Here is a 72089-nt window from a genome sequence, read left to right as displayed (position 1 = left end):
AGTCACACGGCCGTGTGACCAGGCTGAGTGACATAGCTCAGACCGTGTGGTGTTCGAACAAAGGAACACACGGCCATGTCCCAACCTATGTCTTAAACCGTGTAACTCACTAAGTGGAACTAACAAGTGGCACACAACCGTGTAGCCAGAAGTGTCACATGGCCGTGTGACAGCCCGTGTCCCAAGCCATGTGTGCCACAGTTTGACCCTAAAAACAAGCTATTTAAAGACCAAAACTTACTCAATCATTCACTCCATTTGTGCATTCATTCTACAGACCTAAACAACTTTCAAATACATATAAATATACTAATTCAATCAACCTAATTCTTCTTGTAACAGTCCGTTTTCAGTGAAATCGGAACAGTGGTTTCGGGACCACAAATCCAAATCTGGAAGAAAATTTATTTTAAAATTATTTTATAGTCTACCGTATGATAGGAAAATCATATAAAAATTTCGTTAAGAAAATTTTACCAGTTACATGTTTAATTGATAAAAGGACCAAATTGCATAAAATGTAAAAAATTTCTAGTAGCTATAGGTATCAAATAGCCATAGAATTCAAATTTGGAGGTCCTTATATGGAAACTAGACCATTAAGAGGAGTTATTAGATAAGTATGATTAGTCATCAATGGAAAATTAGATAAAGAAAAGGACTAAATTGGAAAGTGGAAATAATAAAAGATGATAAATAATTAAATAACAAAATATCATCTTTTTCATCATCTTTCCCAAATTATTTTACATGGAAAACCTAGTTAGAAGAGCTTAAAGGAAGCGAGCTGATTTGGCTCAATTAGGTGAGTATCCAAGTTTCGTCTTTAGTAATTTTTATGTTTCTGAGATCGTAATAGCTTAATTTAACTATCTCGGGGATTAATTTGCAAAGTTATCAAAGTACTAGGGTTTTTCCATGGATGTATTTGTATGAATTATGGTTGTTGATAGATAAACAACTTTTGTTAAGGAAAATTTGATGAAATCATGATTTAGCGACTAAATTGAAAAGATGTAAAATTCACGGAAAATTCTCAATTTTGTGAAATACATGGGCTACTAATGTTAAATGTAAAAATTGGCTAGGCTTGGAATAAGGATTAATTTAAATGAATTTCATTTTCCGAGCCTAGGGATGAAATTGTAATTAATCAAAAGTATAGGGGCAAAATGGTAATTTTGCCTAAGATGTGAATTTGATTGAATTGAATATGAATTGTATTAAATTGATGTTAAATTCATTCGTATAGATCTGAATAACTCAAATACGAAGTTAGATCGTGGAAAAGAAAAAAATGTCAGATTAGTAGATTACAATTCACGAACATGTGTTAAGGTAAGTTAGTGTAACTAAATTGTATATTTATATGTTTGAATTAAATGTTGTGTATGTGAATTGTGTAATTGCCAATCATGAAAATCAAACACGTGTCCGACAATGTCCGACAGTTATTAAGTCCCGTTTGAATAAATGAAATTCGATGGATATAGGGTTCCCGAATTGGTTGTGGTTCTGCATTTGTTGCGGACACACAAAAGCTCGAAAGAGTGTCCCGTTAATAGCTCTCATGAGCATCCCAATATTTGGCTCTCATGAGCTTCCCATTAATAGCTCTTCGGAGCATCTTGATTGGTTGTGATCGTACATGTGCTGTGGTCACACTGTAGCTCTTATAAGCATCTCGATATATGGCTCGTCGAAGCTTCTCGATAACTGACTCTTATGAGCTTCCTGATTAGTGGCTCTCTAAAGCTTCCCAATATTGGCTCGCTTGAAATTCCCGTTATACATCTCAAATGAGCTTCTCGTTATATGGCTCGAAAGAGAGCTTCCCGTTTAATTGTTTGTATGAGCATTCCCGAATATGAATTGACAGATTACAGATTTGTACACTTTGTGTGTACTAACCGTGTATCCATCGTTATTTTAAATGATTCAACAGACAAAGTTTTGACATTAGATATTATGAAATTGAGACGAATTGTTATGAGTATATACCTAGAATACAATGATATGTTGTGTACATGTTTCATGCACACTTGTTGTGAAAAGTATATATATATGAAAATTGTATATTGATGAGCTCATACATGTTTCTTGATATTCATGTGAATTACATGACTACCATGTTTGATGAGGACATGTGTTTAGGCAATTGGCTAAATTGGTTTGAGCATGTTTATTTGCTTACTTTAAATGTAAATAAATAGTAAGTTAATTTCCCGTTATACGGACTTACTAAGCATTAAATGTTTACTCTGTTTTATTTTCTCTATTTTATAGTACTTAAAGGCTCGTAAAGGTTGGAAGCTAGTCGGAGCTACATCACACTATCCTTCAAACTCTTCGGTATATATAGCAAACTAATTTTGGTTATAATGACATGTATAGGTTAAATATAACCAATGATGGCAATGTAATGTTTGGTTGTAACTAGGCATTGGAATGGCTTGTGAATGACATATTTTGATGAGTTTATATATAGTCTTAATGTGTTTGATGAATCTTTGAATTGGTTAAATGATGGAGATTATATAGGCTCATAATTAATTTATTTGAGTTAGTATAATTGGTAAGATATGCATGTTTGTGAATTGGGTCAATTAGGGGAAATTGAATGCTTAGACATATGGGATGTTATAGCATGTATTAAACTTGGTTTTAGCTTGATTTGAATAACTGGTATTGCCTTGTGAACTTGATGAAGTATTGATGTATATGGAAGATAATTTGGGTAAGAAAAGTGGCTTTGAAAGTGACCTATTTTCGTCTACATGGGTAGAGAAACGGGTGTGTGTCTCAGCCGTGTGTGACACATGACCTAGCACATAGGCGTGTGATCTAGCCGTGTGTCCCCTGCATCATTAAAATCCAAAAAAGAATACCTAATATTTTTCACAGGCCTGACATACGGGCTTGTGTGTCAGCCGTGTGTGACACACGACCTAGCACATAGGCGTGTGATCTGGCCGTGTTCCCCTGCATCATTAAAATCAAAAAAAGAATGCTTAATATTTTTCACAGGCCCGGTACACGGGCGTGTGGCTTGGCCGTGTGACCCTGCACCTATTTAATGCAAATTTTTATGTTCACACAGCCTAACATACGGGCGTGTGACTTGGCCTTGTGACCCAATTCAGAGAATTAAACGGGTATGGACACAAGCTGGGACACAGCTGTGTGCCCTATTTTGAATGCCCACACGGCCTGAGACACGGGCATGTTCAGACGGCCTGACCACATGAGCTGTGTCCCCTGTACATTGGAAAAATTTTTAGATTTTGCAAAAAATTCTCTAAGTACCCGATTTAGTCCCAACTCGTTCCTAATGTATGTTTTGGGCCTTGAGGGATCATATAAGGGACTTTATGAATAATTTATGACATGAATGTTAAATAATATGAAATATCTGTATTTGATTTCTATATATCGGTAATGCTCCGTAACCTTGTTCCAGCGACGGATGGGTTAGGGGTGTTACATTTATTGGTATCAAAGCTACATTGTAGCTGATTCTTGGACTAACGTAGCATGTATGAGTCTAACTATACATGCCATTATATAACCTGTGATAATGTGATATCTCTGGACCATTTTAAACATGTTTTTCATATAGTAATGTTGTCCAACCGAGCTGAATCCGAAGAAGCTGAGAGCAATGTTCAAGCTTCAGTTTAAAGAGCAGCATCAAGTAGTAGAAGACCTGCATCTGAGGGCCGAGGGGGAGAGGCTAAAGAAGCCTTCTTCCAAATGATGAATGAGTGGTTTACAAAATTTGTAAGAACCAATCCATCTATGCAACAACCTCCACCCCCTCCTGTTTCTCAACTGGTTTGCGATATGCCACAAGGTATAGAACTTGTTAGAACTGGTAAGCCTCCTGTGGGTAAAATTCGTAAATATGGGGCAGAAGAATTTAGAGCCATAGCTGAAGATGATCCTGAAAGGGCCGAATTTTGATTGGAAAATACTATCAGGGTTTTGGATGAATTATCTTGTACTCTGACCGAATGTTTAAAATGTGTTGTATTTTTGTTAAAAGACTCATCTTACCAGTGGTGGAACACTCTAATTTCTGTTGTGCTAAATTTGCTAGTTGGGATTTTTGAAATAAAAGAATTTGCTGTACTTGTCGACCGAGCATACAAAGTCGAAGAGCTTAGTAAATAAAAAAACAAGCTGAGATGGAAGCCAGAACTACAAGTAAAAGATTTACAGGGAAGTCACAACAGTCGATTTCAAATAAATTAAAGAAATACCATGACCATTCTACTACCTCGGCGGGATACTCCGGAAGAGACAGAGGTATTCAACGCTCTAATCTAAGATCTCAGGCTACATCTGTAGCAAGTGCAGGCAATGTTGGAAATCCCAAACCTAGATGCAAATATTGTAATAAACTGTATTTTGGTAAGTGCCACATAAGAAGCAGAATATGTTTTAGATGTGGCTCCTTTTACCACTATCTTAGAGACTGCCTGAAAAAGCTTGAGAAAGATACTATACAGACTTCAAGGTCGAGTAATCCCGTCCCAGGACGTAGACCACCTCGTAATTTCAGTAATGTGAGTGGTAGCCGGGGTACAATAAAAGATTCAATTGTGAAATTTAAAGCTTGAGCACTGGCTAGAACATATGCTATTCGTGCACGTGAAGATACCTCTGCACCAACGTTATTACTGATATTTTTTTTCTTCTTAATATTGATATAACTGCTTTAATTGATCCTAGTTCTACCCATTCGTGTCCATTGAATTCGTGGTTAAAGTATTGAACCCACTAGGCTAGTATGTGATGGTGGATAAAATTTGTAAGAATTTTCTGTTAGTGGTACAGGGATACTGTTTCCCAATTGATTTGATGTTTTTACCATTTGATGAATTTGATGTGATTCTGGGTATGGACTGATTAACTCAGCATAATGCCGTGGTAAATTACAAACAAAAGCATATTGTATTGAAATGTCAGAATGGTGAAATGCTCTGTATTGAATCAGATAAAGTGGATGGGTTGTCTAATGTGATATTAGCCATGTCAGCATAGAAATATATCAAAAAAAGGTATGACGCTTATTTTGCTTATGTGTTGGACACTAAAGTATCTGAGCCAAAGATTAAGTCAGTTCCAGTAGTCTGTAAGTATCTTGATGTATTTCTAGAGGAGTTACCTAGATTACTACCAGTCAGAAAGGCTGAATTTTCTATAGATCTTGTTCCGAGAACAACACCGATATCTATAGCACCATACAGAATGACCCTTACAGAATTAAAAGAGTTGAAAACAAAATTGTAAGAACTGACTAACAGAGGTTTCGCTCGACCTAGCTCTTCACCTTGGGGTGCGCAAGTTCTATTTGTTAAAAAGAAGGATGGATCCTTGAGGTTATGTACTGATTACAGACAACTCAATAAGGTTACAATTAAGAATAAGTATCCATTTCCCCGTATTGATGACCTGTTTGATCAGTTGAAAGGTGCTACAGTATTCTCGAAGATTGATCTCCATTCTGGTTACTATCAGTTACGAGTAAAAGATTCAGATGTGCCAAAAACAACAATCCAAACCAGGTATGGACTTATGAGTTTCTCGTGATGCCATTTGGCTTAACTAATGCACCTACAGTATTTATGGATTTAATGAATAGAATTTTCAGATCGTATCTGGATAGATTTGTGGTGGTATTCATTGATGCAAACTTTACGTGAAAAAACAATTGTATGCTAAATTTAGCAAGTGTGAATTCTGGCTTTGAGAAGTTGGTTTTTTGGGACATATAGTGTCGGCTGAAGGTATTAGAGTTATCTGAGTAAAATTTTAGCAATTGTTAACTGAAAACCACTGAAAAAAGTGTCTAAAGTCAGAAGATTTCTGGGATTAGCTGGTTACTATCGGAGATTTGTGAAAGGTTTCTCGGTGATAGCTTCGTCGATGACATGGCTATTGCAAAAAGATGTGAAATTTGAATGGATCGACAAATGTCAGCAAAGTTTTGATCGGTTGAAAGCCTTGTTGACTGAAGCACCAGTTCTGGTTTAACATGAATCGGGTAAGGAATTTATAATTTATAGTGATGCATCATTGAATGGCTTAGGCTGTCTTTTGATGCAAGAAGGTAAAGTAATAACTTATGCTTCTAGACAGCTTAAGCCACATGAAAAGAATTACCCAATACATGATCTTAAGTTAGCAGCTATTATATTTGCTTTGAAAATTTAACGACACTACTTGTTTGGTGAAAAATGTCATATATTCACTGATCATAAAAGTTTGAAGTATCTGATGTTGCAAAAAAGATTTAAATCTAAGACAATGCAAGTGGCTTGAATTGTTGAACGACTATGATCTGGTTATCGATTATCATCCGGGCACAGCAAATGTGGTTGCAGATGCTCTGAGTAGAAAATCTATGTTTGCTTTGCGAGCAATGAATACCCGATTGTCATTGTCTGAGAATGGCTTAATCTTAGCTGAGTTAAAAGCTAAGCCAACGTTTTTTCAACAGATCTGCGAAGCTCAGAAAAGTGATAATGAGTTGCAAGCTAAACGGGTACAGTGTGAGTCAACTTCTGATTCAGAATTTCAGATTCGACTTGATGATTGTCTGTTATTCCGAGGTAGAGTTTGTGTACCTAAGAATTCAGAACTTGTATAAAGAATTTTACATGAAGCTCATAATGGTACTATGTATGTTCATCCGGGAAGTAATAAAATGTATAATAATTTGAAAAAGATATACTGGCGGCCAGGAATGAAACGTTATATTTCTGAGTTTGTAGCTACATGTTTGAGTTGTCAGCAAGTTAAAGCTGAACATCAGATACCTTCAGGATTATTACAACCAGTGCGATACCAGAATGGAAATGGGAAAGAGTTACTATGGACTTTGTATCAGGGTTACCCCTATCTCCAGAAAAGAAAGATGTCATTTGGGTAATCATTGATCGCTTGACAAAGTCTTCACATTTTATTGTGGTATGTATGGATTTCTCCCTAGACAAATTTGCAGAGTTGCATGTTTCAGAATTGTCAGACTACATGGAGTGTCGGTCTCCATTATTTCTGATAGAGATCAGGGCTTTACATCTCAATTCTTTAACAAGTTTCAAGAAACTCTAGGTATGCAGTTACATTTCAGTACTACATTCCATCCTCAAATTGATGGTCAGCCAGAGCATGTGATTCAGATTCTAGAAGATATGCTTTGGTGTTGTGTTCTAGAATTCGAAGGCAATTGAGAGAAGTATCTACCGTTAGTCAAATTTGCATATAATAACAGTTATCAGTGAAGTATTAAGATGGCACCATATGAATCTCTGTATGGTCGTAAATGTAGAACTCCATTGTATTGGACTGAGCTTAGTGAGAAAAAGATACACGGAGTTGATTTGATTCGCGAAACTGAAGAAAAAGAGAAAGTGATCAGAGATTGTATGAAAGCAGCTTCTGATCATCAAAAATCATATGTGGACGTTAAATGAAATGGAAAGCAATAGAATTCTAAATTGGCGACAAGGTATTCTTGAAAATATCACCTTGGAAGAAAGTTCTTCGGTTTGGCCGAAAAGGAAAAATAAGTTCACGATTTATCGGGCCATATGAGATCAGTGAAAAAGTCGGACTTGTTGCGTACCGATTGACATTACCCCCAGAGCTTGACAGAATTCACAATGTTTTTCATGTGTCAATGTTATGAAGATGTTGGTCAGACCCTTCAGACGTTATTTCTCCGACAGATGTTGAAATTCAGCCTGACATGTCATACAGTGAAGAACTGATCAAAATTTTGGCACGTAATTTAAAACAATTGATAAATAAAAAGGTAGCTTTAGTGAAAGTTCTCTTGCAACAACATGGTTTAGAAGAAGCTACTTGGGAACCGGAGGAAACAATGAGAAAGCAATATCTAAACCTCTTTACTGGTAAGATTTTCGAGGATGAAAATTCATTAAGGGGGAGAGTTGTAACAGTCCGTTTACAGTGAAATCAGAATAGTGGTTTTGAGACCACAAATTGAAGTCTAAAAGAAAATTTATTTTAAAATTATTTTATGGTCTACCTTATGTTAGGAAAATCGTATAAAAATTTCGTTAAGAAAATTTTACCGATTACATGTTTAATTGATAAAAGGACCAATTGCATAAAATGCAAAAGTTGAGTTCTAGTAGCTCTAGGTATCAAATAGCTATGAAATTCAAAATTGGAGGTCCTTATATGACAAATAGTCCATTAAGAGGAGTTAGTAGATAAGTATGATTAGTCATTAATGGAAAATTAGATAAAGAAAATGACTAAATTGAAAAGTGGAAATAATAAAATATGATAAATAATTAAATAACAAAATATCATCTTTTTCATCAAATTTCCCAAATTATTTTGCATGGAATCCCTAGTTAGAAGAACTTGAAGGAAGCAAGCTTATTTGGCTCAATTAGGTGAGTATCCAAGTCCCGTTTTTAATAATTTTTATGTTTTGAGATTGTAATAGCTTAATTTATCTATCTTAGGGATTAATTTGCAAAGTTATCAAAGTACTAGGGTTTTTCCATGGATGAATATGTATGAATGATGAAGTTTTATGGCAGAAAATGAAAGGTTGTTGATAGATAAACAACTTTTGTTAAGGAAATTTTGATAAAATCATGATTTAGGGACTAAATTGAAAATATGTAAAATTCATAGAAAAATTTTAAATTTTATGAAATACATGGGTTTCTAATGTTACATGTAAAAATTGGCTAGGCTTGGAATAAGAATTAAATTGCATGAATTTCATTTTCCAAGCCTAGGGAAGAAATTGTAATTAATTAAAAATGTAGGGGTAAAATGGTAATTTTTCCTAATATGTGAATTGGATTGAATTGAATATGAATTGTATTGTTAAATTCATTCGTATAAATCTGGATAACTCAAATACGAAGTTAGATCGTGGAAAAAAAAGTGTCAGATTATTAGTAGATTACAATTCACGAACATGTGTCAAGGTAAGTTCGTGTAACTAAATTGTATATTTATATGTTTGAATTAAATGTTGTATATGTGAATTGGCTTTTCAGAGATTCCCAATATTGGCTCGCTTGAACTTCGCGTTATATAGCTCAAATGAGCTTCCGGTTATATGGCTCGAAAGAGAGCTTCTTGTTTAAGTTCTCATATGAGCATTCCCGAATATGAATTGACAAATTACAGATTTGTACACCTTGTGTGTACTACCCGTGTATCCATTGATATTTTAAATAATTCAACAGACAAAGTTTTGACATGAGATATTATGAAATTGAGACACAGGCCAGACCACACGGGCGTGTGTCCCCTGTACATTGGAAAAAATTTGAGATTTTACGAAAAATTCTCTGAGTACCCAGTTTAGTCCCGACTTGTTTCTAATGCATGTTTTGGGCCTCGAGGGCTCATATAAAGGACTTTATGAATAATTTCTGACATGAATGTTAAATAATATGAAATATTTGTATTTGATCTCTATATTTTGGTAATGATCTGTAATCCTATTCCAGCGACGGATATGGGTTAGGGGTGTTACACTTCTAACCAATATGCCATTCAAAGACACCTCATATTACAAAGTACTTAAAAGTGACCAAAGAACATAAATTTTCCAAACACTATAAATCCATCAAACAATATATATACTCCAAATACATATTCAAGAACCAGTATATAAAGCCCTATACATGCCAAATAACCAATCGAACATATCACATAATCTTCTTTCTACTGACATGAGGGCATGCATAGTTACTATCATTGCATATGAATGCACATCATTTAAGCTTTTCGTTAGATAGTGTGATCGTGCTTTTCAATGACCATTTATAACCATTTGACAAAATAACCAAAATTTACCAATATGGATCGTTAGATAGTGTGATCGTGCTCCGAAGAAATTTCCAACCGATCGAGCTTTTCGATGACCTACAGAAACAAAGAAAATCAACTAGGTAACCAACTAATGCTTAGTAAGCTTTTATAAGGAACTTAAACTTACCAAGTGCATTAATTAAGCAACTATAAATGATTCCATAAGCCATAGTCCAAATTTCCTTTTCCCATACACAACACCTCACAAGATTAGTAGGTGAAACAGTCCACATATAAATTTAACCAAGTAAGGCATATAACATTTCAAGCTTTTCAAATCATCAATCCTTTCATCATATACTATGAAATTTCATTTTCATTACCCTTCACACCTCAAACTTCATATATCATACATAATATAGCATAGTAAATCATGTCATACACCTAACAAGCATTGAGGTTTTATATATCCATTTCACATTCTACACATTTGAGTCCACATAGTTAGTAGATAATAAGTACATATAACATCTATGAAACATAACATATATTAAGAAATAAATTCCATGCTTATTTCATCCGTCACATGATAAATTCTCATCTTTTTCATTGTATATGTGCGTATCCATCTTTCCATTTCATATGAACATCAGTACATTAAGTTTTTATACCTACCTTTCCATTAACATTTACTTACCCGTTGAGCTGTATCATTGGATACTTGGGAATGCTCACACATAGTGTGCCTTTTCATGTAACTGTAACCTTTCCTTTCCATTAGTGCTGACACGAGCTGTGGAGTATCCGCAACAAATGTAGAACCTCAACCATCGATAGGACATTCAAGACTAGCACCCCAAATCATATAACCCTAATGACATGTCATTTGTATCCTAAGTATTCACAAGGTTCAAACGAGAATTTTACATCTCAAATCCTTTATTTCAATCGCATTATCAGTTTTCTGTATACCATTATGAAATTCACATTTATAAATTACAACTTTAAATCAACTAACCTTCCAACAATATCCATAATATCAATTATCAAATCAATATTATAATTCACATTATTAGACATAGTAACTCATTTAAAACATCATATAAAAATAATTTAACTTGATACGAATTTACTTGGACTGAATCATAATAGTTGCAGAAGTTTAGAGACTATTTTGTAATTTTTTCTTTTTCACGTAAATCATAAGGGTCTTGATCTAAAATGTAAAAATTTCCCTTTATTATCTTACATTTCATATTCTAATTTATTCCACAATTTATACCCTTTTATTTTTGAAAATTGCACAATTTCCTCTAACTTTTATAATTTATACAATTTGTCTCTTGACTCGAAAATCATCAAATTAACGATTTCTAAAAACTTAGCATGCCAACCGAATGTTCAAGGTTTCTAAACTGTCCACAAAACACTTCTTACTAACCAATTAACCATATGATTTTGACATCTTAACAATTTAATCTTTAAATAAAAAAACTAATAACAATTACTTCACAAAACAACCAAATTCCACAATCAAAGCTTTAAATACATAATTATCATAAAAAACCTACCAAGATTCAATAATGGGAACTTATAAAATTTTTGAGAGATTCTAAAACGAAGGCACGGGCTAGCTGGGTCTAGTGATCTCAAAAACATAAAAATTATAAGAAATAGGTGAGAATTGAGCTCACATGCACTAAGAAGATGAAACCGAAGCTTGGAGCCCTCCTTCAATGGTGTTTCGACAATAGGTAAAGAAAAATGAAGAAGAAATGTCTATTTCTTTCAATTTGTTTTATTTAATTTTTTATTTATTTACAAAGTTGCCATCAATTACACTTTAATTAATTAATTTTTGTTTTATTTTACCGTCTACAGACCTAACAAGGTTTAATTACAGCATTGGTCCTTCCTCATTTATTAATTAAGCTATTTAATCATTTAAATGCAATAATTAACAAGTTTTGTATCTTTTACAATTTAGTCTTTTTACCTTAATTAGTTTTCTAAATGTTAAAATTTCTTAACCAAATTTTAATATGACTCTAATAACACTCCATAATTATTTGTTGGCACCTTAACAAGGTTTAATTGCATCATTGGTCCTTCCTCATTTATTAATTAACCTTTGAGCATGCTAGTGACACCTTGAAGTTGGAAAACACTAGGTTGGCACATACTGATTAAGAAATGTGTCTAGTAGGGAAAGATTCGCCCAAAAGCTTTGATGGCACATAGAGTGGGCAAACTTCATTATAGATAAGGCAAATGATCTTTAGGATGCGAGTTTACGTTAGCAGCATAGAATATCCTATAAAGTTAGTTTTGAGCTAGTCAAGATGTAAGGAACAATAGTTAGGAACCAACCAAACAAGAAACGATAGTTATGGACCAAAGGCAGGTACTCAATTAGATATCTTGGAAATTGTAAATTTGGATAAGACTAACCAATGATTGATGTGATGCTTAATAAGTTTCAATAAAAACTTGGGTTAAATGTTTAAAATAGGTTAAGAAGAAAATATATTCTCTCTTCATTTTTTTGAAAATAATAAGCCTAGAAGAAATGTGAGGCACTCTTTTAAGCTAAGTCTGAGACCATGATGTTTGAACAAGATTTTCTTAAAAGTATGGTAACGCCTAGTATTTGGGCGAGCTTTGAACTTAATAAGTAAACTAAGAGCTTGTTTGGTTGGATGTAATGGATTAGCCATTACACCCCGAATCGGTGGCCCCACTCAATACACCGTTGGCTCGCTGTATTGCCCTAATATGGGCCTAATCCGTTGCGGACAGATTCTGCATTTTGCCTGCTTCACCACCGATTTCTAATCCCTTGCAAAAGCAAAGATTAGGTAATTGGTGTCTCATTTACCCTCCCCTTGACGAAATCGACTCCAGTCGACCCTCTCCCTCCCAACATCAGCAGAAGGTGCCAGCGAACCAAACCTCCAGTCGCTCCCGATTTCAGCTTTGCATCTTTCTCCAATTTCAGATCTCCGGACGGTTTGAATAGGCAAGTGAGTAATCTCCGCCTTTGAGTAACCTATGTCTTTCCTCTCTACATGCGATTGTTTCAATTCTTGGTAAGTTGGCGTTCCTCATTTTCTTACCGGTTATGGTTTTTTTCATTATTTGTTTGGTTGTTGATCATTACAGGTTCTTTGCTCCAACAGTTCTTCATCGCTCCCTTCCTCGATTTCCTCATTACAGGTTAGTTTCCCCCGATTGCATGTGGCTATACTATTGTTTGCAGAATCAAATGCATTTGCTACTCTCTCCTTCTCTTCAAGCTCCTCTATACGATGCATTCTTTGGTTGAGCTCCTTCGCTTGAGTCTTCACATGTTCTTTAAGTACCACTTGACTCTGTCCTTAATACATTAGAACTGTATGTAGTTCAGTTTAGTTCATTCTTTGGTTGGCTTTTGTTAGCGATCATGTGTGTTTCTTGTGAAGCTCCCCCTCCTTTTAATAAATGCTTTTAAATCTACTCTGTTATTGATTTTTGTCTAGGGGGTCTTGTGTAACAGCATTCATGTATGCAGGAGTGCTCATCTTGTACACTTATTGTTGAAACCTTTGCAACGACATTGCTCAGATTTTGGCAAGACAAGGATTCAACTGACTTTTGATACTTATTGAAGTTTCTTTTGAATATTCAACTGTTTGCTTCCTTTCTATCTTTATGGTTTTATATATTCTAGCAGTTTCTTTTGGTACTTGTATAGTCGAAAGGTAGAGGGACAGCATTTGGCATATGATATATGAACATTTTAAGTCTTGGAAATGGAAGTTAACTAAATTTTTTGTTAATTATCTTGTGGTTTTCTTGGTTGGCCAATTAGCATATATATTACTGATAGGTTGTGGAAATGTAAGAGAAGTATATTACTGATTAGGTACGTAAAAAAGTAGTGGAAGAGATGAGTAGGGAGATGATGGTACATTTTGTACTAGTTCTAGATTCAGAATTAGGGATTAGGGTAGCTTTATGATGTTTTAACTCAAAACTTACTAGGAATATGTTCATTCTTTTACTACTCAAAACTTATTGAGTTTGCCATTTACTTTTATCTCTTACAATCTGAGTAGATTGTAATTACAAAGTGCACATGTGGTTGAAGTGAGATTGCAGGAAAAGCCTATTGTAATTGAATTAAATTGTTTGCCCTCTAAGGACCAAAACTGCAGGTGCAGGAATAATTTGGTTTTTAATACAGTCATAATTGTATATGGAGTACAATAATAAAAATATTGGCTGTATATACGTCATATGATAAAATTTATTATAATATAGTATAAAACAAGACACGAATTTATTATGTACTACATAAAAAAAATCAAAGACTTCATTTTATTGACAGCCTAGCTCGATGCCTCTTGCAAAATTTTATTTGTTTCTGAGATAACTGTTGCATTAGGTATATTGACTGTGCAAAAGCAAACAATTTTCTATGAACAAAACATGAGAGATTGATGGTCATTTTCAAGAAATACAATAGCTCTCAAGTTTCCTTGATTTTTTTTCTTTCTCGATGTTAACTAATCAGACATTTGCAATGAGGTTGAACAAAGCAGGGGATAGGGGGTCTGTTTGGTGGAGTCCTCTACTCAGAACTATTGTGCAAATGTTCTCTCTGTTAATTTTAATGGCCATGATACCTATCCTTCCCTAATTGTTTCTTTTAGTGGCATGAAATGCCTCATGTGCCATGATGATATTATTCTGAATAAGTATTCCTGGTATGAAAGCTAATTCGGTCAGTGAAATTAATTTAGGCAGAATTGGTTTCAGTCATGTGCCACGATAATTTTTGTAAAGTTTATGATTATACATGTTTGTATCCAAAAATTCATTTTGATGTATTTAAAAAATTCATAAGTTCATCCACTTAATTAGATAACCCATTAAAGGGTAAAGTATTTGCAATGTTAAATTATGTATTTAAAATATTAGTCTGAACATTTACTCACAAATATATATATTTTTTATAAATATATTTTTATATTTTCAATTAGACTTAAATAAAATTTTTAATTAATAATTATGAAAATGTGCTGGGTTCCAGCTTATGACTTTTTTTGTCTAAGGTTAATATAAGTTGAGCTTTTCGGGCAGGACTTTTGATTAAGTTTATAATCTGATATATAGTCCTTATATTATATTATATGATTTATTTCATTTAATAGATACTTTTTTGCTTTGTGTGTTCTAAAGTTGTATTGTTTATTTTTATTTAATAATGTGTAATTGCAACTTCAATTCTTTGATACTGTGTTCTAATTTTAATATGTTGCAGTAATGGCTCGTCTGCCTTTAATTGCACAAAGAGTGAGGCGTAAAAGAATTGGTATTGCATTGACATTATGGTTGGAACTCTGTAGAATTGCGATTTGGTTTTTCTGTAGAATGGGTGTCAGCCTTAGCCTACATACTTATAGACCAATGATTAGGTCCTATACCTTAGATTTTTATGCAAAACGGGATTATGTGAAAAGACATGTATATGCTAGTGACGAGACCTGTGTTTCACAAGTTAGGATGAATAGAACTGCCTTTTTTAAATTATGTGAGATGTTAGAATCGATAGGGGGATTGAAGTCGTCAAGAAACATGTTGGTTAATGAGCAAGTAGCAATGTTTTTACATATCATCTCCCACCACCTGAAAAATCGAGTTATCAAGCATCACTTTAGAAGGTCCGGGGAAACTGTTAGCAGAGCATTTCATAGTGTTTTAAATGCTATCATACACTTACAAGATGTGTTTTTTTAAAAAGTCGGAGCCAATTACAGCCGATTCTTTTGACACAAGGTGGAAATGGTTTAAGGTATTGGACTGAGTTTTATATATAGCTTGTACAACATTAGTTGATTTAGATTTAAATTAGTATTCTAACTCAAGGTTTTATATCATGTGATATAGAATTGCTTAGGTGCTCTTGATGGAACCCACATTAAGATTAAGGTCCCAACAGTTGATAAACCTAGATATCGAACGCGAAAAGGTGACATAGCAACAAATATGCTAGGTGTTTGTACACCTGATATGCAATTTGTTTATGTTCTTTCGGGTTGGTAAGGTTCAGTTGCTGATGGACGGGTTCTTCGAGATGCCATTAGTAGAAGACATGGGCTAAAAGTTCCTCATGGTAAAGTGGATATTTAGAGGACTTCGAATTACTCATTAAGATCAAACTTTTTTGTGCTGAATTAATCATTTTTTTAAAAAAATTATTTTATAGGTTGTTATTATCTAGTTGATGCTGGATACACAAATTGTGAGGGATTTCTTGTACCATTTAGAGGACAACGATATCATTTGAACGAGTGGCGTCAGGGTTATCAGCCAAGTTCTCCGCAGGAGTTTTTTAATATGAAACATGCCTCAGCACGTAATGTTATTGAAAGATGCTTTGGGTTACTAAAACTTAGATGGGGAATACTTAGTAGTCCATCATTCTATCCTGTAAGGGTGCACAATAGAATTATTATTGCATGTTGTTTGCTCCATAATTTTATTCGAACCCATATGAGTATTGATCCTATTGAAGCGGAGGTGGGAGAAGGATTACCTAGTAATGTGGTGGATGACGATGAGCCGAATATCGCAAATATTCATCCATCGGATGCTTGGGCTGCTTGGAGGTTGGAACTAGCCAACCAAATGTTTGATGAATGGCAAGCATCTAGAAATTAGTTTGTGAAAGTTTTGTGAAACTTTTGTATTGATTTTTGTATTGTACTAAACTTGTTGAATTATAATTTAATTTCTTCTCATTCAGCATGTGTTATAATTTTAATTTTTTTGTGGTATGGAGCTTTTGATTCATGATATTGAACTAACGATATAATTTTATAAACTGTTCACCTGTTGATTCATGATATTAAAAATAGTAAATAATGTTAATTTGTTTTTTTTCTTAAGATAATTATGTTAGGTGTTCCACAATCACATGTTTCTTCTCAAGCTTCTCGAGGAACCAAAAGAAAATGGGTTCCAGAAGAAAATGTAGCCTTGGTTTCTTGCATGGTGGACTTGCACAATGTTGGAGCATTTAATGCTGATACCGGGTTCAAAGCCGGTTATTTGAACGAGTTGGAAAAATGCTAGAAAAGGCTTTACCAAATGCAATGTTGAAGGCAAAACCAAATATTGAATCGAGGATTAGGTTACTAAAAAGGGAATAGTCAATCATCTACGACATGCTTAATGGCCAAAACAATAGCGGTTTTGGTTGGGACGAGCATAGGCAGCTCGTTGTTGCTGAAGATGCAGTTTAGGACTCCTATTTAAAGGTAAAATGTATTTCAAGTCTTTATTTTTTTTACCAAACTTATAACTAATATGATTTCCTCATTTTTTTTAGAGTCACAAAGAAGCCGCTCAATTCAGACATCGAATTTTCCCTTACTACGACCAGCTTACTGTCATATACGCAAGAGATCAAGCGACTGGGAAAGATGCTCAAACAGCTGCTGATGTTCTTGAAGAAATAAATGCTGAGGATGTACCTACTACAGATATGAATGAAGAGAGAAACACATTCTATGACTGCGAAGCTGACGTCTCTTTGGACGACATGGATGTTTCTGGTACGGAGCCGCGAGGAGATAGAGACCAAGGGGGTTCCTCATCTTCAAACAAGAGAAAGAAGAAATCTGCTGCTCGTGATAATATGTATTCTTCATTTGATGACGTTGCCATTTTATTGGTCGAAAACATCAAGGCCGTTGGCGATGAAATCAGTAGGAGTATTGCCTCCGAGGTGGTAGTTCAGCAGAAGTCAGAAGAATATCAAAAGATGGAAGAGAAAGCTTCAAATTTATATTCAACCTTATGGGAAATTGAAGGTTTAACTGACGATCAGCGGTATGAAGCTTTGAGTAAAATTCCAGATCATCCAACTCAAATGATCATTTTCTTTAGTTTACCTTCTGTTGCGCGATTGGAATGGGTCAGAAGATTTCTTTCTCACCATTAAAAATCAATGTTCAAACTTTTTGATGTTGTAAAACTATATAACATATGGATTATGATGTAGAATTTCATTTTCATCTAACCTTTTCTTAATATAAGTTAGTTATGTTTATGCAGAATATAATTCTCAAGTTATATTTTGATTTTAGTAAATTCATATAAGAACATTTTATTATTAAGAATTTTATGAAATTATATATCATTATTAAATTATATTTAATATTAATTATTTTAAATTGTATAAATTCATATAAGAAAATTTATTATCAATAATTTTATGAAATTATATATTATTATTAAATTATATGTAATAATAATTATTTTAAATTATACAAATTCATATAAGATAATTTATTAGTTATAATTATTTTAAATTTTATTAAATCATATATTTTAATTAAAATATATTTAATATTAATTATTTCAAATTATATTTTATAGTATCATATATTATGAATTGAGTAAATTCATATAAGAATATTAATTATTAAGAATTTTATTAAATTATATATTTTAATTATAATATATTTAATAATAATTATGTTAATTTATATTTTATAGTATCATATATTATGATTTGAGAAATTCATATAAGAATATTGATTATTAAGAATTTTATTAAATTATATATTTTAATTATAATATATTTAATAATAATTATGTTAATTTATATTTTATAGTATTTTATATTATGATTTGAGAAATTCATATAAGAATATTGATTATTAAGAATTTTATTAAATTATATATTTTAATTATAATATATTTAATAATAATTATGTTGTTACACCTCTATTCCATTTTATGCTAAGGGTATTCTAGTCATTTTAGTTTTTTCCATTATACTATTACACCTCTATTCCATTTAACCAAACACAAGAATACTATTACGCCTCTATTCCATTACATTCAACCAAACAATTGATTTGCTATTACACCTCTATTCCATTACACCTCTATTCCAATACAGCGAACCAAACGTGCTGTAAGTGTTCCTTCAAATGGTGAAGCAATGTTCGCCCCACTAATGCTTTTAGCGTCATAAGTGGGCGCGTAACCAAAAGTGGACTATGATAGGAAACTGCCTTAGAAAGGAATAAATCATTAGGAAAAAGAAGTCTAGGAAGGTATTAAGGAAACTCAGATAATAGGTTCATTTCCAATAATGCATGACGCGCCAAGTGTGATTAGTTAAGGTAAGATCTACAAGCATACATACTAAGTTGTTAAGGAGCAGCTTGGTTTAGCTGGGTAAAGTAAGTGTGGTAAAGCCTTATCTAGAGATTTTTGAGGTTTAAAGTGAAAGAAAATGAGCTAAGTGTAAAGATCTTTATGAGTGCCCATGTTCTCTAAACTAGGGGCTGTTGATTTACTCGATAGAAGCTCGGATATGGTGTTTAGAGCTGTTAAAGATGCAAGTCAAGTGAGTCTCTAGATTGACTCTTACATGTGTGTTTTTATTCTAGATATTTCTATGCCAAGTGACTAGAGAGTGAAAATTAAACTAACAAAGCATGGTACTATGCCTCTGATAAGAAAATAAGTAAATGCATGTATAATATGTCTAAAAGCATGATGGTGTCTATCATGAGCAAGTCACTGCATGAAGGGTTTATGCGTAAAGTTTAAGGGATTGTGTCACATGTCTAGAAGCAAAAATGCATTTGTCATGAGGAAGTCTAAAAGGGATAAGTCTGTCAAGTATGAGTCTGCATGATGAGGATGTGTCTATCTCATAAGTCATCTAAAGGGGTCCGGTGAGATAAAGATATGAAACTCAGGCTAAAGGGGTCCGTTAAGACTAAAAACATGAATCTCTGATAGTGTATAGTGTAAGACCATGGTTGGACCATGGTGTCATATGAAATATGTAAAGGACGGTTAGGTGAGTACTAGACGATTAGGTGCAAACCTCACAACGGGGTACTTAGGCGAATCCCTATTGTTAGAAACACCAATTTTCATAAAAGTGAGCCTTTCTGGCTATCTTTGTTAAAAGGAATGCCTTTGTGGCAATACTATAAAAGGAAAGCCTTTGTGGCAAGTATTGAAGGCTAAAAGGAAGCCTTTGTGACTATCTCTTTTAAATGAAGCCTTTGTGGCTATCTTTGATAAATTGAAGCCATTGTGGCTATTTCTATTAAAAGGAACCCTTTGTGGCGATCTCTGTTAAAGGAAGCTTCTGTGGCTATCTCTTTTAAAATGTTGCATTTGTGGATATCTTAGTTAAATTAATGCGTTATGGAAAACTTTGTTAAAAAGATGTCCTTATGGTGAAGACTCTTGAAGGAAAGCCTTTATGGCTATCTTGGGAAAGGAACAACTTCGTGTGAAATTTGAAGGAATGGATCTCGTGATGATCATCTAAAGACAATGCCTTTGGCCGTACAGTTACAAGGATAAATAGAAAGACTTGTATGTGCTGAAGTATGTGGTGAGGAAAAGTTATGTGTTGAAATTATGTATAGGGAGTGCATTAAAGTAAGGACTTCTTCTCCCCATATAATGCCATAGCCATTACGACTAGGACTTACACTATATGGTCTTCACTTCCCTATATGATTCAACAATCCTAGGCTAGGCCTTACACTATATGGTCTTCTTGCCATGGCCATGGACTTCTATATCAGAATTCGTGTTTACTATCCCAACGGACTCACATGCAAGTAGACTCAACATGCATACTTATGCCACTCATGAAATGTATGAATAGACTGCTCATGCAGAGACTGTATCATGCTTTCAAGTGTGTTATTCTCAACAGAATAGAGACTTATCATTTCGTCCATGCTTTCTTGCATTTTTATCGTGTACATATTTTTCTTTAGAACATAAACATATCATCAGGGTCATGCCTACTTTACACATTCATCATGCACACATTTCTCTTTCTTAATAGAGGCACATAACATCATGCAAGCATCACATACAAGTTCCTCAAGGATTCATCATCACAAAACTGACATATTACATTTACATGCCTTTCTTTCTCATTTCACAAAACAGACATGAACATAGTGAGATTAACATATAAACATACAAACATACATGTGTACACAAAGAGATTAGCTAGTGATTCACGAGGTACTCACGGAACCCTCACGATATCTTTAACTTTTGTAGCTTCAAACATCATATCTGAGCTTCTATTGAGTAGACCAATAACCCGTAAATGTTAAACCATAGAAACTCATTAAGATCTGTTCATCTAACTCAATTTTCTTTTTACGTCAAACACTAAAATCACATAGCAAAAGTTTACCAAGATTTCTTTACCAAGTTAAACATATATTCTCTTTGGTAGCTTAGCATGCAAGGTCGAGAAAATTACCTTACAAGGGGTGTCAAAGAGCTAAAATTTTCATTCCTAGCTCATCCTAAAGGATGAGAGGATTTTCTTTTCTATTCATCCTTATATAGACATAGAATAATTCTTGCGGAAGTAAGGGAACATGTCACATCCCATTTACTATTATTATTATTATGTGTGTAAGAATGAGAACAAGGGAATGTGTAGTCTAGTGGTTTAGAGACTTCTTAGCTATCTTAGGGCTCCAAGGTTCAAGTCCTAATGTTAACACTCTTCTGTTTAATTTTTTTTACAATTTTTTCATGTGACTTAAGTGCTTAGTTGCCCCAAATAAGTTGATTCCCTTCCTTTTTTATGAGCAAAACTTGCCTTAAGTTGGGAAACATGATCCCTTTTATGCTCCTATGTTCCCTCTCTTTCCTTTCACTTAATTCTTGCCTATTTGGTATGACTCAATGAACCTGGTCATAGTTGACCAAGCTTACCCCACCTCTTCGCTGTCCATACCACTCATTTACTCCTATATTCTCAATTTTTTTTCATTTCTTCCCATTTTCATTTTCTGTCCTTTTTGACAAACAACCACCACCTAAAATTCCCTCACCGTAGGCTATAGCTTCACCACCTCCACACTACCACCAAATATTCTCTTCTCATCCTCTTTCAGATCACCGCTGAACCACCGCAAAACCACTGCCGGACCACTGTCGCCAATGTCATTTTCCACCAGGATTTGGTTTTTTCCCTATTTTCCCCTTTCGATCTCTCCCATCTTCTCTAAGGATTCAATTATCCTATGTTAATTATTTTGTGTTCAAGACTCATCGATCAAATATTTTTTTAGATCATTAAACCTCTCTGTTCCTTCCTTAAGACTTATCAACGATCTCGTAATATTGTTAAGTAGTGTAAGTGCGTGAGGGGTGTTGGGAACATTCCTTCCTCTTTATTGTTTTTTTCCCTCAAAGCCGAATGGTGTTAAGATACATTTTTTTTCACATTTTTTTCCTATATTCTTTGATGGACAAAACAACACCAATCCAATACATCCTTAGTGTGATAATGAAGGCAGTGAATCAAAATCTCGATTTAAGGGTAAGGAATTGGTGAGAATTATTTCAATTATTAATCTTTAAGTAATAAGACACATCTGATAGATCTATAACTAAAATACATGTTTGATGCGATAGATTTATCTACCGAGTTTAGATCTAAGTGAAACCTCTTCTTATAGGATTGTGGCAATCGAATCTTCAGTATAAGGTCTGGGCTCTAAATATTTGATTTGAGTATAATATTTCACTTTTATTTTTTTGAATAAAATGATATTAAATAATTATTTGATAGTACAATAAGTATTCAAAGTGGAGTTGAAAAACTCATCAAAGGAAAATTTGAAGAAAGTGTTCTTAAAATTATTAGTTCATGGTAGCTATGATTTCTGATGTGTGATGTAGGTGATGATGACATGTGTGCAAATCTTATCTCTATGCTATGTGATACATGGCTTCATTGATATGTGATGATCTAAATATGTGTTATATATATGTGTGTGTGATGAGATCCATGATTTAATATGAAATATATTAAAGCATGCTAAAGTGAATAAAAAGTGAATATTATGTGATATATGAAAATATAAAATTGTTTACATGCAAATTTGTAAAATTGATAAATATGAGACTATGAGTATGACTACATGAGAAAGGCGAAAAATGATTATATATGTTAAATTTGAAAAATGGCCATATCACATGCATGGGATGGGTTTTGTGAAAGGTGGAAGTTGTGTGGTAGTTTATATGTGATTATGTGGTCGTTACCGGTAATTATGTTGTGGCTTGTCCACAATGTGTTATGTGGTTGTTTATCAGCCTTTATGTGGTAGCTTGTCCACAAATAGTGTTATATGATGGACGAGTTCTGGGGAACTCGATATTGGTGTGTAATGGAGATGGGTAGGAAATTCTTCAAAATGTGCATTGTTACATAAGTATGTCTTGATATATTCATGTATGCGTATTAGTAATGATATGAGATTTCTGTGAAGTTGGTATATATTTAATGAATTGGATATGTTTATTTGATGTGTTGAAACACATGTTATATATATTATGCATTGATCTCGCACTAAGCCTTTTAAAGCTCACCCCTATTATTTGTGCATTATAAATAATCCTCGTGGGTAAGACTCAGATTCGATCATGGGAGAAGGTCTTGAAAAAATGGTTTTATGGTTGTGGATTTTTAAGATGATTTGGGACTTTTATGAACTTTATGATTTTATTTTGGATTTTATTCCGTGGTAATTCTTGAACTGTTGCATGGTTTATGTCGCTTTAAAAACTATGGACATTAGATATTTTGCATGAGTTTTGTTATAAATTAAACGTTTTAACGATTTCTTAGTAAAATTCATTTTTCGCAAACACAGTTGTTTGAACTTGAATTTTTGATGATGAACATAATGTTTTACAAATAATAAATAAGACTTCTTTCATAGTAATCTTTTAAAACATCGTATTTAAAGGGAAATATTAGTATGCATTTTCAAAGGTTAGATCCATTTATTTCAACTAAAGTATTCACCATTTCAATGGCCCATGTAATCGCTTAGATTGGCCCATAATGTTTAGGCTTGGTTTGAGGGGTTACATTTAGTGGTATCAAAGCCTGATTCAAAACTCGTACTATGGGTAAAATGTTTTCGAAAAACTTCATGCATTACAAAAGGGTGTTTTGGGATAAACATGTCAAATGTTAATTTGTTATAAAAGAAATCCATGACTTCCCAAAGCTGATCCGGGGTAAGTGATCTTTAGATGTGAAACTAAAGATTAGAAAACTATAAATTAAACAAATTCTAGGCCGAGAAAATAATAAATAGTGAGAAAAGTGTAAATCAATAAAATAAACCTTTGATAGAAAATGTTCAAGTGATAATGATAAAAACTTATCTCTCTTGAAAACATTCATAAAACTTAAAATTAGTACCCACGAAGTTAGGACTAGAGGAATGAGTGCTTGTGAAGGGCCAAGTCAGGGAATCCTAGCCGACTCATCTGCATCCTAAGTACGAACCCTTGAGCCTGGAGTAAAAAATATGAAACGTGCACCCAGTGTTGAGGAAAGTCAGCAACAGCTTGCGAATGAGGCTATATCTTAGGCCATGTTGCGAGTATTGGAACGAGTGGGGAGTGCCCAATCTGGAGCTAACAGTTGTGGCACTATTGCTGAGGGGCTCCATTCGAGTAGGGCCTAGCTATTTAAGGGTGTTGATGGGATGACCCCAATTGTAGCTGAGTATTTGTTAGAGGTTATAGAGCGAATTATTGGTGATATGGAGTGCACCTCGGAACAAAAGCTTAAAGGGACTATGTCGTTGTTCCGAGATGAGGCCTTCCGTTGGTGGCAAGCCATTGTGAGAGGTACCCAAGCTGATCATTTGACGTGGGACTATTTTTTGGAGGCCTTCTAGAAGAAATATGTGGGAACGAGGTACATTGAGGCCAGGAGGCTTGTGTTTATTGAGCTAAGGTAAGGTAACATGTCTCTGGAAGATTACGAGGTGGAGTTCTTGAGGCTCAGTATTATGCTCCGGGTATGGTGGCAGATGGACAAGATTAGTGTGTCGGATTTGAGTTTGGGGTAAGATCTGACTTGATGATTCAAGTAGCTCCTCTACAAGGGAGGGTCATCGGAACTTTGGTGGAGAAGACTAAGATTTGTGAGGAGGTTAGGCGCATTGAGTGCGAATGAAAGGATCAAGCAAGAGTTCCTGCTAAGAGAAAATTTTGCCCTTGTGGGCAGACTGAGCACCTAGCTAAACAGGCTAGAGATGATCGTCCTCGTAAGACATTTTTCGTAGTGAGAGAAAGAAACCAGAATTGTGCCACTTGTGGCAAGAGACATCCGGGAGACTGTTGGCGAGGCATGGGTGCATGCTAAAAATGTGGATCACTGAATCATAAGATTTGAGATTGTCTTATACCGAATGAGCTGACCCGAGCACAGGGTCAGAATCGTGTACTGAATTAGAGAGCTGGTCAGGAGCGACAACGAGCTCATGGTCAGAATAGAAGAGATAATGTGGGTAAGAGACAGCGAGCACCGAGACAGAGTGCTAATTGAGTTGATATGAAGAAGCCAGCACTTGTGTATGTGGCTAGACGTCGAGAGGATCGTGATACGACTAATGTGATAGCAGGTATATTTACTATTAATGATCCTTACTTTGCATTGATAGATAATGGCTCTACGCATTCATATATATCATGTGTGATGGCTGAAAGCTGGGTATACGGGTAGAGGAAACTATTATAGATGTGACCATTCTTAGTCCCTCCGGACAATCTGTACATGTAAACAAGATCTATAAGTGATGTCCATTGCAAGTCCAAGGAGAAGTATTTCCTGCCAACTTGATGAACTACACGTTGGGGAGTTTGATCTCAGTTTAGGAATGGACTGGCTGAGTGATAATCGAGTTATCCTAGATTGTGAAAATAAACGAGTTACTCTAAGGACTTCAGCTGGGAATGAGATAATCATGGTTGGGGAATGTTGAAATTATCGATCTAATGTGATCTTTCCCTTGGTAGTGGAGAAATTAGTTTGTAAAGGGTGTGACACTTATCTCACATACATTTTGGATATGAATGTGGATGGTGCAACATTGCAGAATATTCATGTGAAAGAGTTTCCCGATGTCTTTCGTAAGGAGTTGTCTGGTTTACCATTAGAGTGTAAGGTTGAGTTTTGAATTGAGTTTCTACTTGGGACAACATCGCTGTCTATTGCACCTTATCACAAGAAATCTTAGGAGCTTAAGGAGCATAAAACACAGTTACAAGAGTTGCTTTATTGTGGCTTCATATGGCCAAGTGTATCGCTGTAGGGAGCTCCAGTCCTTTTTGTGAAAAGAAGGATGGATCTGTGAAACTGTGCATTGATTATCGTTAGCTGAGTAAGCTAATTATGAAAAATAAGTATCTATTGCCAAAGATCGATGACCTATTCGATCAATTCCAAGGTGCTACAATTTTCTCTAAGATCGATTTGAGGTTGGGCTACTATCAGTTGTAAGTGAAGGAGGTTGATTTACTAGAAATCGCTTTCAGGACTTAGTATGGGCATTATGAGTTCTTAGTGATGCCCCTTGGTCTTACAAATGCTCCCGCTGCTTTTATGGACCTAATGAATAGAGTCTTTTAGCACTATCTAGATCGGTTTATTATGGTCTTCATTTATGATATCTTGATTTACTCCAAGTCTTAGTTAGAGCATGAGGAACACTTAAGGTTAGTCCTTCAAACCTTACGTGAGAAACGATTGTATTCGAAGTTTAGTAAGTGTGAGTTTTGCCTCTGAGAAGTAAAGTTTTGGGGACATGTGGTATTTTGTGAGGGTATTCGCGTGGATTCGAAGAAAATTGAGACTATCCTAGATTGGATGTAGCCCAAGAATGATAGTGAGATTTGGATTTTTCTTGAACTTACTGGCTATTATCGAAGGTTTGTTGAAAGATTCTCATTGATTACGACTCCGATGACTAAGTTATTGAGAAAGACTGCACTGTTTAAATGGACTGATAAACAGTAGAGTAGTTTTGAGAAGCTTAAGGCAGTTCTGACTTAGGCATCTGTATTGATCCAACCTGAGTTTGGGAAGGATTATATTGTATGTAGTGATGCCTCTCATTCCAGTCTTGGTTGTGTGTTGATGCAAGATGGGAAAGTTGTTGCCTATGCTTCGAGACAACTCAAGCCACATGAGTGCAATTATTCGACTCATGATCTGGAGTTGGCTGCTATGGTTTTCGCTCTTAAGATATGGAGACACTATCTTTGTAGGGAGAAATCTGTCATTTATATGGATCATAAGAGTTTTAAGTATCTCCTCACCCTGAAGGAGTTGAACTTAAGACAAAGGCGTTGGATCGAACTTCTAAAAGACTATGATTGTATGATCAAGTACCATCCAGGTAAGGCTAATGCTGTTGTGGATGCATTGAGTAGGAAGTCTGTGTCTGAGTTGAGGGCGATTTGCCCTTAATTCTGTGGGAGTTTTGTGCTATCGTAGAAGATTCTGTGTACCTTTCGATTCTGAGTTGAGGTAGTCTATACTTCGGGAAGCGCATAACTGCCCCTATGCTATGCATCCTGGAAGTAGTAAGATGTATCAGGATCTTCATAAGCAGTATTGGTGACCGGGACTAAAACGTGATGTTACAGACTTTATGGCAAGATGCTTGACTGCTAACAAGCAAGACTGAGCACTAGTTTCCTTCTGGTTTGCTTTAGCCTATTCAAGTCCCTCAGTAGAAATGGGAGCGTATCACCATGGATTTTTTTAGTGCGCTACCTTTGATGCCATCTAAGAAAGACTCCATCTGGGTAATATTTGATTGGTTTACTATGTCCACCCTTTTTCTGCCAGTGCGCGCTGATTATTTTTTGTAGAGGTTGGCTAGATTATTGATCACTAAAATTGTGAGACTTCAGGAGGTATCAATGTCTATCGTTTTGGATTGGGATCTTTGTTTGATGTCTTGTTTTGGAAAAGTATGCATGAGGCCCTTGGCATAAGAATGAATTTTAGTACCACTTGCAATCCGTAGTTTGATGGATAGTCTGAGAAGGTTATTCAAATTCTCAAGGACATGTTGCAAGGTTTTATGATCAATTTTCGGGGTAACTTAGAGGAAAATCTACCAATTACGGTGTTTGCACATAATAATAGTTTTCAGTCGAGCATTCAGATGGCTTTGTGTGAGGAACTTTATGGACACAAGTGTAGGACACCTTTTTGTTGGACGGATTTAGGGAAAAATAAAGTGTTAAGACCAGATCTAGTACAAGAAACGTAGAATAATGTGAAGATTATCCAGGATCGATTGAGGGCCACATCAAATCGACAGAAGTCTACTTCTAACTTAAAGAGGAAGGTTATTGAGTTCAGTGTGGGTGACCGAGTCTTCCTTAAGATTTTTCCTTGGAAGAAAGTACTAAGATTTGGTTGCAAACGAACGTTAAGTCCGAAGTTCATTGAACCCTACTGCATCATTAAGAGAGTGGGACCAGTGGCATATCAGTTAGAGTTACCACCATAATTGGATCGTATTCGTGATGTTTTCCATGTGTTTATGTTGCGATGATATTGATCCGACCCTTCTCATGTAATCCCAGTTGAGGAGATAGGGGTTTGTCATGACTTGACTTTTGATGAAGAACCAATGCAAATTATCGATCGTGATGTCAAATTGTTGAGAAGGAAGCAAGTTCCACTTGTAAAAGTTTTGTGGAAGAATTACAGTTCCAGTAAGGCTACGTTGGAGTCAGAAGATATGATGCGACAACAATATCCTCAGTTTTCTCATTAGGTAAATTTCAAGGATGAAATTATCTTTTAAGGAGGGTAGAGTTGTCACATCTCATTTTTTTATTAATATATGTGCAGGAATGATAACAAGGGAATGAGTAGTTTAGTGGCTTATAGACATCTTAACTATTTTAGGGGTCCAAGGTTCAAGTCCTAATGTTCACACTCTTCTATTTAATTTTTTGTACAATTTTAGCATGTGACTTAAGTGCTTGTCATCCACCCCTTTTGTTGCCTCAAATAAGTTGATTCCTTTCCCCTTTTATGAGTCAAACTTGCCTTAAATTGGGAAACATGATCCCTTTTATGCTCCTATATTCCCTCTCTTTTCTTTCACTTCATTCTTGCCTATTTGCTATGATTCAATGAACCTAGTCAGAGTTGACCAAGCTTACCTTACCTCCTTCCCGTCCAAACCACTCATTTGCTCCTATATTGCCATCTTTTTTCATTTCTTCCTTTCTCATTTTCTCTCATTTTTGACGAACAACCACCACCTAAAATTCCTCCACCGCGGGCTATAGCTTTACCACCTCCACACCATCGCCCAATATTCTCTTCTCCTTTTCCTCTTTTCTTTCGGACCACCATCACCAACGTCATTTTCCACTGGGATTCAGTTTTTCCCCTCTTTCTTCCCTTTCAATCTATCCCACCTTCTCTAAGGATTCAATTATCCTATTTTAATTATTTTGTGTTCAAGTCTCATCGATCATATGTTTTTGCAGATGGTTAAACCTCTTTGCTCCTTCATCAAGACTTATTAACGATCTCGTAGTATTGTTGAGGGGTGGAAGTGCATGAGGGGTGTTGGGAACATTCCTTCCTCTTTATTGTGTTTTTTCCTCACAGTCAAATGGTGTTAAGACAAATTCTTTTTTTCATGTATTAACATTTTGTTCCTATATTCTTTGAAGGACCAAACAATGCCAATCCAAGAGATCCTTAGTGTGATAACGAAGGTATGAAATCTAAGTCTCGATTTAAAGGTAAGTAATTGGTGAGAATTATTTCAATTATTAATCTTTAAGTAATAAGACACATCCGATAGATCTATAACTAAAATACATGTTTGATGCGATAGATTCATCTACCGGGTTCAGATCCAAGCCAAACCTCTTCTAATATGATTGTGGCAATCGGATCTTCAGTATAAGGTGTGGGATCTAAATCTTTGATTTGAGTATAATATGCCACTTTTAATTTTTAATAAAACACTATTACATAATCATTTGAGAGTACAATAAGTACTCAAAGCAGAGTTGAAAAACTCATCAAAGGGAAATTCCAAGTAATTGTTCCTGTAATAGCCCAATTTTGACCCTAATAGGAACAGTGGTTTCAGGACCACACATCTGAATTTGAAAAATATTTTAATATTTTTATTCTGTGTTTATTATGCGTGAATTGACATGTGTGAAAGTTTCGTAAATTAATTTTATTATTTGAGTGCTTAATTTGAGAAAAAGGGTTTAATCGCGTAAAATGAAAATTTGATAGATAAATGTGTGATTGCCTAATTGAGCTTGTCTTTATAATATGATGCACTTATGTTGAAATTATTCCATAGCTAATATTAGTGGATGGCTAAGGACAATGTTAACCTTAAAATATATATATGTTATATTCATTTATATAAGGTTAAATTTGTAAATTAAAAATACATTATAATATATGTTAGATAAAAACATAAAAAAATTAAGATTATTATCATCTTTCTTAGCCGAATGCATGCAAAAGAAAAAGAAAATAAGCCAAGCAATATTCAGCCATTTTGAAGCTTAATTCAAGGTTAGTTTTTGTTCGGTTTTTGATAATTTTTACCTTTTTGAGATCGTTGCTTTCAATACTTCAAAACCCATGTCTTAATTTTGTGAATTGTTGATGATTTTGAGAAATGACATTAATGAATGCTTGAGCTTTGTGATAGTTAATGATGAAATATGAAAGATATGTGAAAGATTAACATGCTTTGTCTTTGAATTTTTGATGAATTTGAGTAATTAGGGTTAAATTGTAAAAATAAATTTTTGAGGGACTAAAATGTGAAATAAATGAAATATGTGGGCTTCTATGGACACTAGGAATATTCGGCCCTTAAGGAGTGTAGTCAGATTTTGTGTATTTTGTGTTTTGAGCAAAAATGGCTAAATTGTAAAAATTTGAAATATTAGGGGTAAAAATATAATTTTCCCATTTATGTGTTCTCAGACTAAATTGAATGAAAATATGTTTAAATGAGATTTATTTGAATATCTTTAGATCAAGAAACCAAGAAATCGGATTTAAATCGGGGGAAATCGAAAGTAGTTGAGTAGCCGATCTATTAGTCGACAACATCCGAGGTAAGTTATTAAGCATATATATTTGTATCGTTTTATATCATCTTAGTATCTATGTAATTATGCTGAATTGAATGGTATATATATACATGTAGTGATAAAATTATTGAAATAAGATGTATTGAGTTGTTGACCTTCGACACTAAGTGTGCGGGTATAAAAATTTATAATAATGAGATTAGCACTAAGTGTGCGAGTTTAATGGTAAAGCACTAAGTGTGCGAACTTATTAAATATTTTTGAATAACTATTAGCATTGAGTATTTGACTTATTAAGAAATCATGATTAGTAAAATGAGTAAATAGTTGGAGTTCTTGAGTAATAACTGTTATGGTTGTATTCAAGGTTGAGCTTTGTAAGTATTAAATCTATGTGGTGATTATATTTGGAATCATATATATATAAGATGATTCTTTATATTACATGATGATGAAATGCATAATGTATTTGGCCTTGTATTTAAATTTGAAGAAATGCTTATGGTTGTGTAATTATATTGATTTTAGTTAAATAATAGTATTAAGTTAATAATTATATTATGATATGGTAAGCTAAAGGTAAGATTATTTAGTAGTATGAATTGGTTTAATATTATTCGAGATATCAAGTTAAATTGTAGAGTTTATTTGCTTGTAACTTACTAAGCTAAATTAGCTTACAATGTGTTGGATAATTGTTTTGACGTATAGATTTTGCTAATCGCTACGTGTTCGGGGATCATCACCTAAGCCCATCACACTATCGGCATTTTCTTTTGGTACTTTGCTAAATTGTTTTCAAATATATGGCATGTATAGCATAGTTAAAATGTTTATTTTGGAACCAATGTGTATGTGTATTTAAAAGCCATGCAAAAATGGCTTATCTCTCTTTTGTTTGAATTTGACTTTGATGCATATAGTTTAATGGACAATATGGAGTATATGCTTATGTTATCATGTCCATGGTTATTTAGATTTAGGTAATGTATATATTAAGCAAAGGCAAATATGTTTGATGGGTAAAGTTTAGTACCTTTGCTTTTGACATATTGGATTTAGATAATGCTTTGGTTAAGCTTATTTGGCTTAGAAATAGGTTCATGAATTGAATATTATTTCATAGTTGATGATGCGACTTGTATGGTTCATATATGTGAGTGATATTTATGGTTGAGATTTTTTGTATGTAGTTATGAGATTTATCATAAGTTTGAAAGTGTATAGGTTTGTTTATGGATTAGATTATTAGGTTTAGGTTTGGATTATATCATTTTGGCTTTGAGGAATTAATTTGTGAATTATAGTTGTGTAAGATTCCGATTAAGCTGCATCATGGATGTGATATGGTTAATATGATCTACTAAGGAATGTTTGTATTAAGCTAGGGCTTAAAAGAAAATATGAGTAAAGTGACTAGTTAACAGATAAGTTAATGGATGAGTAATCACCTATGCATGTTCGGCCTTATAGGTTGTTGTAAGTCTAAGTGTAAAGAAATTATATTTTCGAACATGATATGTATTTAAATGGTTAAATAATGTTATAAATATATATACGTGAATTGGATAAATATTAGGTTTGAATATGTTAAATGATTATGATTAAATGTGTATAAACTACATGAAATTTGTTGGCTATTTAAGCATGACATATCTATCGTTTTAATACTACATGCATTCGATTATGACTCATATATTTGAGAAATTTAAATGTCATGGCAAATTATTTGATATAATAGCATGAATATGTGATGGTGTGGTTGTTAATTGATAAGTTATTGGATTTTTGTGAATAAATATATTTATTTGACATAACGTATTATATGTGGATGTTTTGCTTTTATTTATTTATTTGACTCAAATGAATTGCACATCTATATATGAATTTGGTAATAAGTTAATTGTAAATTGATATGAAAGGTATATAAGTCCGAATATGCCTTGAGTATTAGAATTCGATTGTGATGGTAATACTTGCATCGTTAATTGTTTTGATGGTTTAGTATATGTCAGTGAAGTTGGCTATTAAGTATGGAATAGATGATAAATTTTATTAGTGCTGATTTGTAATTGAATCTATTTGTGATTAGGTATATCTGTCAAAGTCATAAAAGTAACTTCATGATTAAGTAATTAAGAGTGTTCCATGATTATGTTTTATCCTGTTAGGTCCGGTAATGCCTCATAACCCTAATTCAGCGACGGATACGGGTTAGGGGTGTCACAGTTCCTAAAATTATTAGCTCATGAAAGCTATGATTTGTGATGTGTTGATGTATGTGATAATGACATGTGTGAAAATCTCATATCTATGTTATGTGATACATGGCTTCATTGATATGTGCTCATCTAAATATGTGTTATGTATATGTGTACGATGAGATCCATGATTTAATATGAAAATATATTAAAGCATGCTAAAGTGAATAAAAAGTGAATATTATGTGATATTTGAAAGTGTGTGCATGTTTACATGCAAATGTGTAAAATTGAGAAATATGTGATTATGAGTATGACTACATGAGAAATGCAAAAAGTGATTATATGTGTTAGATTTGAAAAATGGCCATATCAAGTGCATGGGGTGGGTTTTGTGAAAGGTGGACGTTATGTGGTAGTTTATCTGTAATTATGTAGCTGTTATTAGAAATTATGTGGTGGCTTGTCCATAATGTGTTATGTGGTCATTTATTGACATTTATGTTATGGATAGTTCACAAATGGTGTGTTATTAGATGGACGAGTTCTGGGAACTCGATATTGGTGTGTAGCGGAGATGGGTAGGAAATTCTTCAAAATGTGCATTGTTACATAAGCATGTCTCGATATATTCATGTATGCATATTAGTGATGATATGAGATTTCTGTGAAAAATGTATATATATAATGAATTGTATGTGTTTATTTGATGTGTTGAAACACATGTTATATATATTATGTATTGATCTCGCACTGATCCTTTTAAAGCTCTCCCCCGTTACTTGTGCTTTACAGATATTCCTCATGGCTAGGACTCAAATTCGGTCATTGAAGAAACTCTTGAAAAAATGGTTTTATGGTTGTGGATTTTTAAGATGATTTGAGACTATTATTGACGTTATGATTATATTTTGGGTTTTATTCCGTGGTAATTTTGAACTGTGGCGTGGAGTATCTCGCTTTAAAAAATGTGGACATTGGATATTTTTCATGACTTTTGATATGAATTAAAACTCTTTAATGTTTTCTGAATAAAATTCATTTTTCGCAAACTCAATTGACCTAACTTGAACTTTTGATGATGACCATAGTGTTTTACAATTAATAGATTAGACTTCTTTCAAACTAATGTTTTAAAACATCGTATTTAAAAGGGAATATTAACACACGTTTTCAAAGATTAGATCTATTTATTTCAACTAAAGTCTTCATCATTTCTATGGCCCATGTAATCACTTAGATTGGCCTGTAACGTCTAGGCCGGGTTTGAGGGGTTACAGAATAGTGCCTATCACTTGCCAGATTCTTAGATAGTTTTTATTCTCCTGTTAGATGTGTGACACATGTCTCATTCCTTGTGATTCACTAGGTAGATGTACAACAACTGTAAAAGATACATGTACGGTATACTCACTCTTGGATCTTAACCCATCATTCGTTAGGGCACGACTGATGGTTTCACTACTCGCACTTGGCGTATCATACCTTTTTGGCAATAATCCTGTTACTTGAGTCTCCTCAATATCCAAATAAGCCTTCTTTCTTATTAACCCATTCATTTCTAAGGGAATTTATCTTTTTAATTCGATATTGATTACGCACCTACGTGCATGCCGAGAGCATCAGTGGGGCAAAAAACACTTTGTTTACTTATAGACTTCAGAGCTTACCATATATCAGACGTTACTTTACCTCGGCTTCGCTAAACCCCTTCGGCCTTTATCTTAGCTTAGAGGAGTTTTTGTATGTTCCTTTAGCCCTGTTCTCCCGTTAAGAGAAGAGATATCTTTCTTGTCTTAAACACTTTGACTTCTCCCCTGACTTCATTGGGACTCAACAAGCTTCACATCAGTCATTTAGTAGCCGTATCCAAATCTTCCTAATTCCAATAATACTAATAAAGTTCTTTCCTTTGGTTCTTAACTATTTAGTTCATATTTAGTTAACCTTTAACCATAGTTTGCCTATAACTTGTTCAAAGTAATTGTTACTTAGTGCGCTCATTATATTTCTTCATTACCTATAACAGATTCCGCCTATCCTGTTCACGCCAATCAAAGGCTTTTGGGGTGAATCTTTCCTCATCAGACATAACTCTTTATCACTATGTGCTACTCCAATGTCCGCCAATATTAAAGCGTCACAGGCGCACTCAAATGGTTCTTATCTTTAGATTAACTTTAACACTACTCACTTCTAGACTCATTTTATCTGTTTTATTCTTTTGAAAAGTATTCATATACTAAGCCGGGCGGGATGGTACATAACACCCGAGATTCAAAAATGGTAGATCAGGTTAGGTCGAGGGCATTACATATCAGAAGTAATCCCATACTACGAATAGTAAAGTATAATGAGAACGGATACGCCAAAGCGACGAGGTCTGCTGAGAATCAGCATAACATGGAAATGACAACAGGTTATTCTGGACTAGTATATGGTAAAAGGCAATCCGCCAAGGAAGGTAGGTCCTAAGAACCTTCGGGTGGGAAGGCATAAAAGCTAATACGGAGGTATAATATGGGGAAACAGGCGTACAACCTAGTAAGTCAGAGACTAACAAGCACCCTATCTGTAGAGTGTATAAAAGGAAGGAAAGATGAGAAGTAAGGATAGGTCTAACTTATAGGGCAAGGTATCTGGCACTCGGATGAGTAGAGAGTCCAACCAAAGGAAAGTCTTTTAGTGATCCAAGTAGCTCAGAGGAATAGGTAAAGTTTGCCACCCTGATAAAGTAACACTCACCTCGAGTGAGTAGGGTTATTTATATTTAATTTATTTTACGTGGTTTACCCTCATACGATAGAGTTTATTGTGTGTAACATTGTAAAGGAACTCACTAAGTTCATTCGAACTTACGGAGTTGACTAATGTTCATAGGATTTGCTAGGTTGATTGAGGACTTGATGGAGGGACCAAGTTAGATGAAAAAAGATCGAAGATCACTGGAAGTCAAAGTGATGGACATAGGAAATGGTACCATTGGAGGCTTCGCCACATGATCTTTAACAATGAAGCTAGATAGCACACCTAGAATCTAGATTCTAGGACAAATAGTCCTTAGTTAAGTTTTAAGAGTTATAAGAGGGCCATTGATAAACAACTAGATTAGAGTTAGGAATCTAAGAGACTAAGCATTCAGTGTCTTAAGGCCTTACTTGTAAGAATTATTATTTTTAATTTTTTTATTTTAATTTAGACTATTTTATAGTAGTTAAGCTAGTTATTATTAAGCATAGGTTCGTTTGAGATGCTCCATACCCAAATTTGGCAGAAGGGTTGGGGTGTTACAATTTTAGTGCTATCAGAGCTATAGATTTAGCCGATTCTTTGACTTAGAAGATTGGAACGAAGTACCCCTATGTGCATGGCAATCGAACTGGCTATGTCCCTCATGTCCTCAGTGTTCTTAAGAGAACACATGTGATATATGGATACATGCACCAATATTAGAAAATTGAAAGGTAAATGCTAGAAAGTGAATACATAAATCATACGTAGCAAGAACGATTGAGAAATTATGGTAGTAGAAATTCCAATAGATGTGTAACAGCCCGTTTTTCAGTAGTGTCAAAAATCGTGGTTTCGGGACCACCAAATCCAATGAGAAATTTTGTAAATATTATTATTTAATATTTACGAGTTAAATATGGTTTTTAAAAGGGTTGTTCATTTGATAAATTATGATTTATAAGTGAATTATTAAGTTCAAGTGGTAAGACCCTGAGGTCAACTGGTTTTAGAAAATGAGGTATCGGGACCTCGTTTTTATAAATCAAGCCCAAATATTTTTATACATATTTACAGAGTGTCATTAAGGAGGTATTAAAGTTTCATTGAAATATTTTAACGTTTCAATGGTTAATTAATTAAAAAGGATTAAATTGTGAAAGATGTAAAATTTAATCGCTATTTGATTTGAGTGATTAAATGGCTTAATGAATGAAAGTATAAAGACTAATATGGTAAATATACCATATTATATAGGAGTGGGCGGTGGAATTTGTCTTATTATGAAAACATGTATGTTTTATTAATTAAAATAAAACATATTAAATGATAATAAAATACATTAAAGATATCATCTTTTACATTTGATCGTTTTGCCAAATTTGGGATAGAAGGAAGCCATTGATAAACCTTCAAGCTTCAGCCAAACTTCATAGGATGCATGCAAGTTCAATCTAGCCCTGTTTTCAATAATTTTTATATTTTTGAGATCATTGCAACTAGGTCCAATTAGCCCGTACCTTCAATTTTGAAACTGTTAAAGATTGTGAATGTTGCCATTGATGAATCTTATGAATTTTTATGTTAAATGATGAATTTGGAATATTGATTGATAATTAAAAGTATTTTTGTTAAGTGATTTTTGATGAATTTATCAATTAGGGACTAATTTGTTAAATTAATAAAATTAGAAGGATTTAATGGAAATTGTTGCATAAATGGGCTGTGATGGATACCATGAACATTTGGCTATGATCAATTTTGGGTAAAAATGGTTAATTTGCATGTTTTGGGGCTGAGGGACTAATTGAATAAAAGTAAAACTTTAGGGCAATTTTGTAAAAATGTAAAAAAACCAAATTGCATGAAATGAATTTTTTTATGTCTAAATTAATATATTGAATGAAATTTTTAATTTAGATAAAGATCTAGTGGAAAATCGAGGAAAATAAAAAATTACCAAAATGCTCCTAGATCTTGGTATTTTTGCAATTTAGCCGGGTAAGTTCGTATGAACTGTATTCTATATAATTTTGATTAAAGTGAATGTTAACATGTGATTATATTGTGATTAAATCAATATATATATGTTAGTATGCAATTTATTATGTTATGAAATGACTTAAATCCAGCGACGTACGATGATTACTGAGTCCTGTTTGAAACTTTGAAATTCGTAGGATAGAAATGACATGTCATTAGGGCTACCGATTCTTAGCTCGAGAGAGAGCTTGCCGATAGTTAGCTCGTATCAGCTTATCGATATTCAACTCGCATGAGCTTACCATTACTCAGTTGGTATAAGCTTACCGTTTACAGGTCGTAAGAGCATACCGATTCAGAGCTCATATGAGCATACATGTACAAGAATTGACGGATTACAGTTTAGCATACCAGGTCTGAGCTACCCGAGTATCCAACGATATTCTAAATGGTTCAATGGGAAATGTTCTGTTTCGAGACGATATGAGTTTGATACAAACTAATACAGGTATATACATGAAATACATGGAAATGATGGTGCATGATATATTGATTTATTGAAATAGATGATATATGTATATGAAGAAATGGTAAGAGAATGATATGTATCATGACATGTACATATAAGAATATCTTTGATATGTTGATACATGGAAATTATGTAAGTTGAGATGAGTAATAAAATCAAGTGTGACTTGTTGAGAAAATAAGGTTATCAATGTTGAATTTATATGAAATATGTTCAAGTATGCTAACATGTGTTGTTGTTTAATGCTTAGGCAGGTACGAAGCTGTTGGTTGAATGGTAATATGTTTACTTATAAGTTGCATTGAAATGATAAGTGCTGAAATGAAAATATGCTTGTGCCCATGAAAGAGTGGTAAGGTTTAAACTATGAAATTTCTTATGAAACGGCTTATCATATGATTGATTCAAAAAGGGCTATGTTTAAATGCACTAGTTTGTGGCTATGATTGTATGATATGCTTATGACTTGTGTGTTATGCATATGGAATGGGTGTGGAAAATGAAGAAATGCAAATGAAAATAAAGAAATTTGGAAGAGTTTAAAGTTTTTTAAAATCCTACTATGCTAGGGATAATATGTATAAGTGGTGTTGTGGATATACTCATTTTGTGAGTTGTTGAATATGGTTTCATGAACTGTGTGGTATCGATATATGTTTATTCTTAATATGTATAAACTTCATATTGGAAATGGATTGATATGATTAAAGTTTTTACGACCTTACTAAGCATTCATTGCTTACGTAGTTGTTTTCCTTTACTTTTCAGATTATCAGAAGTTCGATCAGGTTAGAAGCTAATCAGAGATCCATCACACTATCCATCAGTTCTATCGGTACTTTCAGATGTTTTGATTTTGATTATAATGGCATGTATAGGTATTCTAGTTAATGTTGGCCTATGTGTTTGAATGTTGAAATAACTATTTGACTTGGTTGAGTTTTGGTATATTGATGGTATAATGGAAAAGTTTGACATGTATGTGAGTAGCCTTATTATGGTTAATGTTTGGCTTGTTTGTTTGAATGATAAAATATGAAATGATAGTTGAATATGCATATGGTATATGTGCTTTATGATATGTGGTGATTTGGTACCTTATTATGTATAGGTATTTTGGTTAATTGATATTAGTTAAAGAATGACATTTTAGTACCAAATGGTTTGTGCTTTGGTAAGTAAGATTTAAGGTATGTATGGATGCAAATCAAATTAGAAGTTAGTTACTTGGTTATACAAGTATATAAATTGTCATTTGAGATGCCTATGGGCATATTGGTTGAGTGTGGTTATACTATATGTATAAAGCTAGATTATGCATGATTTTGGTGCCTTACAATAGCTGGTATACATGTGCATTTTTTTGCTATAGGTACATGTCTTGTTGAGTGAGAAAAATGGCTTGTAAAATAGCCTATTTTTGTCCTCACGGGCAGAGCCATGGGCATGTGTCTCAGCCGTGTGTGACACATGGCTAGGTGACGCAGCTGTGTGTCCCCTGTAGGTTGTAAAGGTTTGTAAGTCAGTATGTACACATGGTCTAGCACACGGACGTGTGGCTTGGCCGTGTGACCCAAGTTACTATACTCACATGGGCACGGACACGACTGTGTGTCCCTATTTCAAATACCCACATGGCCTAAGACATCATTGTGTCTCCTGGCCATGTGACCTCTGCAGTTTTGAAAATTATGTTTTCGAAAAATTCTCTGAGTTTCTGATTTAGTCCCGATTTGTTTCTAATGTGTATTTTACGCCTCGAGGGCTTGTATAAGGGACAATATGGATGATTTGACTTGGATATAATGTGTTTAAGTATATGATATGAAATATTTTAAATTTTTGTTTATTTGATTTGTAAACTCCGGTAATACACCATAACATTGTTCCGGTGACGGATACGGGTTAGGGTTGTTAAAAGATGTATGTTAAAAGGAATACAAGGAGAGTAAAACTAAGAAGATATATTGATTGAAAAGTACAAGTGCTAGAAAAGTAAGGTCATTAATAAAATAGAGTATAACAAAGGTAGAATATAGTGGTCTGTTGAATGAATGTCTATTCTTTCTAACAGTTGAGTCCTCTAAGAGGATATAAGGATGATCGTAGGTTTGAAACCTGTTTAGAAGGACCTTGCATGTTAGGGTAATGGGAATTAGACGGGTAAAATGAGGAGGAAGGTATATTTGAAAGGTAGACTTGGTGTCCCCTGTACACTCTTCAAGTGTCTACGGACTCCCCATTTTGCAATAGCAACTCTTCAAAGTGCGACAACTGAGCCCACACCTTTTGAGACCCTCTTTCCAATGCTTTAAAAGGTTTAAGTTTAAACCTTCACTTGGGAATAAAAATGGGTGCAAATCCCAGTCCTGGGGAAAGGCAAGGAAGATTGAGTGACATTGTCTAGGTCCCTCCCCTAGGATGGACCAAACTCCTTATTAGGAAGAGCTTCATTGAGTAAGGACCAGCCAAGGAACCCGTGTGTAGTATGAGAATCCTTGAATGTATGATCTTTCTTGTCGTGATGCTGAATTGTATGTGAACCAATGGTGTATGACATTTGCGAAACCTTAAAGGTAAGTCTTAGGTAATTACGTATTTATATGTGAATCATGAAAACCTTACTGTTTGTTATACGAACCCTTCTTTTTTATACAAGGAAACTACTATGTGTTCACATGTTTTATGCTCTTATATCTTCTGCTCACTATGTCTTACGATTCATGTTTGGTTCCATTGCATTGTGATAATTTAACTTAACTTTATGCTGTAAACTACGATGTGTTGGAGGAACGGTGTGGAATTAAGTGAAGAGTCACTTTAGTTGTTAATGTGGCATGCCACAATTGGGTCGTCTAACTCGGCCGAGTTTAGACTGTTACATAAAGTTCAACGACCACCACACCTACCCATCAAGCAATCAATGTTGCGCAACTATGCGATGCCAAACTCAGATGTTGTTTGAGGTAGCATTAATCGCCCAACGATTAATGCTAATAACTTTGAAATCAAATTGACAATGATCTAGATGATACAATCGAACCTTCAAATTTATGGGTCAATGAATGAGGATCCAAGCCAACACCTTAAGCGGTTTCTAACCATTTCCGAGACCTTTAAGTATAATAGGGTCTCCGATGATGCTATCTGTCTTTGATTACTCATTTTTTATCTTACTGATGATGCTTTTATGTTGTTAGATTCATAGCTGGTAGATTCTATCAATATTTGGGATTAGCTAGCGAGTAAATTTTTGGCAAAGTACTTTCCCCTAAGCAAGACAATGAAGCTTCGAATGGATATTACAATTTTTTAAAAATTTGAAGGAGAGTCATTGTATGAGGAATTGGAGCGTTTTAAAGCTAATTCTACGCAAGTTTCCATAGCATGGTTTACAAGATTTTCTGCAACTTCCAGTCCTCTACATTGGCCTTGATGGAAACTTATGCTCTCGTCTTGACGAGGCGTCTATGACAGCATTCATGTTAAAGATAGTAGCCGAGGCTTGTCAACATCTTGAGGAAATGACAATGAACTCTTACATGTGTTCGACTGAGCGGTTCACATATCAGGCCAAACAGTTGGCAGTAAAAGCTGTTGGCAGCGAGGACAAGTATCAACAAGTCCTCAAAATGCTTAATCAGTTAGAGATGAGTTTGTACAAGGAGCAAGTCCAAAACAAGCCAAATCTGACCCATTTTAATGTAGGACATGATGATGAGGGTAACCATATAGAGGTTAACTATGTGGGGAATAAAGGATATAACCCTTACTCTAACACCTATAATCTGGGATGGTGTGACCATCCTAACCTTAGGTGAGGAGTGAACCAAAGAGGACCTCCCAATCAAGGGAATCGAAACCTTAATTAATCAAAACCCAATGCACTGTATCAACCTCCATTAGCTATAGTAGTGACCCTTTATTATCAATTAGGGTAAGTAAGGTAAAGGAAGACTTGCATTTAGTGCAAGCCTATGTGCACCAAATCCGTGATGAATTAGACCAAGTTTTTCAATTTTTGCAAAACAACTTAGCTTCTAGAATACCCAGTAATACGAGACCTAATACGAAGAGGTAAGAAAGAACACGCTAAGGGCAGGGGCTGTGGTTAGGGAACCTATCCAATCAAACTGTGGGAAGAAAGAAATTAGTGAGAAGGATGAGAGCACCTGTATTCCTAGTGTTGCTAAAGGGGTGGGAGAGAAGGAAGGACTTGAGAGTGAACCCACACAAGTCGAAATAGAGGATAGAGCCATTCAACCACCATTACCAAGTGTAAAGCCTATACCATTTGCTTAATGTCTAGAGGAGGAGAAGAAGAAAGAGAGTGATGAGTTCTTGTAATTCCTTAATATGTTTAAGTCCTGGAATGTGAAAATCCTCTTGTTATTGCTCATTGTGGAAATGCCCAAATATGTCAAGTTCTTTAGGGATGTTATGTCTCGTAGGAAGAAAATAAGGAGAGACGAGCAAGTTTCTCTTAATGAGGAATATAGCGTGGTAGTGTCTAAAAGAGTTTCTCCTAAGGTAAAGGATCCCAATAGCTTTACCATCCCAATAGAGATAGGTGGGGTTAGTCTTGGGAAAGCCCTATGTGATCTAAGGGAAAGTTTTAACCTTATGCCATTGTCAATCTATAGGAGGTTAGGTTTAGGAGAACTTAAGGAAACAACAATCACCTTACAATTAGCCGATCGATCTTTGGTATTTCCCAAAGGAGTCTGAGAGGACGTGTTAGTGAAGGTTATGCAATTTATTTTTCCTATTGACTTTATTGTGCTGGACTTCGAGGATGATCTCGAAATTCCTATCCTCTTAGGGAGAGTTTTTTTGGCCATGTCTAAAGCTATTATAGATGTAGGAAGGGATGAGTTGACTATGGACATCTAGGGAGAGACTAGAATTTTCAAATGTGTGGAGCTCGAGCCTAAGTCTAAGAAGATGCTACTATTACAAGGGTATGAGTGTCAAGTAGTTGCGACAACCTTATCATGCTAGCAAATTTGCAAATTTTATGGAATGGTGTAGTTTTTTAGCTGTACGTGCGTCGGGCAAGAAAATCCTAAAGTGAACAAGGATTGTTCATAGTCAACATTACGATTGTTCGGAGGCCTCAGTCACACATTGAAAAAGAGGCATATGCATGTATTGAGGACACCGATGAAACATCATTTTGGTGGCATGACTAACCGCCCCAAGTTGCATTAAATTGCCGCATGTAGTAATGGAGCCAAAAAATTTGTAAATAATTAAATCTTTTAAGCATGGGCTCTAAATATTTTTTGCATGAAATGTAGTATTTAATTAGTTGTTATTTGAATTTTAGACTTGTTAGAAGAGAATTTTAATGAGTGAGAAGAAAAATGATGATTTTTTAGAAGTTTTGGGATTTCTTCTGTGAAATCGCGATGCCTAAGGGGGTATCGTGATTTCTAAGACAATTCCAAGGGAGGAGCAAAAATCTTTTTGGAATCGCGATATCAGACCCTTGACATTGCAATACCCTTGGAATTTGAAAGGTCCAACTTTTGGTTTTACACAGTGGTATCGCGAACCTAACCCTCGATATTGTGATACGTAATGTGAAGGGTAAAAAAATAGGGGATATTGCAATATCCTACCTTGGGATTCGTAATATTGAAGTTGGGTTAGGCGATACTTGGTTCATGATCTGTGAGTTTTGGAGCCTTTTGAAGCCTCTAAACACTACAAAACACCTTATTTTCTCCATATTCCCCAAATTATTGAACCCCAAATCCCTAAAAACTCCCCATCTCTCTATTTTCTCTCAATCACTCTTTCTATCTCTTCTATTTCTATTTACAATCTCCCTTTTCTTTTAGCTTTATTTTTGGTTAATTTTCTTCTTTTGCAGGTATTCCACTCTTTTGGGTTGGAAAACATAGAACTTCATTGATTCATACAACAAATCCATCACAATAAGCACAATTTAAGCTTCCCTTTTCTCCTTTTTGTTCACATTTTTTATTCTTGCTATTTTAATAATTATTGCTATTTTCATTTTAGTTTTAGAGTGATTTGTTATGGGTTAGCTGGTGAATACATATTTCCTAGATAGCTTAGTTTAAAAGTTTATAAACATGCCCCCTAAAACGATAAAGCGGGTAGGATCCCAGCCCAAACCACCGCTAGAACTAACGTATGTTTCGTATAAATTCAAGTCGAATGAGTCCAAAGCCTTTTTCCTATCCATTCAAGGATGCTCGTTCATCCTTGAAAGAGGCTTCGACCCTCTGTCCTCGCATTGCGAAGAGGTTTGGGATTTTGTCCATTTTCATCAATGGATGAATTTTACGATGGCTCTAACTACAACTATAACAGCCCGTTTTTAGTGAAATAAGAACAGTGGTTTTAGGACCATAAATTTGATGAGTAAATTATTATTTTATTATTATTTAAATATTTATGGGATTTTAGTAAGGTCATATTAAAATTTCGTTAAGAAATATTGATGTTTGCATGATTAATTATGTGAAAAGGACTAAATCGTAAAAAGTACAAAAGTAGAGTTCTATTAGTTAAAGGTGTCAAATAGCTATAGAACTCTAAATTAAGAGGACTACGATGAAAATTATACAATTTATAAGGATTGTGGACAAAAATGGGTATGGTTTAGTTAGTTTTTAAAGGTTAAAAACAAAAGTTAATTTGGTAATTAGTAAAATCAACATAAAACAAATAAAAGAAAATTAAGTCCTCATCTTCATTAGACTTCTTCTCCACTGAAAATAGGGTTAGAAAACTACATTTTTGAGGTTTAAAGGTTCAACCAAATCCCTTGTTAGCATGGTATGATTCTAAGTCTTGTTTTTAATGATTTTTATGTTTTTGAGGTCGTTATAGCTTAATCTAGCTAGCCCGGGGATCAATTTGTAAAATTGTTAAAGATTGGGGGTGATTCCATGAATGATTTTGTATGATTCTTGATGTTTAATGATAGATTATGAGTCCTTGTTGATAAATAAACAAGTTTTGTAAAGTGATTTTTGATGAAAATGACATTTAGGGACTTATTTGTAAAATTAGTAAAATTTTAAGTTAAAATTATGAAATGATGGTTTGTATAAGTTGATATAGGTTCCTAATGAAATTGGCTAGCTTGAATGAGGGATGAAAATTCTTAGATTTTAATTTATGAGCTTAATGACTAAATTGTGAAAAGTTAAAATGTGAGGGGTAAAATAGTAATTTTGCAAAAATATGAAATTGACTAAATCGAATGTTAGGGATATTAAATTGATCAAAATTTTCTATTTAGATCGGGATAGACTACGTACGGATATAGATCGGTGAAAAGCTAAAGCCTCGAATTAGTCGATCTCATTTCCACGCCATAGTCATCGAGGTAAGTTAGTATGTACAGATTACTATATTTATGTTATTCAATTGTATGTTATTAGGTATTTATAATGCTATTAATCAATGTATATCCAAAGAATTGACCTGACGGTTATCGAGTCCAGGTTGAACCTTAGGAATTCGTAGGATACAAATGACATGTCATTAGGGATTTCATGTTTTGGATGCTGGTCTTGAATGTCCTACTGATGGCTAAGATCTTGCATTTGTTGTGAATACTCCACAGCTCGTGTGGGCAGCATTGTGTAGCTTACGTTCCGACTGATAGCTCATGTGAGTAGGCCAATTTTACAGCTCATGTGAGCTATTATGTAGAGGAAAAGTTACGGTTATATGTTTAAGCACACTTCGTGTAAGCTTTCCCGAGTTTTTGATGATATTGTAAATGGTTCAGTCGGCAAGATAAGAGATTGAAAAGGTAGGCTACGAGATGAATTATTTCATATGCTCATGAAAAGGTGAATGAATCAAATCATATATTTTAATGTGAAAATGGCTTACCTTATGTTTAATACAAGTAAGTTCTGTATTAATGCACTAACTTGTGTACTGCTGATGATGATGCTTAGGCTTGTGCCAAGCTTGTGGTTGGATTACATTATGCTTACACTTAATGTTATTTAGGTGAAATGGTAAGTTATGTTTCATGTTCTACGAACTTACTAAGCATAATGTGCTTACGTAGTTTTTTTCCTATGTTTTATAGATTATCGGAAGCTCAATCGGTTTAGAAGCTCATCGGAGATCTATCACACTATCCAGCATAAATATTAATAGATTTTGATGTTTTCACCAATGTTATAATGACATGTATAGGTTGCATTATAATGTCATTGTGATGAATGTTTAGTTGGTAATCTGGCTTCTAAAAGTTGTAAATATTATCTTGTTTTGATACTTTGATACCTTGTGTCATTTTGCTATTTCATGTTGCATGTTTTTGAATGGCTTATGTGCTATGTTTTGAGATAGTTTGAATATGGGAAGATTATGGTATGTTTTGAAAGGAAATTGCACTAATAGTTGATGAATGAAAAGTGGTAGAATATGCATGTTTAGGTAAGTTATGGATGAATGGATTTTAGGTGCCTTGCATGGCATATTGTTTGAGTGATTTTGGACTATTGAATTGGTCATTTCATGTAAGTTTTAGTCCTGTTTTTATGTCTTGATTAGGTGTACAAATGGTATATAGGTGTGTGCATGGTTTGGTGATGAAAATGGCATGATTTTGGGCAAATTCATGTCCACACGGCCTGAAACACGAGTGTGTAACTCAGTCGTGTGTGACACACGGCCTGGCGACACAGCCATGTGTCCCCTATAGGTTCTATTTCATGCAAGTCAGTTAGTTACACGACCTAATACATGACTTGGGGCACGGGCGTGTGGGGCTATTTCGAGAGTTACACAGCCGTGTCACACGGGCTGTGTAACCCTACTCAGGGAGTTACAGGGGTGATGACGCAGGCTGGGACATGCCCGTGTGTCCCTAGTTTGAAGGTTACACAGCCTTAGACATGAGTATGTGTCTTAGCTGTGTAAGGCACATGGCCTGGCCAGACCGTCGTGTGACCCCTGTAATCAAATTTTTTGATATTTCTCATAAACCTTAAAAATATTTCCAATTTAGTCCCAACTTGTTTCTAAGGTGTTTCTAGGGCCTAAGGGCTTACTTTAGGGATGATATGTATGTGAATGAATGAATTATATTATGTTTATATTAATGTATGAAATGTATGTCCTCAAAATTCTATACCTGTGACAGTTACTCGACTTTCTGCTGACAAAGTTCGTAAATGTGGAGCTAAAGAATTTAGAGGCAAAATTGACGATGATTATGCAGAAGTTGAGTATCAGTTAATGAATAGAAGAGTGTTTTTGTGGAATTGATGTGAACTCCTAAAGATTGTCTGAGATGTGTTGTGTCGTTCTTGAAAGATGAAGCATACTCATGGCGGGACACTTTGAGCACAATGACATCATGTGCTCGTATTAATTCAAATTTCTTTCATATTGAATTCAAGAAAAAGTATGTTAGCGGGTGTTTTCTTAATAATAAAAAGAAAGAATTCTTTGAATTAAAATAGGGAAATCGATTTGTAGCTGAGTATGAACGGAGTTTGTGCAGTTAAGCAAGTATGCCTGTAATATAGTGTCAAATGAAGAAGAAATGTGTATTAGAGTTGAATATGGGTTGAATGATGACATTCGTATGTCGGTGGAAGCGTTAAAGTTACAGAAATTTGTAGAACTTTTAGAATGAGCTTAGAAAATTGAAGAAATCATATTTGAATTTTTTAGATTTTAACAAAAGAAGGTCGTTTAAGTCTACTCAAATGTCTCCATTGAAGAAGTTTAGAAATGAAACAAGTCAATCGACTGCCCCTTCAGAGTTCATTGGCAAAGATAAACTGAAGCAAAATAATTTGAAGTCTGTTAATTATCTAGCAGGTAGTGTCAAAAGTGTGAGGAATGGTGAAAGAACTGTCCCTGTTTGCAATGTTTGTGGCAAGAGCTATTTTGGTGAATGTTGATGAAAGTTGGGAGCTAGTTCCTGTTGTGGATCTACTTATCATTTCCCTCGTGATTGTCGAAAATGACAAAATGATTTTTGCAATCAAATAAACAACCTGAAGCAACCTCATAGAGAGGTAGACAATATAGAAAAGGTAGAAATACTACTTCTGTTGAGGAAAAAATAGTGATATGAATGAACGATTTGAAGCGAGAGCACCAACCAAAGCTTATGCAATCAGAGCTCGTAAAGAAGCTATTGCCCCAGATGTTATTACTGATATTTTTTCTCTTTTTGATATTAATGTATATGCATTGATTGATCCAGAATCAACTCACTCTTATATATGCACAGTATTAGTAGACAAAAAGAATTTGCCTGTTGTGTCGACTGATTACACTGTTAAGGTAACGAATCCACTGGATCAGTGTTTTTTAGTTAATCAGATTTGTGAATCATGTCCACTGAAAGTTTGGGGTTACAACTTTCCTACTAGTTTCATGTTGTTACGTTTTGATGATTTTGATCTCATTTTGGGAATGGATTGGTTATTTGAGCATGATGCATTAGTGAGTTGCCGAAGGAAACAAGCTAGTTTGAAGTGTCTGAATGGTGAATTTATTTGTGTTGGGGAAGATGGGACTGATTGTACTACAAATCTAGTTTCAGCATTGTCAGCTCAATAATTGGTTAGAAAGGGATGTGAAGCTTATTTAGCTTACGTTCTTGATTCGAAAGTAGCAAAATAAAAAATCCATCAAGTGTCGATAGTCAAAGAATATGTTAATGTTTTTCCCAAAGAACTTCCTAGGTTGCCACTGACTCAGGAAGTTGAATTTGTCATCAAACTTATACTTGGAAAAACTTCAATTCCGATAGCACCATACAGGATGGATCCTACAGAAGTGAAAGAGCTAAAAGTATAGTTGCAAGAGTTGTTAGATCACATATTTATTCAAGCAAGTGTGTCACATTGGGGCGCTCTAGTTCTGTTTGTGAAGAAGAACGATGGGTCAATGAGACTATGTATAGATTATCGGCAGCTAAATAAAGTCACTATTAACAATAAATACATGTTACCTCATATTGATGATTTGTTTGATCAGTTAAAAGAAGCTACAGTGTTTTCAAAGATTGACTTGAGATCCAGATTTATCAGTTGTGAGTTAAAGAGCCAAATGTACCAAAAATTGCATTGAGAAGTAGATATGGTCACTACGAATTTCAAGTGATGCCATTTGGTTTGACTAATACTCCTGCGGCATTCATTGACTTGCTGAATCAGGTATTTGAGCTGTATTTAGATTGATTTACTGTGGTATTCATTGATGATATCTTAATTTACTCACTGAATGAGTCAAATCATGTCGAACATTTAGGAGTTGTGTTGCAAACATTGCATGAAAACTAAATTTATGCGAAATTCAGTAAATATGAATTTTAGCAGTGGGAAGTTGGTTTTTTAGGACATGTTATATCTGCTGATCGAATCAGGGTTGATCAAAATAAAATATCTACGATCATTGATTGGAAAATTCCAAAGAATATTTCTAAAGTTTGAAGTTTCTTGGGCTTAGCCGGATATTATTGGCGATTCATTAAAAACTTTTCCATTATAGCATCTTCGATGACTAAACTGCTGCAGAAAGATGTTAGTTATGTTTGGACTAAGAAATGCCAGAAAATTTTTGAGCTGTTGAAGAATATGTTAACTGAAGCTCCTATTTTGATTCAGCCTGAATCCAGGAAATAATTTATTGTATACAGCAATACGCCTCTTTGTGGTTTAGGATGTGTTTTGATGCAAAGTGGGAAAGTAATTGCCTACGCTTCTAGATACTTGAAGCCTCATGAGCGAAATTACCCGACACACGATTTGGAGTTAGCTACAATTGTTTTTACTTTGAAGATCTGACAACATTACTTGTATGGGAAGAAATGCAATATTTTTACTGATCATAAAAGTTTGAAATACTTAATGACTTACAAAGAATTCAATTTGCGTCAGCGTAGGTAGCTCCAATTATTAAAAGATTATGACTTGGTAATTGATTATCATCCAGGGAAAACTAATATCCTTGCAGACGCTTTAAGTTGGAAGTCCTTATTTGCTTTGAGGGCTATGAATGCAAATTTGACATTAGAACTTGATGGTTTTTTTTGGCAGAGTTGATAGTAAAGCTGATATTTTTATAGAAAATTCAAGACCTTTAGAAAGGTGATTCAAATTTATTGACGAGGCTCAAATTAGTGAAATGTGGTCAAAAGATTGATTTTTGTTTCGAAATTGATGATTGTGTGCAATTGTGAAATTGACTCTATGTACCAAATGATTCTGGATTAAAACGAGAGGTGTTGAATGAAGCTCACAATAACGTTTATTCGATTCATCCTGAGAGTATGAAAATGTATAACGACATGAAACAAAGTTATTAGTGGCCTAGTATGAAGCGCGAAATAGCAAAATATGTATCCCAATGCTTAGTTTGCCAGTAGGTGTAAGCGGAATATCAGGTACCATTGGGTTTGTTGCAACCAGTAATGATTCCTAAGTGAAAGTGGGAATGAGTCACCATGGACTTTGTTTCAAGACTACCTTTAGCTTTGAAAAGAAAAGATTCTGTTTGGGTTATTGTTGATAGATTAATGAAATCAGCTCATTTTCTACCCATTTGAAATGATTATTCACTTGAGAAATTTGTAGAATTATATGTTTAAGAAATAGTAAGATTACATGGCATACCATTAGCGGTTATATCTAATCGTGATCCAAGATTTACTTCCAAACTTTGGGGTAAGTTACACAATGCTTTAGGCTCGAAGTTAAATTTTAGTACCGCTTTTCATACGCAAATAGATGGTCAGTCAGAGCGAATCATTCAGAATTTAGAAGATATGTTGCAGTGTTGTGTCATTGAATTCGAGGGCAGCTGGGAAAAGTATTTGCCATTAGTTGAATTTGTGTATAATAATAGTTATCAATCAAGTATAAAGATGGCTTCGTACGAGGCTTTGTACGGACGTAAAAGTAGAAGTTTATTGTATTGGTCTGAATTGAATGAGAAGAAGTTAACCGCGGTTGATTTAGTTCGAGAAGTCGAAGAAAAAGTCAGGATTATTCGAGATAACTTGAAAGCTATATTCGATCATCATAAATCTTATGCTAATCTAAAAAAAGAAAGATATCGAGTATTCTCTTGGCAAAAAAGTACTTTTGAAAGTCTCGCCCTGGAAGAAAGTGTTATGGTTTGGTAGAAACGGGAAGCTCAGTCCTAGATTTATCGGATCGTATGAAGTTCTTGAAAGAATGGAATCGATAGCATATCTTTTGGCTTTACCTCTAGAACTCAAAAGAATTCACAATGTTTTCCACGTTTTAATGCTTGGACTATACGGGTTTGATCCGTCCCATATTTTATCTATGAAAGAAATTGAATTACAGACTGATTTAACTTACAATGAAGAACTTGTAAAAATCTTGGCTCAGGAAACAAAATAGTTGAGAAATAAGTTCGTACCGTTAGTTAAGGTATTATGGCAATGTCATGGGCTTGAAGAAGCGATGTGGGAAACGAAAAAAATATGAAGTCTCAGTATCCAAATCTTTTCTTTGGAAAGATTTTTGAGGACGAAAATTCTTTTATGGGGAGAGTTGTAATATCCCGTTTTTCAGTGGTAACGAAATAGTGATTTCAAGACCACAAATTTCGATAAATAAAGTCATGTTTTATGGCTTAGTCAATGTTATTAGCCTACAAGGAAATTGAGTGGACGATTATGGCCTATTATTAGTGAAAACTGTAAGAAAATGGGGATAAAATAATAATATGTATCACTATCTTGTAAGGGATAACCGAGAATAGGGGGAGAAAAAAAACACCATTGTTTAAAGCTCTATGTTTGACTATAGCTTTTTGGTTGCATGTGGGCTCATTTGAATCTCGTTTCTTAAAGTTTTTATGCAACTAGGTCCAGCTAACCCGTAACTTAGTTTTTAAAGCTGTTAAAGAATTTAAATATTACCATTGATGAACTGTTGATAATTTGAATGTTAAATGATGGTATTGGAGTGTTGGATGTTTGTTTTGGCATGTTTTGATCATGTTTAATTGTGTTTTGAATAGGTTAAACGACTAGTAATTGGGTTCCATAGTATCCAAGTAAGCATGATTTGGTAACTTGATGTTTAATGTTCATTTTGGTGCACACGGCCTGGGACACGGGTGCCACACGATCGTGTGTCATACACGATCTAAGACACGACCTGCGACACAGCCGTGCATATCAAGTCAGTGAGTCAGACAGTGTATGGCACGACCGTGTCTATCAAGTCAATGAGTCACACAGTCTGTGGTACGAACGTGTGTATTTAGTCAGAGAGTTACACGGCCTATGACACAACCATGTGATCTTAGTTAGTAAGTTACATGGGTAGAGACACAGGCTGGGGCACGATTGTGTGACAAGACCTGGTGTAACACCCCGTACCCGAGACCGTTGCCGGAGTCGGACACGAGGGGTTCACAGACTAAATTCGCTTACTATCGCAGTCCATTTTAAAAATTTCAGGGCAGTTGGCTAACTGCGTCACTGTCACCTTAAAAATCATATCTTGAGTTTCACAACTCGAAAATCAGTTTCGTAATTTTTTGCTGAAACTAGACTCATAAGCCCATCTACATATTTTTTTCTAGAATTTTTGGTTGGGCCAATTAGTATAGTTTATTAGTTAAATTCTCCCCTGTTACAGGGTGCGACTACACTGACCTTCATGCATTACGATTTGGATATCACCCTGCACAGAGCTTCAATACTGATTCCGTTTATTTCTATAGAAACTAGACTCAGAGAGAAATCTATACATATATGGCATGACTCCTAATTATCTCTGGTTAATTTATAATGAATTTCCAAAGTCGGAACAGGGAATCCAGAAACCGTTCTGGCCCTGTCTCACGAGAACCTGAATATCTCTTAACATACTGTCCATATGATCGTTTCATTACTTTCCTATGAAAATAGATTCATCAAGATTCGCTTACATAATTTATTCACTATTTAATTCCATTCCTACTATTTTTAGTGATTTTTCACATCCACATCACTGCTGCTGTCAGCATCTGCCTTTAAGGTAGACTTTACCTATTTCATAGTTTCCATGATTCAACTAGCCCTTTTAGCATAAATAGCACAAATTATGATAGTGATTAACCATTCCCATGGCCAATCCTTGTTAAGCATATCCATACCAAATGATTATAACATTATGCTCAAACATATATAAGCCATTTTCGCATGGCTATCCAAAATTATACAAATCCAAAGGGTCCATGACCCACAACAAAAAGGGTAGTCCTATACATGCCATTTCGAAGTTCAACCAAAATTGTACCAAAAGGGGGCTTTGATAGTGTGGGCGACTTCGACTTCAAAATCCCGAGTCCGATAGCTGAAGAACCAAAATCTATAAAACAGAGAATCAAAGAAACGGAGTAAGCATTAAATGCTTAGTAAGTTTTGAGCAAAGAATTTAGACACAACCAAAGTATAGCATTCATGTAGCTAAACGGATAATTTCATATGCACAAATTTTCAATATCATACTTACTTCACATTACCAACCCTTATATTCATACACAAAGATCAACTTAGCCAAAGGCCGGTAGCTCATTTATCAACTGAGCGAATACTTATTTGTAAGGGCTCAACTAATTCAAAGCACATACGAAACATACCTCAATGTTGGGATGTTACAAGCGTATTAACTGAAATTTTTACAGCAAGATCATTCATTCCCAAATCACGTACCTTCGGAATTTAACCGGATATAGCTACTCGTTCAAATGCCTTCGGGACATAGCCCAGTTATAGTAACTCGCACAAATGCCTTCGGGACTTAACCCGGATTTAGTAACTCGCACAAATGCCTTCGGGACTTAACCCGGATTTAGTAACTCGCACCAATGCCTTCGGGCTTAGCCCGGAATTAGTATCTCGCACAAATGCCTTTGGATCTTAGTCCGGATATGGTCACTTAGCACAAAGCCTTCGGGACTTAGCCCGGACATCATTCGAATAACCATGCACATTTAACAATAAATCATGACACATTCGTATTTCATTTTCATTAGCAAAACTCAAACACAAGACACTTATCACTCTTGCCATTTCGGCTCAATAGCCACACACAAAGAGCACGATTTTGATTTGCTTAAAACATGATCTAATCAAATAATAATTTAAGCTCTATTACTCAAGAACTTACCTCGGATGTTGTCGAACGGTTTCGACGGCTATTCGACCACTTTTTCCTTCCCTTTATCGGATTTAGTTCCCCTTTGCTCTTGAGCTTAATTCAAACAAATTTAACTCATTAAAGTCTCATTTTGCTAGCTTATGGCCGAATATGACAAGGAGTTTGATAGGTCATATGGCCACCTTTTATCTCAAATACACAATGGTCATACGCATTTTTAATCACATCAAGTAATTTAATACAATTCATTCGAACATCAAAAGAGAAGCTCAAGGTACTTAGCCCATATATACATTAGACACTAGAGTCACATATGTACGAAATCACGAATCGAATTCAACATACTAGCTAATATTTCCCCTTAGCCGAATTTTCTAAGTCAAGCTAAAGCCATCAATAGGCTACCTATGGCCGAACATACACATAACTTATGTACTTATTCATGTGGCCGAACATACATGTCTATGTTGGGGCCGATTGCTTCACAACACCATACCATTTCAATTTTTGGTCATGGTTAAACAAAGAACTTAATGTCTCACTCAAAAATGCTAAAAAGAAGATTCAAGAATCATCAATCCACCATCACATGCACCATTACAAAGCTTCACTTTTAGCATGCAAATGATATCAACACCAATCCACCTTGGCCGAATATCATCTCCATGACATAGTAAAGATTTGAACCATGGGCTATTTAGAACTCAAGCTAACTACTAAAACATGCATGCATCTCATGGAACATCATCAAACATACCTTAGTCTATCAAACCACCATAGCCGATTTCCTCAAAGCTCTTTTTCCTTCTTTTTCTTTCTCCTATTCGGCCAAGAACAACATGAGAGCTTTTCTCTTCTTTTTTTTTTTGGTCATGCATGAGAATGATGAACACATTTTTTTCTCTTTGTTTTCTTCCTTCAATTTCTTATTAGTTTATTGCCCATGCTTCTTATTTTATTCTTCCATTAACACAACATGTTTCATGACATGTTTTGCCCATGCTTCTTATTTTATTCTTCCATTAACACAACATGTTTCATGACATGTTTTGCCCATGCTTCTTATTTTATTTTTCCATTAACACAACATGTTTCATGACATGTTTTGCCCATCATCCCTTGTCATGGCCGGCCACTAGTACTTAAATGGGGGGAAATTGACATGCAAGTCCACCCCTTTGATTACATGCACTATTAGGCCACTTGCATTTGCCTAGCACATTTCTAAATTTTCTCACATAAGTCCTATCAACTAAATTCACATGCAATTAACTAAATCGAAGCTTAAAACTTTCACACATTTATATTCACATATTTTAGGCAATAATTATCACATTCAAATAATTTGGTGACTCGGTCTAGCGGTCCCGAGACCGCTTTCCGACTAGGGTCACTTTAGGGCTGTCACACCTGGACACAGAGCCATGTGATCCCTGTATCTCAAATTTTTGATGTTTTTCTCAAAAATTTCTAATTTGTCTCAATTTGAACCCTAATTATTTTTAGTGTAATTTTAGGGCCCTATAGACCCGAATAAAGGCCCATGTGCATATTTACTCTATGATATTGTATACGTTTATAAATTAATTGAATACTTGTTATAGAATTAAGATAAATTGTTTTGTTTAGTTCTATAACACTCCGATTCTTAGCCCAACAACGGAGACAAGATATGGGTATTACACTGCAACTTTTCAAAGTTCTATGAGGGCAATATTTTTAGACATGGTAGAGAAATTGTTAGAAGTGTTTATGGATGACTTCTTAGTGTTTGGCGATACATTTGAAGACTATTTGCAAAATTTGGAGTTAGCTATTTGTTGATGTCAAGAAACCAATCTTTTGTTGAATTTGGAAAAATGCCACTTCATGGTCTGTGAGGGCATTGTTTCACAACAAGGAATTGCAGTTGACAAAGTAAAGTTTGAGGTTATTGAGAAATTGCAACCACCCACTTCAGTAAAAGGTATCCGAAGCTTCCTTGATCACAACATTTGAGGAATTGGATAAGTGATTGATCATAGCACCAATAGTCACTGCACCATACTGGACTTTATTGTTTGACCTAATGTGTAATGCAAGTGACTTTGCCGTAGAAGCAGTCATGGGACAAAGAAAAGCCAAGGTATTTCATGCTATATACTACGACATCTGTACGTTGACCAATTCACAACTAAATTACAGCACCACTAAGAAGGAGCTGTTAGCTATAGTCACGGTGTATACAAACTACTCTACTTTTAAGTACTTGGTGACGAAGAAAGATGCCAAACCTAGACTAATTCGATGGATATTGTTGCTGCAGGAATTTGATCTGGAGATTAAAGATAGGAATGGTACAAAAAATCAAGTGGCTGATCATTTATCACATTTGGAAACAGGGAATGAAGATGGTAATATTCAGATGATTAAATATGATTTCCCTGATGAGTAGTTGTTTGTTGCCATGGCATTTCCATGGTATGCTGATATTGTTACTTGTTTGGCTAGTGGATTGCTTCCACCCGAGCTCTCTAGTAAGGAAGAAGGAAATCCCTCCACAATGTTAAGCAGTACTACTGGGATGAACCACTCTTATTCAAGCAGTGTGTAGACCAAATCATTCGAAGATGTATTCCGGATGATGAAATTCAGAGTGTTCTTCACCACTATCATTTTGCACCGTATGGAGGCTACTTTGGGGGTATGTGAACTGCTGCAAAAGTTCTCTAGTCTTGTTTTTATTAGCTAAGCATGTTTAAAGACTCTCACGAATTCTGTAAGGCCTGTGATCATTGTCAAAGAACTGGAAATCTATCCAGGAGAAATGAAATGCCCTTGCAAAATATTTTAGAAGTTGAACTATATGATGTTTAGGGAATTGATTTTATGGGGCCAGTTCCACCCTCTTGGGGCAATATCTATGTAATGGTCACTGTTGATTACATCTCCAAGTGGGTTGAAGCTATTACTCTACCAAAAAATGTTATTTTGCTCTCTGTTTTCATCCCAAACTTTTAAAGGTCTCATCTTTTTCACTCTTACAGTTACCATCTTCTTTGTAATGGCTCGTCAAGCACCATCTACTTCTACTGTTCCAAAGCCGCATACATTATTTAGTGAGATAGCAGAAACCAAATACCACAGAAACATCTCGAAACGCCCTCTCTACATGGGAAAAGGATTCCTTTTTCAAGATGCCCCTTTTATGGGCTATACTGAAGCCATTTCCTTAGTCGTGGACCAACATAAATGGCAGATTTTCTATCTCCATGCTGACGATGTTTTACCTAAAGTAGAACATGAGTTCTACGCTAACCTTACTTTCCGTAGAACATTTTGATTTTGTCCAGACAATGACAGTAGATAGATTAAACCATGTGCTTACTCATGCCTATGTTGAGGGCACAAAATCGACGGTCACAAGGAATGATTGCGATACCATTGATAGGGTAACTTTGAAGCCCCACTGAATGGTTTGGTATCAATTCCTAAAAAATCGTCTCATTCTATCCACCCACAATTCTACAATCTCGAAGGACCATCTACTATTGCTCCATTAAATTTTGGTGGGACAAAAGATAAATGTTGGGAACATTGTCTTTCGAGAGATCCACCCCTTTGCTCATAGAAATGCTGATACCATGAACTTCCCGTCGCCTATCACTGTGCTTTGTCAGAAGGTCAACATTCCTCTTGAAGCCAATGAAGACCGAATCCTAATAAAGGTACTATCACTAAGCATATTGCTCTGAAGTTTTCTGGCTAGGAAATACCACGGCATTCAGATCCTTCCCCAATATCTTCTCCACCTAGGCCCAATGATGCTGCTCCATCAACCTCTAAGAATGCATTTGAGCAGAATGTGGTCTATACTCTAGAGGTCTTGTAGAAACAATTTCAAAAATTGGAAAAATAGCAAAAGCTAATAGCCATTGATCTTGGCAAAGCTCAAGAAAAAATGGCAATATTCTGGGGCTACGTTAGAAGCTGGGACAAATCCATTAAGAAGTCCTTTAAAGAAAACTTTACCCGTCCAATGCTCGCATTCCCTATTTTTCTAAAGGAATTATTGTTAGAACCTGATGATGAAAATGACAATGAAGAACCTACCACAAGAAAAAAATAGGGAGGAGAAGAGCATTTTGAATCTGTACATATCGAGCTCGACAAAGAGGAAGATGAGTGACAACATACTTTTGCACCACTTACCACTGCCACCACACCAAGATGAGAAGCACCTATGATGGCACAAGAACATGCAGTTCATCAACTGATTGATGAACTCATAAAATCAGATTCCAATGATGAAAAAGAGGTGCCTATTAATCAGCATAAAAGAAGCGTTACAAGACAACTGCTGGAAAAGCAATTCAACCTGATAGTGGTGAAATAGAGAGGTCGTAGTGTTGCAAGCGTGCAGCCATGAAGTCAACCAAACCAAATTAATAGTAAAAATTACTCTATCCAAGCTTTTATTTCTAATTCATGCATTCATTTTTGTCAATCATTGCATTTCCATAGTTTTAAATGTGTTTTGTTTTCTGACATTTTTCATGCATTGATGCAATGCATCCCTGAGGTTTGGGGGTGTGTTGTGCATAAAGGTTTCATTAGAGATGCATGTTAATATTTGTTATTTTGTCATTTATTTTTCCATGATATACAACTGCAAAATAATTTCCATACTTTTCTAAGTATATTTTTGTCTATGATATTCGATGAGGATAACAACTCTTTGATAAATTTAAAAAATTGTTCGAGTAATTAGGTCTGTTTAGCTTAGGATATCTGTTTGAAAATTGATCCTTAAGAATATAATGTCCTACTTATAAGTGCAATTAGTTTATTGTAGGTTTCTTTTAATACACTTAGGATTTCTTGAACCTAAATTCCGTAAGCTAGCAGTAACAAATAATGTTTATCATGGTAAAATACATTGAACACTCTAATGTTTGGGATTTGATGAGTAGGTCAGTAATGTTTTGTCTGCTCCATTACATTATTTATTAGGAAAGTAGTTTCAAATAGGAGTAATTAAATATATATATAAAGTAGGGACACTCCACTGTAGTGTTAGGTTGAGTAGCTAAGGAGGTAGTTGTTTGCTCCATCCATATTTTTAGTTAAAAGTCTTAGCTTTATGAGTGAATTCCATTCAAATTGTGGCATGATGTAATATCTGTCAATTAGTGTTCGCTCCATTGAGGTTGTCAAGTACAAAAATCATTTGACAAGATGAATTCCTTAGAAAATTTATGTTAATATGCAGAGAATATAATTTTTTGTAAATAGAGAAACTGATGTTAGAGGATAGTTATACTAAGTATGTGAAGAGATGCTTGCTATAATCAGAATTGCATGAATTTTTTAGGATTTTTTTTATTTCTTTTGGTAATATTTTATGCACCTTACTTGCTAAAGATGCCTATAAAATTGGAACTAATTTTCTAAATACAAGACTGTTGAGAATGGAGATATAAAATATAGTTCACATAGTCCAGTGATATATTAGGTAATTGTAATGTTTTGGAAAACTCATGCATACCTGCATTCATGCATACTCAAATATATTTGCTTGAGGATAAGCAATAATTCAGGTTTGGGACTGTGATAACTCTTGAAAAGAGTTATATTTCAGGTCTCTAAACTAAAGTATTTGCTTGTAATTAAGAAAATATATTTGCATTTTAGACTTAATACTAGAGCATTACATATTAAAGCTTGTATTATGTTTTAATTGCTAAAAAGAGGTTCGGTAGTCTATGGTAGAAGAAGGAAAAGAGGAACAGGAAAAGAGAACGAATGAGCTGAAACATTGCCATGACAAATGGTGGGATAGATTTCTAACAGAATTGTCATGGAAATTCTAGGAAGATGTCGCAGCACTCAATCCACATCAGTCTCAGCCAGCTATACGTGTACCTAATAAATCACCCTGAAAAAGAGGAGAAAAATATGTGTGCTGTGAGGGACATATCTACTATATAAAACGAGGAGAGAGAAGAGAAGAAGGACACATAGATTGTGAGGAGAAAAGAAAAGAAAGTAAGTAGTTTCTCTCTTTATAGTAGAATCCTATGAAGAAATTCTGTGGAAAATTTAGAAGAGAAAAATAGGTAGCTGCTAAAAAGAGGAGATCACAGACGTGAAGTAGGGGAAGAGAAATCTGCCTTGAGTTTTGCGTAAAATCTTGAGATGAAATGGAGTGTAGTGAGTACTTCCTGCAGCTCTGCGTTTGTTATGTTTTTCTTGGTTTTAACTTCTATGATTCGTAAAACTTGAAGAATGTTGATGAATGATTTCATTTTGGATTTCATTGCCCAACCCATGAGCTAATTATCTTTGTGTTGGAATTATTTGGGTGACTATTGAATTATCTGTAATGCCCGTGATATAATTTTGATTAAAATTACTGTTTCATTCGATTTATGCTTATTTTGAATGCATGCAAGGAAGCTCTAGACATAGTTGACTGTATGTTATGTTCTTATATGGATTTGAATCTGAAAGTATTAACTACATCAGATTATTAATCGACTGATACATGCGAGTATTCAAAAGACTTATTGCAGCACTCTTGACATATAAGTTTTGATTTGTACAAGTGAAGAACCTTAGTCTGCTTATCATTCATGAGTCTTGTCGACAGACACAGACTCAGGATAATAACAAAATTCTGACTATTGAAAGAAGTAGGCTGCAGTAGTAATTCTCTAGGCAATAGTTAGTCAAAATTTTTGCATGGCATTATTATGTTATGAAAATATTCCCCGAGTAATTCCAACCTTTATCATTCAACAATAGAAATACTCTCTACTTATTCTTTGTGAATTGCCATGAAATTTTGATTTAGTTGTCATTTTTTTGAGTTATAATTGATATTATTAGTTCATTCGTTAATTCTCTTCATAAATTTATACTCTCTTTCTTTTGCATAGTTTAATTAGTTACATCTATAGTAATACATTGCCAATTGTAATCAATTTATGATCCCTGTTGAGACGATAATCACTTATCATTATGTTACTTGAATCGATGTGTACACTTGCACATTTGCATTACATATTTACAAACAACAGTAGATGTCTATGGTTGTGCAGTGCAGGACCAAAAAAAAAAGGTAAATACAAATTATCTTTTTTTAGGCTTGGGGCTTGTAATGACGTTCATTATGAAGTGTCAATAGCCTAAAAATACAAATAGGTCAGATTTTTGGCACTGGATATGTTCCAAACAATGCCTTATGTAACACCCCTAACTCGTATCCGTTATCGGAATAGGGTTATAGAGCATTACCATACAAACGAAACTTTTAAAACAAACATTTCATACATTAATTCAAACATAATATAAATCATTAATTCACACACATATCGTCCCTAAATTGAGCCCTCGGGGCCCTAGAAATACATTAGAAATAATTTTGGACCAAATTGAAAACATTTGGAAAGTATAAGAAAAATTTAGAAAAAATTGAATGAAGGGGTCACACAGCATGTAATAATCGAAATAGGGACACGTAACAGTGCCTGTGCCTATGTCCTCACCTGTGTAACTCTTAGAGTTGGGTCACACGGCTGTGTCCCTTAAGAAGTAAGCTTTTCAACGTATGCAAAGGCGACCGCTTTGTATGTTTTGGGAAGGTTGCACAATCGGTTCGTTAGCTTACTGCATCAGAGGTTGGCGAACCCAAGAGACAAAATGGGATGGGATTCGCCATTGAGAAGCGTTGATCTAGCATAAGATGATCCCATAGAAGCGATTGTTGGCTAGAGACAGGTTCCACCAAATCGTAAGTCTAAATCATTGGAGCTGGTGGTTTTAGGTGTCCTCTTCCACTATAAATGGCTTATTCGATTTGGGAAGGATCATCTAAAAGCTGAGGATTAAACCCAAGGCGAAACGAGACAACTGGAGGCTGGAATCTCCCATAAGAATTTCCTTTCTCTCTACTCTATTTTTAATTTCTCAAATTTTCGATTCAATAATCTTAAATTTGTTTTTATTTTATTTTTTTTCAAATCCAAACATTTAATTCTATTATTTTTTTATTTTATTTTTTTCAGGCATGTAAGTTTTCTTGGGCAAGATTCTGCCTAGGATTTCACGGAACAAGATATTTTGCAAGTCCAGTCCCTGAGGATTTGACCCTACTTCCCTTTTACTATTCTTTTTCATTATTTATTAAGGATAGGATATTTTTGGTGCTTTCAACGACTGCATCAGCCATTTCAATCATTTTCATTGCTCATTGAACCATTTAGAATATCATCAGATACTCGGGAAAGTTCACACGAAATATGCTTAAACATATAACCATAACATTTCCTTTACATCATTACTCACAAGAGTTGTGAAATGGGCCTGCTCACACGAGCTATGGGTCTGAATGTAAGCTACACAATGATGCTCACACGAGCTACGGAGCATTCGCAACAAATACAAGACCTCGGTCATCGGTAGGACATTCAAGATCAACACTCGAAACATGAAATCCTTAATGACATGTCATTTGTATCTTAGGACTTCCTAAGGCTCAACCGGGACTTATTAACTGTCATGGCATTTCTTTGGATATACATTGATTAATAACATTATAAATACATAATAATCTACAATTCAATAACATAAACATAATAATCCATACATACGAACTTACCTCGACGATTAAAGTGTAAAAACAGAGTCGATTAATACGAGGCTTTAGCTTTTACCCGATCTAAATCCATACGAGGTCTATCTTGTTCTAAATAGACAAATTCAATCCCTTTAGTACTTCAATTATTCAATTCAATCCATATTTTATATTTTTGCAAAATTACTATTTTACCCCTAACATTTTAACTTTTTACAATTTAGTCCTTAAGCTCATGAATTTGAAATCTAAGCATTTTAATCCTTTTTTCACACTAGCCAGATTCTCTAGGGACCTAAATAAATCCATACAAACTATGATTTCATAAATTTATCTTAAACTTTTATCATTTATACACATAAGTCCCTAAATACAATTTTCATCAAAAATCACTTTACAAAACTTGTTTATTTAACAATAAGGACTCGTAATCTTTCATCAAACATCAAGAATCAAGCAATAGCATTCATGGTATAATCCTAATTCTTTAAAAGTTGTACAAATTGATTCCTGGGCTAGCTAGGTTAAGTTACAACTATCCTTAAAACATAAAAATAATTAGAAATGGGATGAAAAACACTCACCATGGACCAAATTTAAGCTTGGCCGAACAAGCACTCATCCATAGAGGTTTTTCTTCTTTAAAATCGGTTACGGCATGAAAAATAAAGATGATACCATTTTTTTGTTTTGTTTTAACCTTATTTACTTAATTACCATATTAACATTTAAAAACTTTAAATATTTCAATAAAACCATGTCCATAAATATCCACTATCATTTTAATTGGTCTAATTACCATCCAAGTACTTTAGTTTGAAGTTTCATAGCCATTTGACCCCTTTAACTAATAGAACTCAACTTTTACACTTTTTACGATTTAGTCCTTTTCACTTAATTAATCATGCAAACATTAAAATTTCTTAACGAATTTTTTATATGAGCCTTCTAACATCCCATAGACATTAAAATAATAATAAAATATTAATTTTCTCATTAAATTTATGGTCTCAAAACCATTATTTCGATTTCACTGAAAACGGGCTGCTACACCTTAGGTCATCCCTAAATATCTCAATATGCACAAATTTAATCAAACAAACAAACAAACACAAATTCAACCCTTTATCATTCATACTAGCAGGCTTGTTTCCTTGTATTTTCTATATCACTTGGTACAAATGACGGCTTAATACTTATTTATAGTGTTACATATAAGACTTTAGTATTCTAATAAAAAAATTAAATTCACCTGTCATTATGCCAAATTTATTCATAAACACAAGCAACCTATGTACATGCTCCTAACCAATCACTTGTATTTCTACAAGCTCAAGGATACAAATGACAAGAAAAATCAAAGAAAATGTAAAATAAGGAAGTTTTCTATGTTACCCTTCCACACTTTAGTTGACACATTGTCCTCAATGTGTACCCTATACATAGATAAGGAAGGAAGTTACCCGATTGTTCATGCTCACTCCCATTTCTAATGGTGAGTGCTTTCTGTCACGTGTGAAATGATATGCGAATTGTGCAAGTATACACGTCGGATAAAGTGACAAAGTTCTAAGTAAGATCGTCTCCACAGGGATTGAATTAGGTATAAAAGTGGTCAAGTTATTATAACGAATTATGATTAACGTTATGGAAAAAGAAAGATAAGAATGCAGTGGTAATTTAAAGGAATAATAATGTGTGTGATATGTGTAACTGATAAATAATGGAAAATGCTATGACAAGTCAATAGTGAAAATAGAATAGCAATTATGAGAATAATTATGTGGATAATATGTGAACGAATAAATAAACAACTAAGAATCCTATGGCAAAGATACTACGACAAAGGATAAAGGGTCTACGATGTTGATTTGGAAGATTGGGATTACTAAGAATCTTCCCTTACTTTCAGTAATGCCTCAGCAAAATCCTACTCAATTTACTGCTCAAAAGAGACCTAAAATGACCTGGTTCTTTTGAGAGCAAGATCTCAAGTTACCTAGCCTATGTTTATAGGCCTTAGCACGATACTCTACACTATTTTGTTTTCATTCTATATGAATGTTGCTCTACGTCTAGATTCTACTACAAGTATCTGTTAACTACTTGCTCATATAATTTAATTATGGTCAACTACTCTAACATTTTCCAAAGTAGATTAGTTCATGGACATGTTGCACAGTTATATATGTTTGGGGATTGTACACATAAAATTTAGAAATAAAAACAATTGAATGAAACAGTAAATTAATTCAAACTTGTGCTTCAACCATTAAAGAAAATAAAGGTTTCATCATGTAATCCCAACCCTATGAGATTTAGCTCATGGATAAATAATTAAAATTCAAAATCAAAATATCATTCAACATCAATTAATCCAGCACATACTCCAGCGACAAAGTGTCTTGTAGTGGTTGAAAGCGACTGCCTTCATCTTCCTCTTCCCGTCACTGCTCACCCGCTACCCTCTATTTTTGCCTAAGGATCTCTCTTCTTTTGTGTTTGCCCCATGTAGGGTTTCCTCCTTGTTATTCATTTTCGTTCCCCCCTTTTAGGTTTCATCCTTTGGCTTTATATAAGCTTTTTCCTTACGGTAAATCCAATAAGCCCATGATTTTATTCCCTATTTTTAGGTAGATTTTTCTGGTACAAGTAGAGTTGAGCTAAAACTATTATGCATTGAGTGTTGACTTGGTCTTTCTAGAATTGCCACAGCATTCGTGTTGGCAAACTATCCAACCTTTTGCCATGACAAACCTTCATTTATTTATTTGTTTTTCTGCATTTTTCACCTACCAATTACTACCAAACAAATCCTTCCTGCAAACAAGTACAAGTAACATAGAATAACATTTAAGCACAGTCCAATCTTCTTAATGTAAAACATTGAAAATTATGAATGGGATGTCTTAAAATAAAACTATATTTACTTATGTACAAGCAATTCGCTAGATATAAAGGCATGAAGTATAACTCTTTTCAAGAGTTATCAGACCTCCGAACCTGAGTTATTGCTTGTCCTCAATCAAAATATGTATGAATGCAGGAATGTAAGAATTGTCATAGCAACATAATTATCTTTTGATTATTAGGCCATTTAAAGAGCATATTGTACTTCAATTCTCAGCAATCTTCTATGTGTTAAAATTTTGATGAAGTTTCATAAGCTTATTTAGCAAAGGGAGTGTAGAAAATTGTGCCCTAAAAGAATGAAAAATCCTATGTATTCATGAGATTTTCACTATAGCAAGTATCTCCTAATTTACTTAACTCATCTTTTAACTAACTCAGTTTTCCTCTTTTTTTCATAACCTTATACATACTCAAATACATACATATCCATTTATTATACCTGTTATTATTATTAGGGGATTCAGCTCGTCACATGATTCTTTGACTCGATAATTACAATGGAGCATACACTAAATTGCCGAATACTCAATCATGTGACGATTTGAATACTCACTCATAAAGCTAAGGCTTTTGACTAAAAAGATGGATGGAGCAAAAAACTACCCCCTTAGCTACTCAGCCTATTACTACAGTAGAGTGCCCTTATACTATTAATTATTATTTTTATTTTACACACTCTTACTCGAACTTGCTTTTCTAATCAACAACACAATGGAGCAAACAAAATGCTGTTGACCTACTTAGCAGTTCTAAGCATTGGAGTATTTGATGGCATTTTTTTCTTGAATTTTCTTACACATTGCCACTTTACACATTATTGAGTATTGCCATTGCACTGAGGTTAGCCCACTTTATTCATTATTGAGTATTGCCATTGCACTAAAGTTAGCTTCAAGAATCTCTAAGTTTATTAAAAGAAATTTACTATAAATTAATTATAATTGAAATTAGGACACCCTAATTTTAGGGGTCAATTTGCAGGCAAACTACCCCAAGATAAAATCACCTAATCCACTATCACAACTTTCTAATTTTATTAAAGAATTAAGCTCCTCATCGAACATCATAGACAAAAACCACTCATCACTGTAATGCCCCAGAATTTGGGCCTAGAAGTATTGGGCCTTGAGCAAGGGAACGGTTAGGAAACTGTGCACAAAAGTATGTTTGCTTTAGTGGTTAAGGGTCCTGAAAGGAGTTGGAAAAGTCCTGGGTTCAAACTTGGGTTCTAGCAAAAATTTTGATTTTAAGTGGATAAAACCCTAGATTCTTGGTTGTAGGCCTTTTAAATTCTTGTGTTAAAAAACTGACATAAGGAAGCATATGGTCTAGTGGTTGTCGCGTCATTAAGGCTACAAGGGAACCTGGGTTCAAGTCTTGGCTCTTGCAATTTATTTTGGTTTTTTTTTAAAGGAACCTGAACTTTGGCCTTTAGACCTTTTATTTAATTGAAGATAAAATGTGACAAAAAAGAGCTTGTGGCAATGACGCAAGTAGCGTGAATTGACTGATGCGAGAGTTTGGGTTCGAATCCTTTGGCATGCAATGAATATTTATGTTATTTCCCTGCAGCTTGAGAAGTGGAGTTAGACTGAAACTCTGCAAGGTGAAGTTTGATTTGGTCTTGGGGGAGAGATTTAGGGGATCTGGATGAATGCTGGTGTTGGAGGAGTTTGAAAGTGATGCAAATTGGTAGGTTGAGAAATTGTAGGAATGGATTATGGGACGTTGAGGGGAGTGTTAGTAGTTGGCCGAAAAAGTGGATTTCCCATTATGCAAATTCAATCATAGGCTTTTAGGTGCCGAATAGGTAAGTGAAGACACTTTTTGTTTTTTTTGCATTCAGCTAGAGGATTGGTTTTTTTGGGAAATTGGTCTTGGTTGTTTCTATTGATCACGTTTTGGTCACTTTTTTTTAGGAGCTGAAATTATATTTCTTCTCTTTTTCATCCATTCAGGTTTTAGCTTTTGTATTTTTGTTTGCTTACTGCTCTTCCTATCTCTCTTTTCTCACTGGCATTTGTGAACTGATTCTTTTCGTTCTCCTCTTTGGTTGCTTATGTGCTCTCTTCCTCTTTCCATCCTTTAGCCATTGTGACCGAATTTATCCTTCTTCCATTCTTTATTCATTCTTTTCAATTGCTCTATCACCATCTTCCTTTTTAATACCTTGGCCAAATACCTTGTTTCTTGGTAAGTGATTATACTCTTCACTTCTGGTTAAATCTATTTTTTGTTCCCCTCTCAAACCCCTGACGGTTTAGTCTTGGTTTAAGGGATTCTCTGCTCCTACATCCTGTACTCTCTCCATTCCTGTTTTTGATTTGGCAAGTAATCTCTGTTAATCGTTAAGTCTCTCGGTTCCTTTCAGTTCTCTCTTTTATTATTTAAGCCAAATGGTGCGATCCCTTATTACCAATTCTTCTCTTTTCTCCTATGTGTATGTTCTTTTGGGGGCTAGAACTTTCGATGGTTGAAGAGGGTGCTAGTAATAAAGTGATAGCAAAGGTACCGACTAAGTTTGAGCGCTTAGCATCTACTCCCAAGTTTAAGCGGCGTAAGGTGTCGGCTCTTCAGGATTTTTCTCCAGGATGGGGAAGTGTCGCTGCACCGAGCTCTGGATCTAGTAAGCAAATCATAGTTGATCGTCTAGTCAAGGTTTTGGCGCCCGTAGATATTTAGTACTCTACGTAATCAGGTGTGTATCTGTACACCATAAATCATTACTTTCGTAGAGCTGAAAGAGTGTGTGTAATCACACTGTCTCTTCTGTAAATCAAAAGAAGCCGAAAAGCTGAAAATAGACGATTAAGGGCACATGGGCGTGCGTGGTGAACCGAGCCTACAAATATGGCTGTTAGACTGTAGAGGCCACTACGAGCATCCTAGTGCTATTGGGCCGTGTGTCCCACACGGATAAAAGCTATGAAAAGTGGCAGGAACTGGATTAGGCTAAGTAGTTCGCATAGCCGTGATTGAATTTGGGCCAAATATTGGGCTTTGGCCCCATTTACACTGTTTTGACCGTGTGGATTATCTGTGTCGCTCGAGGCGACTGTAAACCTTTGGGAATGTCGTTATTGGTACTGAAACCTTAAAATAGGTATAATAACCGTAATGCCCCTATAGGGTAAAAAGGCCGTAATGCCCCTGTAGGGTAAAATGACCGTAATGCCCTTGCATGGTAAAATGACTATAATACCTCTATAGGGTAAAATGACCGTAATGCCCCTATAGGGTAAAATGACCGTAATACCCCTTAGGGTAAAATGACCATAATACCCCAATAGGGTAAAATAACCGTAATGCCCTTAGAAGGTAAATGACTATTTTGCCCCTCGAGTGTAAATGACTGATTTGTCTGTGATTTGTATGACTGGTTCTGAGCATGGCATTCTGCACTGGGTTAATATTGATGGAGGAAGTGTATGGATTGTAGCCATTCTGTTCAAGGCTTACTACCTTTCTGCTTATGGCTTTTAGCCGTTCTGTTATCTGGCAGTGTTGCTACGATAATTATGGTGTTTAGTCATTCTGTCTATGGTGCCGAGCCATTCTATTGAGTTAGTGTCGCAACCGGTGCTAAGCTTGGTGTGTTGGTTGGGTGGGTCAATTTTATCCCCACATGGTGTGTTGGTTGGTACGGATGGTGTATTGGTTCGATTGGGCTAGATTTCTGCCTGCATATCTACTTACCGTATATCTGACTGTTTGTGTTTTAAAGGATTACACTCTGAGTTTTTGCAAACTCACCCTTCCGTCTAACTGTGCAGGTAATCCCCACCCTTCAGACTCGGGGAGGGCCACACAACTACACATGTTTTATTCTATTTTGCTCATTGACTTACGCAATTTGATTTTGATTCGGGTTATATTAGGGCCTCTATAATTTTTGGATTTTATCTGCTAGAAGTAGAACACGTTTTTCCAAAACAATAACTATTTTTTTACACTATGTTTCTGCACCTTAATTTCTAAATATCACGTTTTTGTAAATCATTTTTTTTAAATTAAGATTCAACAAAAATATTGTTTTAAAGGTAATAAGTTTTTAATAAACCTCGATTGAAAATAAACAAATGCAAACTGAGGTTTTATACAAGTTTTAATTGACAAGAAGTTTAAAATTTTAAGAAGGGTTTTAATGAAAACATGGTTTTCGAAAAACACTTCAATGTGACATGCCAGATTTGGCAATAATGTCTAGGCTGGGTTTGGGGTGTTACAATCATAGTCTAAACAATTTCTAACAGTCATGTGTGCCATGGAAAAATGAATGAAAAATGAACAAAAAAACACTAAAAAATGTTCAACTAAATATCTAATGCAGTATAGATGCACAATACAACCTGAAACCTAAGAGATACATTCTCCTCAATGCATGTGCAGATATGAATCATGAGTGCAAGAACATATATATACATGATGAGATGTAATAAAGGTAGAAAAATTTTGTGAGCTTGGAACTTAATGGTCGGACTTTAATTACGACGAGTGGTCTTTCGTGCACTCATCTAATGATGAATCGGCCGTTTAAGTAAATTGAGTGGTACATCCTCCTCTTCATTATAAAATCTGGTGAGTTTATCAATAATCAGATAAATCTCATGATTCTATTCAGTCATTAGTTTAGTAGAAAGAGGTGGAATAGCCATGTGTTGTCCACTAGTGGTGTAACTGAGGGATTTGCATCCTTTTCGTCCTCACGGTCAGTCTCAATGCTAACAAACTCTTTTTTTTTATTCTTCTTCTAGTGCTTTGGGTGCATTCTTTTCTATGTAGGATTCGTCTCAACAGGCTTTACATCATTGACCCCTTCCCCTCCTGCAGTTTATTAAACAAAGCAAATGAAATAACTAAGAGAAATTTAAATCTATAAAATATTTTTTTTTCAAGATGTTGACATTAAACATCTCGAAGATCAATGGACTATTTGTCTCACTCTACATGAGCACCCTAGTAGTGCTTGAAGCATTTCCCCTTAACTTTAAATGTGTCCCCCGTTTTCATGTCATTGACATCAATAGCTCCATGTGAATATACATCAGCTACCAAGCATTTTTCATCAAAATTGAAAGGTCTATTTTGCTCCAGCAAAGTGCACAAGGGTCTCTGCTCAAATGAATCTTCATCACTATCAGAATTACTGTGGCAAAATCTTGTGAACTCTTCCTCCATTGCTGCTCCTATCAAGTCAATGGCATGGCATTCTCCATTTTCATCAGCACATTTCTATGGATTAAATATATTTAAAGTGACATGCTGATCATTCATCCTCCTGGCAATTCACCTTTCTATACATCGACTAAAGGTCTACCTGTAGTAAGAAAATGGCTTCCAAGAATAATCGATGCATTTGTGTCAGCTTCACATTCTAAAATAATGAAATCCAGTGGAAAAATAAACTTATCTACTCTTACTAGCACGTCTTTAGTTTTACCTTTTAGATGTTCAAAAGATCGATCAGCTAGCTGCAGTGTGACTATTGTGGGTCTTGCCTTCCCAATTCCCAGCTTCTTGAAAATAGACGAAGGCATTACATTTATACTTGCTCCTACATCACATAATGCTTTACCAACATAATGATTTCCAATTAAACATAGGATAGTGAAACTCACTGGGTCATTCAACTTTGAAGGTAGTTTATTCATCAACATTGTTGTGCACCCTTCAATGAGAGTCACAATCTAAAATTCTTCTAACATGCTCTTTTTTTACAGTATATCTTTCATGAATTTTATATAATTAGGCATTTCCTCCAAAGCTTTTACTAACGATATGTTGATATGGAGTTACTTCAAAATATCTAGAAATCTTTTGAACTGAACATCTTGTTTAAAATTATGGAACCACTGAGTAAAAGGTGGAGGTCGTTGTCCTTCAGGTTGCTGATATTGTTTTGCTGTGGCATTTTTGTGGACAACATGTTCAGATTCTGCTGCAACATTCTTATGTTTAGCCTTTTCAAGTGTAATGTACTTTTCAGATGGCTTTGGGATCTTTACATAGTTTGTTATTTGAGTTATTCTCTCTTGCAGTGGCATCTTGAGCAACACAATTAAGCTAAGTTCCGCTTCTAAGAGTGATTACCTTGCAATGTTTCTTCCCTTGTGATATTGAATTCAAAGCATTTGCTAACTTCC

The sequence above is a fragment of the Gossypium hirsutum genome, chromosome D03 (genome assembly GCF_007990345.1).
Source record: "Gossypium hirsutum isolate 1008001.06 chromosome D03, Gossypium_hirsutum_v2.1, whole genome shotgun sequence".
NCBI classification, from domain to species: domain Eukaryota; kingdom Viridiplantae; phylum Streptophyta; class Magnoliopsida; order Malvales; family Malvaceae; genus Gossypium; species Gossypium hirsutum.
Note: the sequence above shows the minus strand (reverse complement) of the source record.